This window comes from Salvelinus fontinalis, chromosome 4 (assembly GCF_029448725.1).
Source record: "Salvelinus fontinalis isolate EN_2023a chromosome 4, ASM2944872v1, whole genome shotgun sequence".
Taxonomy (NCBI): Eukaryota; Metazoa; Chordata; class Actinopteri; order Salmoniformes; family Salmonidae; genus Salvelinus; species Salvelinus fontinalis.
Genome location: NC_074668.1, coordinates 28504734 through 28576822, shown reverse-complemented (window position 1 = coordinate 28576822; position 72089 = coordinate 28504734). Strand labels below are relative to the sequence as shown.

Below are 72089 nucleotides of genomic sequence, written 5' to 3'. Positions count from 1 at the left end.
TGTGGACTTCCAGCGCCAACAGAGATGGCCGCCTCGTTTCGCGTTCCTAGGAAACTATGCAGTATTTAGTTTTTTTTAATGTATTATTTCTTACACTGTTACGACAAGGAAATCGTACGTTTCTTTTACATACAGCCGGGAGGAACTATTGGATATAAGAGCAACGTCAACTCACCAACATTACGACCAGGAATACGACTTTCCCGAAGCGGATCCTCTGTTTGGTCCACCACCCAGAACAATGGATCGGATCCCAGCCGGTGACCCAAAACAACGGCGCCGCAGAAGGGGCAGACGGAGCAGTCTTCTGGTCAGGCTCCGTAGACGGGCACATCGCGTACCGCTCCCGAACATACTACTCGCCAATGTCCAGTCTCTTGACAACAAGGTAGACGAAATCCAAGCAAGGGTTGCCTTCCAGAGAGACATCAGAGATTGTAACGTTCCTTGTTTCATGGAAACATGCTCACTCGTGATACGTTATCAGAGTCAGTACAGCCACCTGGTTTCTTCACGCATCGCGCCGACAGAAACAAACATCTCTCTGGTAAGAAGAAGGGCGGGGGTGTATGCCTTATGATTAACGAGATGTGGTGTGATCATAACAACATACAGGAACTCAAGTCCTTTTGTTCACCTGACCTAGAATTCCTTAAAATCAAATGCTGACCACATTATCTACCAAGAGAATTCTCTTTGATTATAATCACAGTCGTGTATATCCCCCCCAAGCAGACACATCGACGGCCCTGAAAGAACTTCATTGGACTCTATGTAAGCTGGAAACCACATATCCTGAGGCTGCATTTATTGTAGCTGGGGATTTTAACAAGGCTAATCTGAAAACAAGGCCCCCTAAATTTTATCAGCATATCGAATGCGCGACTCAGGCTGGTAAAACCCTGGATCATTGTTATTTTAACTTCCGCGATGCATACAAAGCCCTCCCCCGCCCTCCTTTCAGAAAATCTGACCACGACCCATTTTGTTGCTCCCAGCCTAGAGACAGAAACGAAAACAGGAAACGCCCGTGCTCAGGTCTGTTCAACGCTGGTCCGACCAATCGGATTCCACGCTTCAAGATTGCTTCGATCACGTGGACTGGGATATGTTCCGCATAGCGTCAGACAATAACATTGATGAATACGCTGATTCGGTGAGCGAGTTTATTAGCAAGTGCATCGGTGATGTTGTATCCACAGCGACTATTAAAACCTTCCCCAACCAGAAACCGTGGATTGATGGCAGCATTCGCGCAAAACTGAAAGCACGAACCACTGCTTTTAATCAGGGCAAGGGGACCAGAAACATAACCGAATACAAACAGTGTAGCTATTCCCTCCGCAAGGCAATCAAATAAGCTAAGCGTCAGTATAGAGACAAAGTAGAGTCGCAATTCAACAGCTCAGACATGAGAGGTATGTGGCAGGGTCTACAGTCAATCACGGACTACAAAAATAAAACCAGCCCAGTCGCGCACCATGATGACTTGCTCCCAGACAAACCAAACAACTTCTTTGCTCGCTTTGAGGAAAATGCAGTGCCACCGACACAGCTCGCTACCATAACCTGTGGGCTCTCCTTCACTCTAGCCAATTTGAGTAAAACATTTAAACGTGTTAACCCTCGCAAGGCTGCCGGCCCAGACGGCATTCCTAGCCGCGTCCTTAGAGCATGCGCAGACCCGCTGGCTGGTGTGCTTAAGGACATATTCAATCAATCCTTATCCCAGTCTGCTGTTCCCATATGCTTCAAGAGGGCCACCATTGTTCCTGTTCCCAAGAAAGCTAATGTAACTGAGCTAAATGACTATCGCCCCGTAGCACTCACTTCCATCATCATGAAGTGCTTTGAGAGACTTGTCAAGGACCATATCACCTCCACCCTACCTGACACACTAGACCCACTCCAATTTGCTTACCGCCCCAATAGGTCCACAGATGGCGCAATCGCAATCACACTGCACACTGCCCGAACCCATCTGTACAAGAGGAATACCTATGTAAGAATGCTGTTCATCGACTACAGCTTAGCATTTAACACCATAGTACCCTCCAAACTCATTAAGCTCGAGACCCTGGGTCTCGACCCCACCCTGTGCAACTGGGTCCTGGACTTCCTGACGGGCCATCCCCAGGTGGTGAGGGTAGGAAACAACATCTCCACCCCGCTGATCCTCAACACTGGGGCCCCACAAGGGTGCGTTCTCAGCCCTCTCCTGTACTCCCTGTTCACCCATGACTGCGTGGCCATGCACACCTCCAACTCAATCATCAAGTTTGCAGATGACACTACAGTGGTAGGCTTGATTACCAACAACGACGAGACGGCCTACAGGGAGGAGGTGAGGGCCATTGGAGTGTGGTGTCAGGAAAATAACCTCACACTCAATGTCAACAAAATAAAGGAGATGATCGTGGACTTTAGGAAACAGCAGAGGGAGCGGCCCCCTATCCACATCGACGGAACAGTAGTGGAGAGGGTAGTAAGTTTTAAGTTCCTCGGCGTACACATCACGGACAAACTGAATTGGTCCACCCACACAGACAGCAGGGTGAAGAAGGCGCAGCAGCGCCTCTTCAACCTCAGGAGGCTGAAGAAATTTGGCTTGTCACCAAAAGCACTAACAAACTTTTACAGATGCACAATCGAGAGCATCCTGTCGGGCTGTATCACAGCCTGGTACGGCAACTGCTCTGCCCACAACCGTAAGGCTCTCCAGAGGGTAGTGAGGTCTGCACAACGCATCACCGGGGGCAAACTACCTGCCCTCCAGGACACCTACACCATCCGATGTCACAGGAAGACCAAAAAGATCATCAAGGACAACAACCACCCGAGCCACTGCCTGTTCGCCCCGCTATCATCCAGAAGGCGAGGTCAGTACAGGTGCATCAAAGCGGGGACTGAGAGACTGAAAAACAGCTGCTATCTCAAGGCCATCAGACTGTTAAACAGCCATCACTAACATTGAGTGGCTGCTGCCAACATACTGACTCATCTCTAGCCACTTTAGTAATACAAATTGGATGTAATAAATGTATTACCAACCACTTTAAACAATGCCACTTTATATAATGTTAACATACCCTTCATTACTCATCTCATATGTATATACTGTACTCTATACCATCTACTGCATCTTGCCTATGCCGTTCGCATCGCTCATCCATATATTTTTATGTACATATTCTTATTCAATCCTTTACACTTGTGTGTATAAGGTAGTTGTTGTGAAATTGTTAGATTACTTGTTAGATATTACTGCATGGCCGGAACTAGAAGCACAAGCATTTCGCTACACTCGCATTAACATCTGCTAACCATATGTATGTGACAAATAAAATTTGATTTGATTTAAAAATTGAGGAAAGCTTGGACTATGTACAGACTCAGTGAGCATAGCCTTGCTATTGAGATAGGCCGCCGTAGGCAGACCTGGCTCTCGTGAGAAGACAGGCTATGTGCACGCTGGACAACAAAACGAGATGGAAACTGAACTGCACTTTATAACCTCCTGCCAAATGTTTGACCCTATTAGAGACACATATTTCCCTCAGATTACACAGACCCACAAAGAATCCGAAAACAAATCCAATCTTGATAAACTCCCATATCTATTAGGTGAAATACCACAGTGTGCCATCCCAGCAGCAAGATTTGTGATCTGTGGCCACAAGGTAAACAAGTGAAGAACGAACACCATTGTAAATACAACGCATATTTATGTTTATTTATTTTCCCTTTTGTACTTTAACTATTTGCACATCGTTACAACACTGTATATAGACATAATGACATTTGACATTTCTCTATTCCTTTTAAACTTTTGTGATTGTAATGTTTACTGTTCATTTCTGATTGTTTATTTTACTTGTATTATCTAATTCACTTGCTTTGGCAATGTAAACTTGTTTCAGAGACAGAGAGAGAGAGACAGAGAGAGAGAAAGGCAGACAGAGAGAGACCTCCCCTCTAACACACAGCAACAGGACACAGCGGCAGCCTGCCTTTCTCACACTGCAGCACAGGCCCTAGCTGTCTGGGTCTGGGTCTCCCTCTCCTCTCATTCTCCCTCCCTCCCTCCCCCCTCTCTCCATCCCCACCACACATTCCTCCAGCACCCAGGCTTATTATTGGAGGAAATTTATAGGGCCATTTATTTAACTGGATTTGAATGACATCGGTTCTGGTTGAGTGGGCCTAGCGCAAACTCCCGGGCCATGTGGGCCAGGGAAAACAGAGCAGGGGATAAATCAAGACAGAGAGGAGGAGAGAAAAAAGGAGGAGAGAAGAAAAAAAAAGATACTTTTCATATTGTTGCCCTTCAATGCAGGTCTGAGCGGTTGTATTGCTCAATAACATATTGTGTATGCGTAAAAATGTAATAGCACATGCTGTCGCCTTCCCTCTCTCTTTTTACTCTCTTGCTCGCTCTCTCTCTCTCTGCAGACGCATCCGCATGCCACCGGGCCCCAGATCACTCTGTTGCCTGCCTGCATTGCACACAGGAATGTGTGAAGTTAAAGAAAGGAAGCATATTACACAGCAAGGAGAGGGCCAAGCCCTAGAGGCGTGGAGGAGGGATGGGGGGTCACAAGACAAAAGTCGGAAGCCATTTTACAGGAATTACACCTTGGAGCACTGAGGCAGGCAGTGAGATGAAGGGTCCTGCACAGCTGCATGGGCCAGGAGCGTTTCCCAGTCCCCGCTACAAACCTGAGGAATCCAGCTCTCTAATGTAACCTCCTCTAACCTCCCATCTCCTGGAATACACACAAACACACACCAAACCCCACAGGTGTCAGGGGCTGCTAATCATAGAGCAGAAGGTTAGAGAAGAGCGCGAGGGGTGTGTCTGTGTCTGCCTGCCTATCTGTCTGTGTGTGTGTATCTACAATATGTCTCTGTACGAGGAGGGGCTGCTATAGTAGAGAAAGGATATGGTATTGATGAACCAAGTAGAGTCTAGCTAGTAGCAAGTGGACCACCCACTCACTGCTGCATCCACTATCCATGCCCCACTCAGCAGGGGGAGCTATACTGCTAAACTGATAACACTCTTCAGTTCACAGGGCTGTCTGACTGAGTGGGTCTGAGTGTCTTGAGTTCAGACATGTGCAAATCTCTTGTGTAGGCTGCACCAGCTGCAGCTGAAGTGCGTCAGCCAAGGCACTGACATATTGTCTTTGTGCTTCAGGCCAGACTGTTTCACCACCACAGCACTGCAGGCGGCAGGCAGCCAAACATGGGAGGGTGTGGCTGCTGGAGAGGGAGGGCTGATCGGAAGTGTCTGGTCTGGTCCCTCCCTTCTGAGGCCCTGGGTAGGCTGGGGGTGATTACTGTCTCGTGGCCCTGATAGAGGCCCCTGTGGTGGGTAGGGGGCTGAGTATGAGCCTCAGTAACGGAGGAAGGTGTATTGGTGTTTGTAAAGGGCATTGCCAGAGTTTGGGTGTTTTTTTAGGATTATAGATAGGGTTAGGACTGACATACAGGTATTTAGGAGTGTAGGCTGGAGAAGCTGGGGGTGGGGGATGCATGAGTAGGGGCTGGTGAAATGGCTGTAAGGAGCTGGGGCTGAGACTGAGGTTGATGAGGAAGAACGGGACTTCCCTGGGCAGAGGAGAGGAGGCGGCCTGGAATGCCCCCCCCCCCCCCCCCCCCCCCCCGAGGGGAGTTTACCACGCACACCTGGGTTCTCTAGGTAAACAGCAGATACCAGGGACACATCGGGGGGGAGGGGGAGCAGAGAGGAGCTTCTAGAAATGTACAGTATAATTCAGCTGTTAAATAAGTACTGAAGTAAGCGTGTACAGTATTATACTGAGTTAATGATTTCCTTCTGCACACCACACCATGTCGAAATAAATGTGGAATGGTCTGTCTGAATGACACTTTGGATACCTTAGCATCTATTCTTATGTAGAACACTTTTACGCGTGCATGTTATCCTCCATGTGATATTGACCCCTTTCCAGTTGGAAACCCTCCTGAGGTAACCTGAGTCTTGTTTGCACTGCACATCCCAACACAAACACCCCCTGTCCTCCCCATCCGGGCTTTGCCGAGACTCTTCTGCATGGCTCTGTGCAGCTGCAGATGTGCTAGAGCCGGGACCTCCATGGCCAGTGAGTGACACTGACGGCTGTCCCGGGAGGAGGGTGTGGAGGATGGGGGCGGTGGGGGGACCGATAATCCCCGTCACCAATAATGACCCTTCTTCAAAGCAAACATCCCCCACCCCCAAAAAACACACCCCTACTCTCCAAAATCTCTGCCTCCCCCCTATCCAAATCACAGCGGCCCTTCAGATCCCTGTGTGTGTGCGTATGCGTTAATGTGTGTGCACATTCGTGCATGAGTGCGTGTGTGTGTGTGTGTGTATGTGCATGCGTGCGTTCTCCCACAAAAACTGTCTGCTAGGCTTGCAGCCTGGTATCTGTGGTTGCCTTAGTGAGAAACGGCCCCAAAACCTTTCAGCAGACGCACTCATTCGAGGTCTGGGGATTTCTCTGTTTGGGGTCCAGGATAAGCCTATCATACTTCAGCCATTTCAGACCCTTCACTGCTGAACACAAATCTGCGCACACACATACACACGAACGCATGCGCACACATGAGCACACATGAGCACACGCACGCGCACACACACACACTTACAGAGGGAAGTGTGCGTAGCTCACACACCCACAGCTCAACACCACTTTGTCCTTGGGTCAGTAAGTGGGAAAACATGGAGTCAGCCGTTCTCACCATTCAACGCTGAAACAACAAACAGCGGGAATCCCAATGGGACAACTTTATTTACACGTTTATGTATTGAGGACCAAACGCAACTTGTTGTTGGCTATCAAAATAGTTAATCATGTTTACTGCCTTGGCAGGAAATATCAAATATTACAACAGCCCAATACACAGCATATAACAAATAATACACAATATTAGCACATTTCAGGCACCTTGTTAAAATGCGACTGTAGATTAGCCCAGATTAGCATATCATGGTGGCTATCCTTTCCTCAGGACCCTTGAGACATCAACTTATGTGAGGTATTTCTTCCTAAAAGGTCTACTCATGTCAGCTCTGATTCCCTGGTCCTCAGCCCTCCAAGACTACAGTTTAGACTAGAGGCTAGGCTTCAACACCTCGGAGGCCCACTACCCTCCACTCCACAGCCCTGAGAGCACAGTGTATCAGTGTCAGACCCCTGTGGCCTGACGACCTGATACTCTGACCCAGCGCTCCTGTCAAGTGAGACCCACTGAGAGCATTCCTGCTGTGGGAGTCGAGGGGCTGGTCAGTGGCGATGTTGGGGGACTGGTGGGGGAACAGCAGAGCCGAGACCACCACCCACCCTGCATTCCACGGTCGCTGATCCTCTGGAAGGCTTGCCACTAGCTAATTTGCATCAGTAAACAGGCGAGTGGCTTCCTCAAAGGCCCATCGACAATGGGGCATGACGCGGGAATAGCTCTCAACCTGTGTGTGCGTGTGTTTGGGGGGGGGGGGGGGGTGTGTGTATGTTTCTTCTCCCATCTCGAGGTACCAGGTGCTCTTACACTCCAGCACCACATAGGGGAGCTACAGCTTTTTACAAGTCCTGCTGCAGACAGACAGATAGACATAGACAGACAGACAGACACAGACAGACAGACAGACAGACAGACAGACAGACACAGACAGACAGACAGACAGACAGACAGACAGACAGACAGACAGACAGACAGACAGACAGACAGAGACAGACAGAGACAGACAGACAGACAGGCAGACAGACAGACAGACAGACAGACAGACAGACAGACAGACAAGACAGACAAGACAGACAAGACAGACAAGACAGGATCAGATCTGTCCAGCACTACACTGCAATCCAAGAAACCAGAGTTTGGAACATGCATTTGCAGGAAGGATCCAGATGTTCACTCTCCACGATGTGTGACATGTTCTCATTGTGCCATTGGAGAGGTTAATAATATGAATATGGGTGAAATCACATTTCACCAATAATATTCATGAGGAGGACACAAAACCTAAATGACTTTTATAAACCACACCAATACAATTCATACTGAACTTGATTTTATGATTTTATGTACTGCACTAGATTTTATGTAGGCCTACTTTTAATGTAACATGTCCTTGAGTGTTCTGAAAGGAATCTGCCAAATAAAAGGTCTTATTATTATTATTATTATTATTATTATTATTATTATTATTATTATATGCATACAGTCACTACCAGGAAACTCATCTTCATTTCAAGGTTACATGTAAATATTGGTGTAAATACAGGAATGGGGGCATGTTTTCATTGAACAATACAAAAGTTAAATATACAAAAATATATAAGTAACATTTACTGATATAAACTGCTCACAGATCCAAACGGATCTATATGAGATGTTAAAGAAAAAGGAATAGGAAAATATATGTTTTTTTGAAAACATGTTAATCACTTAGTCAAACACAGCTCTGTAGCCATGACAATGACGTAAGAGAAAGACATTGTGCGTGCTACGGCATGTTGTAATAAATACCATTACATTCATTCTGGGCCATGCCAACCTCTGAGACACACTGGATGAATGAAGACGATTGAACTGAGAAGTCCAAACATCCATTTTTTTCTCAAATGAATTACTGTGTTTGGCCTTTTCTTCTGTAACCATGTGTGACTGAGAAGGATTTTTGTTTTGTTTTCTGAGAGTCTCTGTTCGTTTGTCATAGATTCCACCAATACTTTTACAGGGTGTGTGTGGGTAAAGAGTGATGTGGGCTCCTGAAATATAGGTGGAGGACCTGAAAGTAGGGTGCAAACACTGTTTTTAAAGGGTAGAACGCACACATGACTAGAGTTGACCACAACACTATCATTCCCCCACTCAATACCTAAATACATTTTTTATTCAAGCTTTTCTGTTGTCCAACAGGAGTTTTCTAGAAGGACCCTATCGGGTATTTTGTTATTAGAGCGACACTATGAGAAGTTGAGAGAATTCATTTTAGTTTAGAGTTCACACATTTAATATTTATGACCATGAATCCGAATGAATGTGTTTCAAATGAATAAAACATGAACACAAACCAAGTAAATATTTGCAGTATAGCTAATAAGATCTAAATGGATTGTTTTCTCTATGTATCATTCATCAAATTAAGGTTTGGAAAAGTTTTTTAAAAAATCGAAGCCTATATCGAAATATGTATGTATGGAACATGAATAGTTTCCATACCAAGATCTTACAGAGAAACACACAATATGGGCCTATATCACAGTAAAAAATATATATAATACATAGGTTACTAATATCTGAAAGTACATTTCCAATTTAGATTAAATTAATTAATTACATTTAAATGACCCCCCCCCCCCAAATATTTACTTTTATTTAACTAGGCATGTCACTTAAGAAGAAATTCTTATTTACAATCATATTGTCGCCCTTCAATGCCATGCCAGGACAATGCTGGGCCAATTGCGCGCCACCCTATGGGACTCCCAATCACGACCAGTTGTGATACAGCTTGGAATCGAACCAGGGTGTCTGTAGTGACGCCTCAAGCACTGAGATGCAGTGCCTTAGAACACTGCACCACTCTGGAATATTTTATGTTAAGTAGATGCTGTAATTGCAGAGATTTTGTAATCCTCTTCATTCATTTTGGGATGAGTCACAAGTGATTCTCTTTTTCATGTGGTTTAAACCAAAATCTCTAATATTAGTAAATCTTTGTAGTGAGTTAAAAAAATGCATGTTTTAAATGTATGACACAAATGTAAATGAATTTATTCCATTTAATAAAAATAACAAATGTTGACAACATAATACATAACCTCATGCCTAAAATGATGAAGTGAATGCATAATTAGAAGAAAGGAATGATTCTAATGTATGATAAATGTGATTGAAAATTACCCAAGGAATTGTAGTGTGCTGAAATAACATTAGTGTTGCACTTCCTATAGCTCACATTTCTGTTTCGATGAGACTAACGAATGACAAATATAGTAAATTAGCATTGTTGATCAATTATGGATAGATTTTACATTTTGTTCTCATACAAAATGTATTTATAAAAGTGATGAAAAATATTGAACGTAAAGTTAAATAAATTCATGAATCATGTTTTCTAAATAATGAAATATTGCTTCAAAAAATGTATTGAATATATTTTAAATTGTAATCTTGATTTACTTTCCACAAAATGAACAGCCAATTTTTATGCAGAAACTGAATTTTTGGGCGTTTGTAAATCCAAGAGCCGAGCTGAGGAAACCTTTTCATTAGAAACAGGACATGTAATCTGGATCCTTTGTTTTCCTTCTGGGCTCAAATGTTCCTCGCTTCCACGAACAACGGGCTAACGGATGCAAATGGAGGAAATGTTTGACATCACGAACACAACAGTACTGCTTGTGTTAGAGCTGGGAGCCATGCAGCCATGTGGTCTGCCTCTGCCTGCCTAACCAAGGGTGTGTCCCAAATGGCATCCTACTTTTGGGCCCTCTCTGGTCAAAAGTAGTGCACTATAAAGGGAATTGGGTGCCATTAGGGACATCAACCAGGCCACGTAGTGAACCCCTAATCTGACCCAGACCCCCCCCCCCCCCCCCGACTTGAGTTTTCTAGAACTGTCCGGTCAGGGGTGAAAGAGTGTCAGTTTAGCTCCCCCAGTGAACACAAGTCAACATGCCATAATCCTCCCATCACCTGATGTTACACTGCACCCGGCCTGCAATTAGCCAGCCGGCCTAAGCCACCCACACCCCACTGAGATATAGGGCTACGGCTGGAGCTGGGTCTGGGTATGAAGCTCTGGGCCCCTATTCATAAAGCGTCTTAGAGTAGGAGTGCTGATCTAGGATCTGTTTTGCCTTTCTGATTATAATTAATTGACAGGGGACCTGATCCTAGATCAGCACTTCTAATCCGAGATGCTTTCTGAATACGGCCCTTGGGTAGAGGCCCATGGCACTCTGAGATGGGGCTGCTGGTGTTAAAGGCAGGTTTCCATGGCTCTGTGCCGACCGGCCCGGGCCTGGCTGCATGGCCCCTCATCTCTCACTATCACCACGCTGGTGGGGAAGAGACCAAAACAAACATGTGGTGGCGGGCACGGCCTGAGATGATGAATGACTGTAATCAGTATCAGGCGACTCACACTGCTCTCCCATTGGCAGAGCTTGGCGAGCTGAGGTTTGACGGATTCCCTGCAGAGTGACAGGCTACACACAGTGGGATCTGTGACCTGGATCCCCATCCGAGACTAGGGAGGTAACAGATCAGAGCAAGGCTCGGCTACTTAACATAAAATATCCCCCTTCTTTACTGTGGAGCTGTCCACAGGTATACGGTTCCGACTCTGCTGAGCCTCTGAATGCAAGCAGTTGTAAAGGGAAAATGGCAGAGGGAGAAATGGGAAACGTACCAGTTTAAGCAGATGTTTTGGTGGTGGTGGTGGGCGCCGGCATATCCATTATGGGCCGGCCCTGAAACAAATTGATGGGGTTAGGGAAGGGAATTCCTGGGGCTTCGGAATCGAATTGGCCCCCATTCTCCACATTGTTTAGGGACCATGTGATTTCCCGCTCTTCATCTGGGGAAGGCAGCAGCAAGGGAGAAGAGGAGCACAGGAAGCAGCAATCTCTCTCTCTCTCGCCTCGACCCAACCTTCCCGAAACTGCCGTTACACATAAACAAAAAGCCATATTGTTGCTAATTTTCCTGTCTGCTCTCAACTCTACAGTGTGTTACCGACGTGGGAGTGGGGGTGTGTGTAGTGTGGATATCAACATTCCAGAGGCTGAATCTCTACGCCTATGATCCCCAATATCACTGTCTGGGCTCCGTGTGGGGTGCAGGGGTGGGGAATCCCCAAATGGACATATTATCCATTTCCTGCTCATGGTGAGTGGAGATCTCGTCCCACTGTCACAGACCGAATCGGCACGTTAAACTCCCACAAAAAACACCCAGTGTTTCGCATTCAGGGGGTTTCGAGCGGTCATGGGGCCGGGCGGTGGGCCGGAGGATGAAGAGAAGGAGGAACCGGTGATTGGGTTCCAGCTCCTGAAAGGTGCATTTAGAGACTGGTCTGACGTAAAAGGAAGTAGTCACTCAGCTACATTCAGGAACGCGGCGGAACAGGATTTAGCAACCGCACTGAGTTGGACATGACACCATTTAAACAGCATTATTAATCGCTGCTGCTGCTCCTAAGGAAGAAAACACACCATGCTGATAAATGATACACACACTCAACATGGGCCTGTCTGTAATGGCCTTTGACTGGGTTCTGTGCAGACAAGGCTCTGGTTCAAGTTGATGAAAGTAAAGGCCATGACTAGTGAGGAGTGAACATGCAGCAGGCCGCGGTAGCAGAGAGCTGGGGGCGGGGGGGGGGGGGGGGGGGGGGGGAGCTCCTATAGTGTCTAAGACCCCCTCTGCCAGAAACAACATCAGGCCTTCTCATATTCAAATAAATACTGAGCGAAGGGGGTAGCAGGGATGGGCAGGGAGAGGGGGTACCGAGGGGGGTGACAGGGATGGGCAGGGAGAGGGGGGACCGAGGGGGGTGACAGGGGGAGTAAGATGGCTTCTCTACTACATTAAAGCCTATTTAGGCTCATGGGGCTAGCTGAGAAGAAGAAAGCAGGCAGTGACAGATTCATAATGAGCACAGACCTTGCCCTTGCATTTAATACCAGGCTTAAGTCGTATTAGAGACACACAAAAAAAACAGATCCTGTTCAGCTCAGCACAGGTCATGAGGAAGAAAGGCCTTAATTAATTTGGGAGATCACCGAGGGCCCAGCTCCATATCATCGGTTCTTTGTGGTAGGAATGCAAGCTATTTACGGGAAGTTCAATTGGAGGCAGGGAGAGGAGAGGTGATGACGTCCCGGCCGCTTCCCCACAGATAGGAAAAGGATACTTTTCAAAAGCTAAAAGCTTCCCAGTTTTAAAACAAAGGTGGGGGGGAAAGAGAAGAAGTGATTTTGAAAAGGATCGGTTCTACCCTCCTCTCCTCCAGACATTCCAGGCTGTTTCTGCACTCTCCTTCTCGCTCTCTTTCTTTCTCTCTCTGAGAAATCTGCTTTAAGCACCGCACGATGACATTCATAAAGACTAGACTCAGTACTACCTTTTCTCTGAACACATGCATCGGCAAACATGATAGGCCTATCAATGAGGGGTTAATGGCTGCCACTCAGTCTGCCTCTGCCCCAATCGTTCTACCTCAGGCTGTGCCTTGGGGTTGGCAGGCAGGGCTGCATCAGAGCTGAGGTGAGATGCATAGGGACTGGTGAGAGCACTGGGCTGGCTGGTCAGGCTGCTCAGACGTGTTGAAGGGCACAGTTGGCAGCTGTCAGGCCTATATTTGTTAACTCTGTAAAGACATGTGGAGAGAAGACCATCCTTCCCAAAATAAACAAACCGGGTTGGCACACATCTTCGAAAGGAAGAAAGAGAGAAAGGAAAAGAAAGAAATAGCCAGGTTGAGGAAGCAGGTAGGGGAAGTGATTTGGTCTAAGTTGATGTACTTTAAATGATACTGTGGTGCTTTTACCAGGGTCTTGATGGCTTAATGTCATCAAGGTTGGTTGAACTCACTAAGATGGGATACATCATTAGCTTTCAGTCATCATGCAGCTTCTTTTTTTTTACATGGAGGTATGAAAATACAAAACAATGGTTTTATGGCTCTATTTATTCATAGTAGTATTATTTTTGACATTTTGATTGTAAAAGACAAGCAATGTCTGTGATTCATATTCCCCATTTCTACACAAACACGTCACTGTGTACTATAACCCAGACTAACACAGATGAAGAGAGAGGGATGTATATGGATGAAGCTTGTGACCATGTGTTGACTTCTTACATAACCTGTATGGACTGCACAGGGCACTATTAATGGAAACATTCAAGAATACAGGCCTTATGTTTGGTCAATTCCTGTATAAAGTAAATGGAGATATATACACCAGGAGGTTCTTTCATCACAGCCTCAACACTTCTCCATCCACAAAGCACCTGCTCTTTCCAACCTGCCAGGTTCAAACTCAACCGACAGCACGTGTCAACCTGTGAGTGTGAGAATCATTTTACGGACACACCAGCAAAACCTATTAACCAATATTTAAAGAACTATTAAACACTCAGACTCAATTAGCAAAAGTTTAAATTTAAACTTAAATAACTCATCACATCGCTCTCCACAAATAAGCAATCACTGGTTAAAAATCGTGCTGTGATTCGTGATTAGAAATGTTAGTTATTAGTGTGTTGGAATTTGCCCTGGTCTGGACACAAGGGGATGATGGACAGACACCATTTTGTTCGTGTCCATTGTGTTTTTATGGCCATCCATGTCCGTTTTCAAAGATGGCCAAACTCAAAAGGGTTGAACAGGAAAGGTAGATTTTCAAGCCAACAAGGAAACGTGTTTCACTGTAAATGTCCCAGAAGCTATTCATTCCTTTTATGTTTTCAACTTGTCACATATTCGGTCACATGCAATTTTCATTTAATCGCAAAAATATTCCAACAATTTACCAATCACAAATATACGACATTAGGTCTTCATCCAAGGGATAAAAAAGTGTCTCTCAGAAGTATAAATTCACATCTTGCATGGAATTTAAAATAAAGTGCACGGCAGTCAAAGTGCCTTTGAAACAGATGATCCCTGACGGGTCTACAGTGACACAAAGCACCTGTGTGTGTGGCTGGTCATCATGGTCCCATACTGTACTGTGTCCACTGGTAAGGTTATCCCCACATATAGATTTAAAAACACCTGTTGGGCGACTAGTACAAGACTACAAAGCAGCTCGCTCTTTACGCCTTTTGTGTCTGCAAGTTTCCTGCCAACTAAAGTCAGGGGTTATGTAAGCTACCATTTTAGTTCGTTATCGAATTCGTGCTCATTTGTCAAATGAATAGGCCTACTTTTCTGATAAGAGGGTGTATGGGGGGGGGGGGGGGGGGGGGGGGGGTACTATCCTTATGTATCGCGTGTGACAATATAAATTCAGCGCATATATAGCATAATCTTGATGGGAAATTATTAATATTTCACCACACAAAAAAAACTTCTCACATCCCAAAATGAATGATGCATGTCGTTTCGAATTATTCGATATCTCAGTTTACACCGCTGGTTATTTACTATTGTGATATCTGAACAAATAGCTTATGAACTAACGTAAATGAAAATCGAATAATTGTGGTAATGTAAAGCTCATATTGATCGACCGAAATAACTAAAACATTATCCACATTTGTTTTCTGATGGCTGGGTAACGAAATTCTAAATTAAATCGTCCGATCATACGAATTTAATCGAATTCAGAGAGTAGTCCACCACATAGGCTTATTAACGAAGAAGCCAATCATTTGTTACAGTCAAATATTTTGAGTAATGAGTAGCCTAAAGCAGATTGCACCGATTGTCAGGTGGCATGTAAATCATAACCTCGATAATGTTGTATTGTATCTATCAATGCGTGTATAAAGACATCAAACAAAGAGGTCCATGAATCCCCAGCTTAATTTTTTCCCCTCCCATTTGGGACCAGTAGCAGAAATAGCTTTTACATGAAACAGAATAGGCAACGAATTAAAATCTGGTGCTATTATTAATTCAACGTTGAAATTAGTTTGTATGCAAACAGAAACATAGAAATTGACTCATGCCTATCACATCTCTCGAATTAAAATCGTACAGGGGTATGGTGACAATAATTTGATAGACAATAATGACCAGTGGACCTATTAAGACAATTAAACAAATAACGTTTTTTATAGTGACGAATTTTACACTGGTTATATGTGCACTATTGGCTGTTTATTACTTCTAAATGTTCGTGGAAAGACGGGACACCTCGACCGGGTTGGGCAGCAGCTATTCAGCAAGTCAACTGTCAGCGGTCAACTAGCTGACTTCCTCTCTGTCCAATTCCAAGATTTAGACCAATATTTACATAAGATATACTTTTATATATGGAGCGCGCCGGGTCAGTCCCAACAGTTTCAGTCCCGCTGTATGAATGTTAAAATTATTGTTTTATGATCCTTGGACACCACTTGATTTATCGTCTGTTAATTGATCTAAAGTCCTAATTAACACCGAACCTTTTTGTCTCGGCGGTTATGCAGGTATAGAAAATAGTTCCTGGAAAGTCGTTGAAGATGAATTATGGTCCAAAATGATGAAATGTATTTTTAAATTCAATCGAACCATATTCTAAAAAGCAAACACCAAAAAAAACGCTCACGTGGTGTGTTCTAGAATTAGTCAATGATTTTCATAGTCATGGATCAGTTAACCCAGAACTGCAATCGAGTCGTGTATTGAGTCAAGCATGCCCAAGTGTCTAAACCTAATCTGCATCGCACCTAGACGTTTGATAACACACAAAGATAGCAGAGAACATGCCTAAACCGATACCGTGTGTCCTAAGTTATTTAATGAGGCATGGACTGGAGCTCTTGTTTTAGCGATATATTATGTAACCACAACAGAGAACGATTTAGCACATAGCTTTGGACCACACAGGACTTAGCAAATATATCAACAGGGAACTACGGCACCTTCAAACTTTTGACAGCAGCAAAAACAACATGCACCACGGTGTCAACAAACAGCGATAAGAATGAATAGGCCTATAATAATCACATCAACAACATTAATAGACTAATTAATTCGAATCTGGTAGACTATAGGCCTACTCATAAATGATGTTTTAAGATCTAATCAAAAATAACAAACTCTACACCAGGCTACATAACCTATGCCTCTTTTTTGTTGTTGCAGAGACGTATACATCCAACACAACAATGCATCAGCCCTATTGGGAAACGGAAATGATAAACGAGCGATGGTTAGCAATATAAATTAGGCCTACCTTGCGCCAGACATGCTTAACGCACAATGGCAGTGGAATATAAATATTACTGGGACCAGCATAAATGACGTATCCTAAAGAAACACATAAGGACAGACACTAGACCATTTTACATACATGGGAGAAAGTAGTGATAAGAGGTACTAAGACAAGAGAGAAATACGTGTTGAAAGCGTTTTTCGTCCATGGTGTGACACAGGTTTATTCACCTCATCCTCACCAAATAGGCTATGCTATCTGTTCAGAGAACGGGTCAACTCGCCAAATGTATTCATGTATTATTTATGTTACGATAATAGGCTAATGAAAACAAGTCATGTAAGACTGTGTCTAAATCGTTCAACTGGATATTAAAAGAGTCGTCTATATTACAACTCCCGAGTGTTCAAAATAAATATAGGCTATATCCCTACACAAAACTCATACAATTCCAAAGCCTATATGCTGGTAGGCTACACAGTATAATGTGTTGCAAAACTGTGCGTATCCTCATTTTAAATTCCTAATGTAAAATCATCGCGAGAGCTTGGGACTACAACGTTCTATCTGCTTGTTCGTCCAAATGTAGTAATGGACATAACATTGAACGAAACAAGGCTCTCTACCTACACAGTACTCTCAATACCCCCAACTCATGTTGTTAAGTTCAAAAGAATACAAGATCAAAATTGCTGCCACCATTCAAACCATGGAACCTTAAAGACAATGATCTCAGAATCATCTTTTTGCAGGTAGAACCTTATAGCCCCAAGCGCTCGATTGGCCAGGTTAAAATGCTTTGAGCAAACCACTGATATACACTGGGGCCTGTGCCACAGTTCATATTGCGCGTGTAACCTCGAAGCATGGTTTGCCCCCCAAATTTTTTTTCGGGGCAATCGTTATAGGCCTAGTTAATGAAAAAGCGTTCGGCTTTACGTAGAATAAGAAACACACCTGAAAACGAATCTTCCAAAAATGTATAATAATAAATAAAACATAATATAGGCTATGCTATATAATATTATTACATTACTAGGCCTACCTATAGGGCTAGTTTGATGGGTTAGTTTTTTTTTAAATGGCATTAGATCGGGCACAAATTAGAAGATAAATGAATGGATTCACATATTTGTAAAATCACTGGTGTAAAAGGTCCATCGCAAACGGAGGGCAATATGAATGCTGTTGGATATCAAACATAGGCCCAGATCATAGAATTGCAATTTGGCTTTTGATATTTACACTCTTGAGACGTGTGAATAATAATAGGCCTGGATGCTTCTTGAAACAACATACAAACCAAGAGAACTGCAAACAGCGAGATGAGTAAAATATGTTCGCTCAACACCACTTCCTTTGTCCCCGGTTTCCTGCAGTTGGAGGTCAATGGCACTGCTGTCCCTGTGCGCGGCTCTTTATCCAGACGGAATATCTGCGTTACTGATGGGGATGACGCCCCGGATTTGGACAATATCCACTAAGGCCTCTTCCGATGCGTCAACATCCAAATTAGGGAATCTAGTATTTCTCAACTAATAACCAACATACAGAAGGGCGAAATAAATTACATTACGATACTTCGTAAAATAAACACAGTTTAAGCACAGTAAAACAGGCAATAATTCTGCGTAAGGCCTCCACATCAGTATTGCTGGGCTAATGTTAAATGGGTATACCTCATTGGTGGTTATAGCCTACATCGGAATAACGACAGATACATCTCGTCTGCTATAACTGAAATATAAAACATAGAAAGAATTATTATTTTATTTTTTTGTTGATCATTTGCAGGCTAACTGATCCATGCCGCCTGTTTAAGACAAGTCCAGAAGTTTGATAAAGTTATAGCCTACATCTGTTGACGATGGATGATGAGAACACGATTTTAACAGCATAATTCATGCAAACAAACCAGGGTAATCTATTAAAACGAAGACCTCTGAATACGTTCACAAATAAACGAACAAAGGTGTAATAACCTAGTAGGTAGCCTAAATTATAGGGTTTGAAATACCCTCAATAGAATCATTTATATGTAGCCGACCAACAAATTAACCCTTTAAGTGGCACACCAAGAAATATATAGCCTATAAAAAACATTTCTGAAAACTATGTGTAGGCCTATTTAGCCTTAATATAGGCCATAAATGAATATTTTGTATTTTCATGACTTAACATTTGATAGTTAACGCATTGCAAACATCTCAACTAGCCGTTTAACTGCCCAATTAGGGTAGACTTCGTCAAAAAAATATATACATTAACATTGTCTGCTTCAGTGATTTATAATGAAGACAGGCCTAGTTAAATGAGGACTGATATCAAATATGAATAAAATTATAGGCCTACATGCGTTCCAAAATAAGAATATTCAAAAATATGTAAATGAATGTGTATACGGTTCATATGCTCATAATACCTGTAAAATGACATCGACTGAATAATATTGTGAAACATATTGAACATAACAGGCATACAGTAAATTAGCTATTGATATAAATGTGAAAATGTTTTCTATTTGCACAGACCAAAAAAATAACATAACAATATTTCTCTATTGTCAATAATAGCTAGATTTGACTAAACATTGCGTTAATGGGCAACTCAACCGCCAGGTAGCGCATATTTTTCAAGAGTTCCGAAAATTATAAAACAATATTTTTAGAATTTCATCATTACAAAATGATGTGTCGAGAGGTCAACAACATTTTACACACAATTAGTACCCTACTGAAAATGTGTGATTAACAAGGTTAGGTTTTGCTAAACTTCCAACATTCACCTCCTTTCAACCATCTTTGAATGTGTGTTTTAACAAAATAAAGGAGTTCGCTAATGAAAACCACATGATCCTTTTACTAAATAGCATTGGATGAGATAAAAAAATATGCCTCACAAAATTAATATGTTTAAATTAATTTAAAATTGGTTGAGCTGCCTGTTAATCGGTTAGGCCGCGTGCTCCCAAGTGCTCAAAGAAGTGAATCGGAATTGGCTATGGAGGATGTCTTGCTGCACCTAGAGACTGGAGAGCTAATGTAGACCTATGCTAATTACTTTCCATAACACACTAGAAACAACGAAGGGGTGCTTCTCACTGCGCACAACAGAACTGCAAAAACTTTAGAGGTACTACGGTAAGCTATGCGAAGAAGCAACAGGCACACCTGGTGTAGAGTGAGAAGCCAGCAGGAATCATAACAGGAAACATGGCGGGGTCTGTGGAGTCCCGCGAAACTAACCACGCTTTGAATAAATGTAAAATACGGGATTCAAATGTTCAGGAAACATTTCCATTATAATTACAATTAATATGGACATTTAAAAAGTGTTAAGCGTTTGGTGCAGTATAGCTATGCACTAATGCTTTGGGTTACACCTATTTAGTTTCTTATTCGCGATGTGAAAGTAGTCCTATATAACCTACCTATAGGTTTATAGGCTATAACATGTATAGGCTAATTGAGTTTGTGAGTGAAGATAAAACTCTGACAGGCTCAACATCAGGAAGCTCAATAGGAAAGATGTTTAGGCTATGTCTATTCAAGTGTCCTGGTAGCCTAATGAAAATATATGTTTTAATATTATAAACCATTTCTCGCAATAATTCGGAAATGTATCTATTAACTCGTCTTAAGTATTCATGCAAAACGCATGAATAAGTCTACTGTTTTCATTCTCCTCCCGCCAGTGCGCCAAGGCCTTCAATCGAATTCCTGAACAGTCTTCCTATTTTATCAGGTTCTGTACTTTGTCTGTTATCACCTGGGTATTTACAAAGGACGCTTCCGACTTGGCAATGATGAAGTGAGCTGGTATCAAAGGCATCATCTGATAAGAATAAGGAAATGGCCGCGTTGTATTGAGGTGGACTACTTGATACGTTGTTAGTCTTGCATTTTCTTGAAATATCAATATAGCATAGTAAACATATAGGCCTATAGACTATATGGGAATACAGCAATATAAACATATCATTGTGTATTATATCCTATCTAGAAATGGTTTAGGTCTATTAGGCTATCAAATGGTTAGGCATTTTAAGCTGCCTGCTACTGTATAACAACATACCTCTTAAGTGTAGGGCCTATATGTTTAGATACTGTAGTGATTAAACAAATAGAAAAATAATCAGGGATTGCTGGCTGTTAAATAAATGTGTCCCTTTCCAGGGTTATTTGCATTTGTTAATTATGTTGGCTAAATATATTAACGATCCAAATAGTTCTGTAAAATTCGACACTTAAAAACAACAGTTTACCACAGTAGTTTATTTATGCTCGATAGCACCAAGACAAACATCCAAAACAAATAGGGCTGATCCGCAAAGACAACAGCGGTGCCGCTAACTAGGTTATCCCATTAGTAGCCCGCTGCGGCCGCAAGTTATTCAATCGCCCAAGTGTAAATTAGACTAAACCCCAGTTGCTATCGCAGAGGCTCAACAAAACATTACTTTTGTAACTATTAATTAATTATGAAGCTTGATAAGCTGATAACCCGATAGGCCTACTGTAAACGCAAGATAATGGTCAAGTGCCTAGGATCGCGCATGATGGCAGCTCTCCTTGCGTTACAGACAGGCTCCTAGGACAGCAGCTCAAGCCCCTCGTGACTTTATTAACACTTGCGCTGAACTTTGTTTACAGTCCACCATGGCCAGCCACAAACTACATTATCCTACGTTTGAGTATATCTGTAAGCGTTGCGAGATAAAAAAAAAAAAGAAGACATTTAGTGGACACATAATAATGATATTCTCCATATTGCTTAAAATTGTCTGATGGTGAGATCATCTAGGCCTATTAGTTTGGCCAGACATTGCACCAACTAGGCAATGCGTACAATTCATGTGGGAGTGAATTAACTGACTATAACCCGAAATGAATTCAGTATTCCTACCTCTATAAAAGTAGGGATAACAACACAACAATACATAGGCTAGTTCATTAGACAGCAGGGGACAACAACGCCCACATGTCCAAAGTAGACTATTTGGAAATTACGCGCGCTATCCTTGCACAACCAAAGGACCTAAACATATAATTCACTATACAATCGCAGTACTTTGAACCCTGACATCTGCAATGACGTTCCATTTTTTTTGTTGCAAAATTAATAAAACATTTGGCACATTGATTGACAAGGTCTTATTCAAATAAAACTTCGTCAAAGCGTGCACACTTTTTTTTCGAGCCCTGCATGGGAGGCGTGGAGCTCTCACTTTTGACATTCTCTCTCTCTGCAGTAGCTTCTCCTCAAGGCAGACTAGCGAACTCTTATGACATCACCCAGCCACCGAATGGGAGAAGAAGGGAACAGCTCTCTGCGGATGAACGATGTTTTAATAGAAGTGGACGTGTTTGGGCATATCAATTGAATTCGTGCAAGGGAAAAGTTTTTAAAGTTGTTATAATCTTCAAAAAGATTCCGGGGGAATAGTTGGCTTTGAAAACAGCGGAGTTACCCATAGCCTACTTCGCCGAAAGGTCCCTGAAAAGGCTACCAACGAATGTTAGAGGCGAAATGTAAAACTATAACTATTGTAGCGTATGTTCCTGCGCATTGTGTCTTGTCTCCTGCTTTCTGGAATAGAGCATAAAGGAAGCAGAGGAGAGACGGCTTTTCTCGACTTCATTTTCTCGCCTATGGACGACAGCGGTCCCCTCTCTCCAAAGGCAAATGCTTTCAGTATAGCCTCTCTGATTTCAGCTGCAGAGCAAGCAGGAAACGCAACATTTGACAAACACGGCACTGGCCTGGACAAGCAACACCAGCACGACTGTTACAGTTCATTGAAAATGCACTACAGCACTGTCACCAGGGAAATGGAAGGTACGAGCGCGGTCTTGACAATAACCGTGTAAATATTTGCTTGCGTTAAGTTTGTTTGTTGATCACCTCAGGTCTTGTTGCATGTAGGTGTGATCTTGTTCCCGTAATATCCTACAATTGAGCAACCATGTTTGCGTTAGTGTAGATATGAAATGCATAACTAAAGCAATGTTGATACTGGAGTAGAATGTAAAAAAAAAAGTAGGCTTCTATGAAAATATTCCCGAAAAGTCCCTTCCAGTAGGCTATAGGAAAGTTCGGGGAGAATTATGATGCATATGACGATAAGAAGTTATAACTAATAAACGAATCACAACTTATAAAACACTCAGTAATCATAGGCACAATGTAGCCTCATCTTCATAGAACTGACATATCTTGACAAAATAGGGATTTCAGTTCCATTTCAAATCCCAGTGAGTTCGTAAATACTACTTTCAGAGAAGAAAAGAGCACGACAACACATTTTGAAAATAAGGAACGAGAAGTTAGTGGCCGGGGTAGCCTACATGGGGCACCAGTTCGTATTAAATGGTAAAAAACAGTTGATAGGCCTATATCCAACACATTGGCATGTGTCCCTCATCCCAGTTCCATTTGGCAAAACAATGTAACATACAATTCACCTCGAAATAACCTTATGTGTTTGTTTGTGCATGCAAATAAGTGTTTGTTTACCTTGTAAAAACGTTTACCCTCCACTGTGCCAGCTATCCCGTCTATTGTTACGGGAAGACGATGTGGGCGATTCCCTTATCCAAAAGTAAATGGGTGCCGGAAAGCCCATTAAAAAGGGGCGCACTTCACTGTCAATCAGTCTCGTCCCAAGGCAGGCGGGGAAAGGGACTTTACCTGCAGTTCCTTATCTAAATAGAAATAAGACCTGGTTTTATCGTGAAGGGGAGGCCCTAGATAAGAGAGAAGAAGTCTGGATTGCAGTGTATCATACTGCAGTAGGGCAGCAGAGCAGAGGCCGTCTGGAATACTTTTGAACACAATCCCTCGAAAAAAACAACTTGCGTGTGCACAGGGTTATAGTTCTACAAAAACATTTTTGATCAGGGTTGGGAATTATAATTAGGGTCGCCGAAAAAAACAAAGTTCCGAATCAACTTTTTTTCACTATTTGGACGTTTTGCGAGAAATGCTGCGATCGAATTCTGTAACTGCAACAGACATTGTAGGATGTAGGCTGCGGTTGATTACAGCATCGGATGCAACAGCGATGATTAATGAACGCAGAAAACACTAAGACACACCATTGTAAAACTACTCGAACATTTATAAAGGGAGTTTGACGTTGAAGAAAATAACTCGAGCCTACAACTGCTTTTCAGGGTTTTATTTCTATCCACAAGTGCAACGCATATAGTAAAATCCAGCTTTTGGAATGATTTCAGCAATATCCAGTCCGTGGCTGACGCAGCTGTCCCATTTTTGCGATGTTGCAGCCTTCACAACGAGCAGCCTAAGCAGCCTCAACACGTCAGGAAGTTACCATCTCTCACCGTCCCCCGGGGACCCCTACAGCCAACATGAAACCCACTTTGAGCCCTGCCCGGCCGCTCAACACAGCTACAACTACTCGGGGTCGAACCCGGCCCAGGCCCAACACAGCGACACCGGGACTTCCAACTGTTCCTCATCGTCCTCCAGCTCCACGCCGAACAGCAAGTCTCTGGTGAAAAAGAACCCTAAAGTGGCCAACATTAACGTTCAGTTGGAGATGAAAGCTTTATGGGATGAATTTAATCAGCTGGGAACAGAGATGATCGTTACCAAGGCTGGAAGGTGAGTGGAATTTACACCATGATACATGCAGGCTTCACTGGGTTAGGGTGCATTGGGCCTCCAGATATGAGATCATGTTATACATTAACAAATATTTAGTTGCCCATTTGAAATGCATTCCCGAGAGCTCGCACATACAACGTAAATCATGAGATATGTTGGGAGATAATATTTAAAGTCGGTGTGTATAGTCAATTACAAATTGATGTTGGTGTGATGCTGCAATGGAAATTACGCAGCAATATACAGGCTTTCGATCTACTGAAAACATCTTTCAGCTCATGCTTTTTAAATAGCTCGTCACATTTGACCATACTACCTAGACAAACTATTCACAAATAAACTATTTAAGGAATATTCTGTAGTGTTATGATATAACTAGCCAATAGACAGCCAGGCCCCTGATATCATTTCTAGGCAGATTGGAACGGAATCAAATATGCCTATTAGCCTATTGGTATGTTAAGCATTCTCTTAAATTAAGCATTTGTATTTGTAGTAGTAGATACAATTAAGACTATGATATTTCCCCACAAATACATTCAAAACGGCCTACATGCTTGCGCAGAGAAAGCTCAATATTTCCGACTGAATAAAATTACGATATTTATCCAACAGTTTACGCATGCATTTTAGAGAAGAATTGTACGCGTAAATGCCCTTCTGTTTCCCCTCTAAATGGGCCGTGCTTTCCTTGACATAAGCCCACCGCACAAACAGTGAACTTGAGCGTTCCTATTCTGAGTAATAACACCATACCTAAGGCATTTATTTCTGGAACCCTAAACCCCGATTTACGCGCCAATGTCACAGGTCGTTATAAGACCATTAGGGTCACAGTAGGCCTTGGGTATATGCGGTAACCAACAAAGCAGCGGCACTCAAACATACACATTACTCCACTGAGTCTCACTACAGTGAATTAGGGGATGCTACATTAGATTGTTCAAACAGATAGAGAACGGTCCAGAATTCGACTTTATTCGGGCAATGAATAACGAGGTTCCTTTGGTGCTATAGTTATTTTACGGTTACGTTTTGCTCTTGATACCCTCCTGAAATGCAGCATTTAGCGCTTTTAAAAGCTGGGGAAAGTTTTGAAATAGGCCGATGTTTCGCATAAAAATAACTTCCTACTGTAAACATTCCACATAATAGTAAAATGACAGGTTTATAACCTATTTCTTGCTCTAATATAACTTTATATGTACACGCTGTCTCATAGGCAACAGGTAACACAATATTTGATGCAATTGTAATAGTCAAAAACCATATTGATTAATTCGCTGTATGACTAGGCCCACTTGTCATATCTATCAGTTAACTTTTAATAACTGCGTTTTTTAAATTAAATATTTACAGTTGTGTTTTATGGATTTGAGCTCCATAAGAGATGGCATTTACGCAGGCTCAGTTTACCTATAGGGTGACAGCAGAAAAGCATCTGTCATTCCAGAGATACTACGCAACACAGGATCCGAGGGAGGGTACTTTAAAAGCTACTTTAACCTCACCTATCCACAACTGCAGCCTTGAATAGACTCTGACGTTAATTGAGCGGTGATTTTAGGATCACTTTCACTGGTTTGGCGGATTACTCCACACACAATAAAACGTTTTACGGTATGATACACCCCTCATGCGAGTGTGAGCAGGAGAGAGAGAAAGTAGGCATATTTAATAAAGAGACGGGAAAAAAGAACAGCCCCTCGTGCGTATAAATGACTGGAATCCTTCAAAGGGTAGAAGAGAAATGCAAGTGGATGTGCAGTGTTATATAAAGCTAAGCGTAATTTGGGTTAACCAAAAATGTAACACGTCGTTTATCCACCCATTAAATCGCGTCATACACAGTATCGGCCTAAAATCCCGGGCCTGCTTTTTTGTTGAATAGGAAGGCGTCATAACATCATGTAGGCCTACTGCAACAACAAACCCCCAAAAACCATAACAATACGGTTGTGGCTGCGGGTGAAATAATATTTTTCGGCTGTTGTAAAAAACAATATGTTATCAAAAAGCATATCACAACATATTGCTTATATCCTGATGGGAATTTCTCAAAATCGCAAGTAAACCCCAGTGACAAACACTTGCAGATCAGCCCATACAATGATAGAGCCAAGTCGAAGAAAACTGATTTTAAAACATCCATGTGTTCTCTCTGTCAGGCGAATGTTTCCTACGTTTCAAGTGAAACTATTTGGAATGGATCCTATGGCAGACTACATGCTGCTAATGGATTTCTTACCAGTCGACGACAAAAGATACAGGTACGTTTTATTTACCAAACGAACAAGATACAAATCTACACTTTTCTTGGGAAATATTTTGTGCCAGTGAACATTAGCTGCAGTGGGTGTAGAGCAATGGCCTATAGTTTCTAGTGGACGTGCATCCAACTCACAGTAGGCCCGAGAAAATACATTTAATTGGACAACAGAACGTAGGAATACAATCCATTGACCCCCCCTGTAAACTCGGTGAAAATGTTGCTCGTTTTTCTTCTTCCTTTTATAGGTATGCTTTCCACAGCTCCTCATGGCTGGTGGCGGGTAAAGCTGACCCTGCTACTCCGGGGAGAGTTCACTACCACCCCGACTCTCCAGCCAAGGGCGCACAGTGGATGAAGCAGATAGTCTCATTCGATAAACTAAAACTCACTAACAATTTATTGGATGACAATGGACATGTAAGTATATTGCAGCGAAGACCCTGGTTTACTAAATAACATGTGTTTCCATGAGTAAGATGTTATAGCCTATATCCTATAGGCCACATGTCACATGAAATCATACTATTTTAAATTATTTATTTGAACTGATTGTATCTGCTTTCAAATGACTTTAAAGAGAGCATGATTCAAAATAACTATACCTGTACATGTGTAGGTCTTGTGCGCCAAAATAGTTTCCACGGCAGAATTTTTTCACATTTCCTAAACTACACAACATTTTTCCAGTTTACCCATTTGTGTTGGATAGCTCTGGGTAATTTTATAGGTCTAGTTCATTTTTTTGATTTTACATCATTTTAATCCATGCGTAATTGGATACATTTGGTTGTGCGTAAACTGGTAGGCCTATAGTGCGGAAAATCTATTGACTTCCATAAGAATTATGCTCATTCATTAATTAACTGACCCTTGCGTTGACGAGCCAACATGGGGTTAAGAAAACACTATTTAGAGACATCACAATCGACAAATGTCCATTGAGCTAAGTAAAATAGGCCTAACCTATTCCTCTCTCTCCCCCTGCAGATCATTCTAAACTCAATGCACAGATACCAGCCAAGGTTCCACGTCGTCTATGTGGACCCACGCAAAGACAGCGAGAAGTATGCGGAGGAGAATTATAAGACCTTTGTTTTTGAGGAAACACGGTTCACGGCGGTAACAGCATACCAAAACCACAGGGTAAGATATCGCCCTCTATGTGCTATGCAGATATAATAACACACATTGTAACATATTATAACCTGATAATAGATGGTTGTTATTGTTGTTGGTTTTACACTGTATTTTGTGAACAGGCAGTGTTTTTACAAAAATGGAACAATTTAAAAGGTATAAATGAATGAGGCCAAATGTGAATCAGCAGGCCTTAAACAGGATAAACGTGGTGCCAGCCTGTTGGCCTGTATTTCTATTATAATGAAGTAAAACGAATAGGGCCCAATCTGTTAGGTTATAAACTTGTATTAGATTAGTAATTAATTTAATAATTTGCAGGACAAATAATTATATTGGCAAACGAATAGCCTATAACTGACGCAAGGATCGCAAATATATATATATATATTTTATTAATGTATGCATTATTTGACCATTCCATATTTCGAACAAGGCACAACCTAACAGCATTCATTGCAAGTAAACATGTCTTTATTTCATAGAACAATTAAAAAAACGTAAAAAAATGACTAAGAATAGTATTTATATCCCAGTGAAATAGATTATGGATTATGCTGACAAGCTTTAAATTAAAGACATGACAAACACATTGAAGAAATAGGCTATAGGCCAAAAAACGCTTTTCTGACCGTGAAAAAAAAGCCTGATCATTCATTTTACGGAACATCTGATTCTTCCCTCTAGCTTGATCCCCGTTAACTTTTTACAAATTATTTGATTGTATCAAATAGCTGAACATAATTCCTTTACGTGATATTTTTGCGCCTGGAAATTATCTGTGTCACTGATGCCCCTGCACAGCTGTCCAGTTTCTGTTTTTCCTCTGTCTTTCCTGCTATGTGTTCTATCTGTTTGACCCCTTCGCATCCAACTGGTCTTCTACGCGCACTAAGGGGCATTCATTTTGTTGTTCAACTCATTCCGGAAATTCATGACCACATAACTTCATTCGCGGATGTACAAAACTATTAGCCTCATCAATTATTAAAAATGACATGTTCAGCTGACATTTTTATTCAGTGTCAATGCCACAATAAATCACTTCTTAGGACTAAACTGTCATTTTCTAGGCATAGGCCTAGCCATTACTACAAAAATACGTCTTATATTTGTAGCCTTGCATACCTTTAACGTTTTGGTTAAAATAGGCATGTTTTTATACAAGGAAAAAGGGGAGCGGCTATAGCATCGTTCTTTATGGCAACGTAACGGTAAACGCTTTGACCATCACTAGTTAAGCCTATATCACGCCATAGGCAGATACACATTCCGCTCATTTTTTTCGTGTTGAGTAGGCGTAGGCTACATTGTATTTCGTGAATATTACACGTTCGAATGTTATGTATTTAACCCTAATCATAACCTAAACCCAAAAGCCTGAAAAAGCCGCACGTAATGTGTGTTGTTCTGGGTTGGACTTTCCACTTTGACATGGAGGTTTACCTGACTTTGTCCTTTTGGTTGTAGATCACGCAGCTGAAAATCGCCAGTAATCCTTTTGCAAAGGGCTTCAGGGACTGTGATCCGGAGGACTGGTGAGAAAACTTTAAACTCCATTTAGGTCTACTCAATTTATCAGTGACAATTTGATCAATTTTCACAAAACTGCATCAAATTGTTTTAATGGACCCAGTGAATATGAAATGTGCTAGTCTCTTTACAGCCAATGTCATCCATAAGTAAATCACATTTAATTATTTGTGTCTTGTGGCTCTGTTAATGTGCATCCTCTATCTTAATAAATAATAAAGCTATTGGTGTTTTTGACACAGCAAATATTTGACAGTGTAACTGAATTCATTCTCTCTGCTCCAGGCCCAGGAATCACAGGCCAGGCTCTATGCCAATTATGAGTGCCTTTGCAAGAACAAGGAACCCAATGTCGTCTCCCCCACAGCAGAACAGCTCAGAAAAAGGTCTGTAGCCCTCCCTTTCTCAGATGGGGAATATAATTAACAAGTTCATTACCTTCACTGAGAGACCTAATGAATCCAGGAATGATCTTTTATAACAAATGTACACATTTCATCTTAATTTAGCAATACTATAACTGAAATACGAGTAACTGTTTGCTTTCATAAGTTCATATCCATGTAAAATATTGAACAGATATCACCTACAGTAAATGTAACTTTCACAATGGAGATTGCAGAATTATAGAAATGCATTGTATGACCACAGATCAGGATGCTTTGGTGTGCTTGCTCTTGGCTTGGCTAATGTGTTAGTGGCGCAGAGGTCTAAGGCACTGCATCTCAGTGCTAGAGGCATCACTACAGACCCTGGTTCGATTCCAGGCTGTATCACAACCGGCCATGATTGGGAGTCCCATAGGGCGGTGCACAATTGGCCCAGTGCCGTCCGGGTTAGGGTTTGGCCGGGGTAGGCCGTCATTGTAAATACGAATTTGTTCTTAACTGACTTGCCTAGCTAAATAAAGGTTTTGCCGATCTCTGACTGTCTGCTATTGTTTGTTGTTGACGTTAGAGGACAGTAGGCGGGACTACGACCGGGACCCCAGTGGTACGCCAATGCACGCCGACCCCGCCCACCAGCTGATGTCACGCGTCCTCAGCCCCGCTCTCCCCATCCCAGGGGGCCTCCACGCCGTCCCCCTCACCAGCGGCCGGCCCAGCCCTCCCCACGACTTGCGTACCCCGGACGGCCACCCGCTGGCCCCAGACACCCTGCATCACCACCCCTACAAGTACCCCACATCCTACGAACACTACCTGGGGGCTAAGACCCGGCCATCGCCGTACCCTTTACCCGGCATCAGAGGACACACGTACCACCACCACATGAACCCAGCCACAGCTAACATGTACTCTGCCACCAGCGCCCCATCTAACTATGACTACGGGCCAAGATAATGAATGTATAGCTGTAGCTGGCAGCCGCTGCCCATGGCCGACACACCTGGGCCACCGCTACTAGCTAGCTAGCGCTGTGGAAAAGCAAACACACAGGAGGGGAGGGACAACACAACTCTGTCTTCATGGCTGATGCAATGTCAAGTGAGTCGGGAGATTGCGCGGTGCGCCCCTGTTGCTGGATACCCTCCACCCCTCAGAGAGAGACAAAAACTTCCGTATTTATTTTAGGGAAACATATCTTGGCAGGAAGTACAGACTGCCTTCTGAGCCCACGCAGGGGTCTTTCTTGACCTCTGAACGTTGACAGCAATAGCTCTATATGAGGGTACCTTTTTACTGTGTGGTAGAGCGAAGCAGACAGTGAGCCCTCTCTTAAAACATGGATGATGCATTATCACGGACTGGAAATTATTATTTTTTTGTGTTGGATGCACTTTGTTTTTTTTTGCTTTCAAAAAAGCCATATGTTATATAGTCAATCAAGCTTCCATAAATATACAAGATATTTGCATGTTGAGCTCATCAGATAGGTGTTAAAATGCCTTTGAAATGATTTTTTTTGTTCGAGAAAAAAAATTGATTTGATTTTTTAACCATCCTGAGAAGCTTGTACCATGGCACTGACTTGCAGCAATTCTAAGTAAATAAAGCAGCAGCATGACTGTTCTGTAACTGTAAAATAAACATCACATTCTTAACTTTTAATTCATAAAGCACGAGTCCTCCCTGCCTGTGCGCTATCATGGGGCCAGGAAAGACCTTGCCTCATTGATTGCATTATTCTGTTCCCTCAAACTGGATTTACCCAGTTGGATTATGGTGTTCAGTGTATGTGTGAGAGAGAGGGGACTTGGAACCTGTCTAAACATTAGGTTGTACACCGACCGATATGCTACAGTTCAAAGGTCAGCATCCACACCTGGGTCTACAGAATTATTCAAATGATGTGTTGCATAGAAGAGGAATCACGCTAAACATACACACTCATAGTTGCACAGTAATAGGACCATACTTCCAAAAGGTAAACACACACATGGAAAGGCCAAGCCCCTTAATTGTGTGTGTGTGTGTAGGCACGCACAAGTGTGTGTTCTGTGTGCACATGTATATATGTGGGTTGTGTGCACGGGCAAGTGTGTGTGTGTGTATTGTGTGTGCAAGTGTGTGGGGTAGTGCGGGCGTCTGTGTGTGTGTGTGTGTGTGTGTGTGTGTGTGTGAAAATAAAGGCAAAAAACAGTCAAATCAACAAGGCATGCCATTGAGCAACCCAGCAACAAAATTTGATACCCAATCAGGATTCTATCCAACCCAAATTTATTAAATCAAACATTTCTTATTTCTTGTTCTGAAACAAAAATCACGTTTTTTTAAAGCTTTAAATGTAATAAGCATGTGTAGGACTATATGCAATTTTTAGATTTTTTAAATACATTTCAAAATGTTCTTGGCAAATTAAACAAAAAGTGTAGGCTATAAAACAAATTATTTTTGCAACCAGATTTGTCAATTGGTCAGACCAGGATATAAATAAAATTGTGCAATTGCTACATTAAAATGAGAAAACAAAATAGTGCAGTATGGATTCAAGCATAATATCAACATTCAACTTGTTTAACTTAAAAGTCTCTACAATATCAGGAGCGGGAATAGCTTTAACCATGAACAACAGGTCATACAGCCAACCATCTGACTTCCCAGAAAAATACCCACTTTGTCTCTTCTACACGGACAATAAAAAAAACATGAAACATTTCCTCTTAAAGGCCCGGTGCAGTCAAACACGTGACCACTCCCAGACAGTCCTATCAGAATTCTTGCTTGAGAAATTGCTCTTTGTTATGAAGCTATTTTTGTTTCTTTTTAACCATTTACATTGTGGGAAAAAAATCGCAGTAAATCTACTTAATTGTTATCCAGAAATTATTTGATATCGATTTTAAAAAACGGCTGCGTTGGACCTTTAAAGGATCTATTCCTCACATGAAATGCCACAGTAGTGCTATATTCTTTGCTTAAAAAGGATCACTAGCCAAAAACACACATATTCCGTGCAGTCCTGTCTCTATTAGAAATCGGTCCTATAAAGGGATGCTTTGTTCTCAAGGATAATTCGTGCTAAAATAACATGCTGTTCGGGGATCTGGGACTATCATGACAATAGGAGACGTCATGATTCATTTCAAGTATGCATCTTCTCTTCAAGCGCATGCAGCTGCGGAAGGGTCCAAGGTAGGTGAAAAGGACGCCCATGCGCAGGTTGACCTCTGCCTGTCAATGACTTGTGAAGGAATCGAAGCTTAAATAATTTGTCCACTCATTTGACCGTCAACTAATTGATCGTATACATTCTATTTAGGGTACTAACACCAACAGGGACCTGAACACGTGCAATTCAGGAATATCGTGGAATAAGAGCTGCTCTCGTTTGAGGGAAATCGTTTTTTCAAAAGACAATCATTTTACTGTAGGTTAAGACTAGGCTACATATTTCCAAGTTGGAACAAAATGAAGATTGAAATTGAAACACACGCCGATAAATTTGATGATCAAATTAGCCTTGGAAAAACAATACTTGTTTCGATTGAAAGTTATTCCTGACACTACATTCGTACAAAATTGGCACATTTTAACAATAGTTATTCAATAACTAAAACAATGCAAGCCTAATGTATAAACAATTCTAACATTTACATTTGCATGAAATCCAGGATAAAAGTGTGATTATATGATACATTTGGAAGCAAAGAAAGTATTCACGAAAGTTTGCCTTTATAGGCCTACCATCATGCACTGATTCGATATGGTCTGGTTCTACAATATTATACCGTCTTACGCTAATTTCTAAACAATATTACTAACAATTTTGTAGTTGCTAAATACGTAAACACATTTTCCTTCACATTCACAATATTCCTGGTTCCTGTGTGACCTGGACAGGAAGCGTCAGTCTGGAGAATTGAGGCTCCCTTCGCGTGAGCTGAACTTCGGCTGGGCGTAATGAGAAGTGACCCATCAGGAAGGCAAGGACACCGAGACCCAGGCCTCTTCCGTTTGGTCGAGGACTCTTCCGTTAGGTAGACCCAGCTGTGTTTATCCTTGCAGTGCTTCGCCTTGATGTTGGGCCAGTGGTCCCGAACCTGCGCCACTCTCCGACTGTCCGCTCGCTGATGGCCGCCAGGTGAGGACAGGAGTCCATGGCCATAACTGACAGATAATTACCGCTTGGAGACAACAAAATAATCTCAGGACAAGGTGAATATTTATTTGACGGACGATGCGCAGTATTTTATATCATTAGAGTGAAAAAAATTATTTGTGAGTTCTGAGTCCCATAAACATATCACCGTCAACTAAATCCAAACTGGACATTTACGCATGACATATTGTATTACGGGGTATGCTATAGCCTACATTACGGCTCAAAAGTAGCATAACTCCTAAATATCATTGATAATTGCTATGAATGAAATTCCTATGTATATTTATGTCATATAAAATGCCCTGTAAACATACCACCCTAGATAAAGTAGCCTATACCTGCTCTCAAACCGTGGGACAAGTGGAATTAAAAACACATCTAAAACAGCAGTTCATTTTAGGGGCTGGATGCTGCTCCTTGCAACAACAACAAAAAAAGTTAAACTGCTACAACTAAACCTATTTTTGAACAAAAATATAAACCAACATGCAACAATTTCAAAGATTTTACTGAGTTACAGCTCATATAAGGAAATCAGTCAATTAAAATACATAAATTAAGCCCTAATCTATGGATTTCACATGACTGGGAATACAGATATACATCCGTTGATAACAGATACCTTAAAAAAAAAGGTTGAGGCGTGGATCAGAAAACCAGTCAGTATCTGGTGTGACCACTATTTGCCTCATGCAGCATGACACATCTCCTGGAACTGGAACTTGCGGTTGTACACGTCGATCCAGAGCATCCCAAATATGCTCAATGGGTGACATGTCTGCTGAGTATGCAGGTCATGGACGAACTGGGACATTTTTAGCTTCCAGGAATTGTGTACAGATCCTTGCGACACGGGGCCATGCGTTATCATGCTGAAACACGAAGTAATGGCGGCAGAAGAATGACACGACAATGGGCCTAAATTTACATTGATAAAATGCAATTGTGTTCATAGCAAACTGCTCGCCCACACGACGCCATAGACATGGTCTGCGGTTGTGAGGCCGGTTGGACATAATGCCAAATTATCTTAAACAACGCTGAAGGTGGCTTATGGTAGAGAAATTAACATTCAATTCTAGGGCAACAGCTATGATGGACATTCCTGCAGTCAGCATGCCACACTTTCTCAAGACATCTGTGGCATTGTTGTGTGACAAAACCGCACATTTTAGAGAGTGGCCGTTTATTGTCCCCAGCACAAGGTGCACCTGTGAAATGATCATGCTGTTTTACCAGCTTCTTGATATGCCACATCTGTCAGGTGGATGGATTTTCTTGGCAAAGGTAAAAACGTTCACTAACAGGGATATAAACAAATGGGTGCACCAAATTTGAGAGAAATGAGCTATTTGAGAGTATGGACAATTTGGGGGATTTTATTTTTCACTTAATGAAACATGGGACCAACACTTTACATGTTGCGTTTATATTTTTGTTCAGTGTATATTCACCATAATAATGGTTCACAATGATCTTTGATACATAGGCTACATTTTAGACATAAGGCCATGACTGTTCATTTTCGCTGCACATTCAGCTCAGGTAGGCCTAAACACTGACATGAATTCTGGTGTTTCCCCACTACTAACCCAATGCTTTAAAAGGTGAGTGGGCATGTCTCAGGCTGAGCCTGTGGAAAAACATACTCCAATCAGACAGAAAAATAAGACTTGAGTGAAATATTTGGTATTTCTGTACAGCCTAGCTATGCACACAGATGTCTTCAGCTCCAAAGAAGATAGGATGCCACATGCTTGCCATATGAGGACAGACTCAGGAGAATGAATGATAATGCAACCAGAGGCATCATTTGACACTCATCTCCATCTGGCCCATCTGTTGTGACAAGCCTATCAGAGCTGTGCTCAGTTTGTTTCACCTTTGTGTACATTTCTCCTGCCGCACCCCGGCAGCTTGGCATATCTGTGGACAGATATTAAAAACAAGCCAAGGTAGACCTACTGGAGTCGTTTACCTAAAAGTTCTGCAGAGAGAGCAGAGCAAGTGTTTCACATTTTCCCAAAGCTTTTCAGCGAGTGAAGGTACTACAGTTTGTTCCATTTGCCAACGCGGACGGACATTTTATGCCGAATATAAAAAACATCACTAGAGAGAGAAACAACCGTGATGCATTCATATTAGTGTGCAGACGACAAACAAAGATGACTCTGCCTACAAAGCATGGCATTCTACCTGCTCTCAAGCAGAAAACTATTTTCTTACAATCATATTCCTATTCATTTCTATTCTATAAACATTCATGCTCAGTTCGTCTCACGTCATCACCCAGTAATCCAACCCACCATTAATACACCAAGGTCTATTAAAACCCGTGCTGTAATAGCATAGCAGAAGAGGCCTAGGCTAAGCTAAATACTCTACTGAAAGAAAATATTCAAAATCACAATGGGCCGCTGACCCTTGACCTCCAAGGCCATGGTAGACACGCTAGGTGATAACTGACTGAGGCACGGGTTCTATTGTGCGTCCGGCCCTGTTGTGGGGTCCTCTCGTCTCTTCATTTATTGACTTCCTAAATGATCCATTATGAGCCGATTTACGCCCCCCCCCCCCCCCCCCCCCCCCCCCCCCCGTCCTCCCTCCATTCAGCACACATCTGCAGCAATGAAGCAGCATCTGATTTATCAGAGAACGGACGGAAGCCGGCCCACGCCACTTCTGTTGTTTGTTCAAAGTCTACAGGAGAAGTAGGAAGCAATTAGAGATTGAAGAAGTCGCGGCAGAGGTCACGGACAAAGGTACGGCGAGAAGTCTGAGCGGAGGGAAGACAAGGACGGAGCACGCGCCAGGGGAGTTAGTTCATGTAATGAACGGCTTGCTCTTTCCTCTTACTTGGGAAGGAGGAATCTCTCACTGCTGTTAGGAACGTCAGGAGTCTTTGATTTCTCTGGCCTTTTCCTGTAGTCTGACGAGCTACTCCGGTCTAGGTCATCCCAGGAGACTGGGGCTTTATGAAGCAAAATGTCTGTGTGAACGTCTGTTTGAAGTTTATAGCGGTGTAGGCAGCGCAGCCCTGTAACACATGGGATCCCATGCTGCTCATTGACTCACTGGGATATTATTAGAGACACCATTTACACCCAGTAGACAAACATTACTTCTGTTTTCTCTGGTAGTTTGACAACAAGTATGGCGGACGGCTTCTCAACTACCCTGACCAAGGAAGACTCATTTAGATTCTAGGTTGCAGTTATACAACTGTTGATGCTTGGTGGATGTACAGAAAAACGTATTTATTGCCAGGAAATAAAAAAGTAACAAAGCACAGTATATACTATTTACATTTGGTGTACCTGGGGTGTAATTCACAAAGCTTAAATGTATCCAATCAAAGTTTTGAATTTGACACATGATTTCCCACAATGTACAGGGGCAACATATTGTACTCACAATGACAAACAGAAATACATTCAAGACCAAACTGAAAATACAAGTAACCTCTTTAGTCCAAATCCGTACAGACAGCCTCTCTTAGTTGAGGGAACATTGTTTAGTGGCCCTCCTTAACAAACAGCTTTGTCTCTTCTGTCCCAGTTCTGTGGTTAACCCTGTTTGACTGATGCAGTGTAGGTCAGAGCAGAGGGCAATGTTAAACTAGATCAACAACACAGGATTACGCAGTCACTCAGGCGCGACTTATACCTCAAATTCAAGTCCGCTCAGGCAAATCTCCAACCAGATAAGCAAACACAATAAAACAGTTGGTTTTGACCAAAAATAATGTGTTCAAATTAAGTCTCAGTGAATTGTTAGCAGAACTAACCAGCTGTCTTGACAGCTTTTGTTTGGAAGCACAAAGACATCTCATCCTGACCTGATCCATCTTGGCTGTCGGAAATGTCTTCACAGTCTGAGACAGAAGTTCCTGCCCAGTAGTTCACATAGTCCAGCTCTAGTTAGTACATTCAGATACAGTCCAGGGATAGTAAAAGGAGTATAAAAGAGTTGGTATAATCACTGGCGAGACGACTCCCTATGTGGAGTGAGATACACACATTCCTGGTCACATCCATAACATACCAACAGGGCCCAGGAGCTCACCCAGTGTCCGAGCTGCCCTGGTTGTATATGGACCAGAGGCTGATGCGCTGGTCTTTGGAGCCCGCGGCCAGCATCCTGTTCCTGGGGTCCTGGTGGTCTGAGAAGGCCAGGCTCAGCACTATGTCTGTGTGGTGCTGGAGGACAGCCAGGGGCCGGAGCTTTTTCCAGCCGAACACACGGACACGGTGGTCCCAGCCGGCCGACGCCACGATCTTACGGTCCCCCCGGATGCACAGCTGGGAGATCCCAGGATTCACAAGGGCTACGGGTTCCTGGAGCTGAGGATTGAACAGCAAAGACCACAGAGAGAGCAAGGAAGGAAGAGAATAAGAATCCAAACATAGACTGTTCTCAGAGAGCCACATTCACACACACACACACACACACACACACACACACACACACACACACACACACACACACACACACACACACACACACACACACACACACACACACACACACACACACACACACACACACACACACACACACACACACACACACACACAGTGTTCAACAAAAGTAAAGCACAGCAACGCAGTCCAATGTGGGTATAACATTGTAGGCTGTTAATGGGTCAGGGCTTTTCAGTTGCTAAGTAACATACGCAAGACGTTCACGCAAAACAGAAACTCATGGAGATTTAAAAATAGCCTTCTCGGCACAGTAATTGAGGAAATAATTTTGTTGCATTCTTCTCACACATTTTCTAAAACGACTCAGCAGAATTGCGCAACCAACCGAGAGAGGAAAAATAATTCTCAAACACCAATTAGTTCACCAAGCTACTTAATCATTCCCGTCTGGGGAAGTGTGCCCAATAACACAGAGAGGGAGAAAGAGGAGAGAGAGAGAGAGGGAGAAAGAGAGAGGGAGAAAGAGGAGAGAGAGAGAGATTATCAGCTGATCTGATGATTGAGGTCCAAGTGGAGGCCTGGATTGTTGTTGAACCTGGCCAAGAAACTCCAGGGACTCAATCATCGGGTATAAAACATTACGACACGAGTAGTGGAGAGCAAATCCCTCACAATTCAACTATTTGGTTTGGAGTTAGAGGCTGGGAGGTTTTCAATAGCAAGAGCAAATGGGGCTGAGATACCTTTTGTCACTTCTTTACGAGCGAGAGCGGCAGCGAGACAGAGAGAGAGAGAGGAGTAAATAAAGAAAGAGAGATAGACCATCTCGTTGAAATCCTCGTTTGCAGAACTGTGTTTCTTTAAACACCTCTGATGAATTACATGTGCATTGAAAGGACTGGTCGACAGGAGAAGAGACCGAGAAACACACAGTTGTAACGTCTGCCTGCTTCAGATCACCATCCGCTCCCATTCTCTGATCAACAATGTCCCCGGAGACTGAATTCATCTCAGTAAAGGGGGGAAACATCGTGACACATTCTAACGGATGGCGCCTAGATCCCCATCAATGGGCCATACGCACCGCTGACATTCCCGAGTGGAGGAACGCACGTGCTCTACCCAGTTCTTCGTAAAGACTACGCAGCGTCACGCTGGTGCGTTTGCATGGGACATCCACATCTAGCCATGGAAGCAGGAATGAATCTGGACAGCGTAAAATTTGACTTCATAAACTGTGTCCTTGCAGATGAATTGTCTCGTGCAGGAGGTGACGGGCCAAGAATTTGTCTGCGTGCTCCTGTTCCGGATGGGAAAATCAGAGGAGTACAGCGCTGCCTGTGGAAGACGTAAGCCAGGTACTCCCAGTCCCGAGCGTAGTGGATAGAGTGGAATGCAACAGGAGAAGGCCTACAGAGGAATGTCATTGATCAAAAAACAACCAACGAACCAGTACAAAAACCTAGAATAATTTGTAGGATTAATACGGGTTCTTACTAGACTTAGAACAAGCTAATAGTAAGGAACGTATTGTCAGCCGAACTAGACCAGCCCATGTAAGAGACCTACTATCCAACAAAGTGGGGCTGGCTGGCTGGGGTGAAAGAGGGATCATTTGGAATCCCATTATTACCTCAAGAAGTTGGTATGCCCGAACCCCTCTCCATCTGGTTGTCATTACAGACCTTGATAATGATAGGTTCAACTGTCTATTTTTGTTTGTTTTGCTTCCCATAGATTGTGTCAGGAAAATGTATTTATTTAATGAAGGGGTCAGTTGTAAGCCATTGAAAAAACAGTAAGTAATTGTCCATCCATTGTTAGGTTGTAAGCCTAATTATTCTCTCTATACTTTCTCCAATCTCAGACATGATGCTGAGAAAATGGCTGCAGGGCTGTCCTCTAGCAGAACCTTCTGTAGTCTAGATGGTCCTGTCTCACACCTCCCCCTCCCTCCCTCCTACATCAGGCACTTCCTCCAGTGAGTGTAGTCATCCACTAGCAGTGTCATTAGCCCCACCTCAGTCATGAATAAAGTCCATTAGATTTGTCCTGGGATTCTACTAGGCCTTCGTTCCTTAACTCCCCCCTCTCATCCCTCACAATCAAATTCTCTAAATCATGAAAATAAGTCTTTGGGACTCATTAATTTTTCTGTTTGAGCATTCTTTCCTGGCTTGGTTACACACACACACACACACACACACACACACACACACACACACACACACACACACACACACACACACACACACACACACACACACACACACACACACACACACCAGGCCTGCTGTCTAAATGCCAGTAATCTCAGCAGTAAGTCACGACTAGGCTACCTCCTGCTCTGCTCAGTTCCACAGCTGGGCCTTCCCAAAAAGCCATTCCTTTCCCCAGATTACAGGGTCTGGTCCAATGAAAATTCATACGTTGAGATCCTGCTCTTGGCGATGCGGATAGATAAGACGGACGTTCAAAAGGAGCGTCTGCTTTGCTCCTCGGCACAGATAGTTTAGGAGGACCAGTTCTTGGCACGGAGCGCAAAGTTCCACGCTGATCTATTGAAACGTCCCATCATCACAGTCTCACTCGAGCAGATCGTGTCCGTTCCATTCCAGAATTCTGGCAGGTATTTCTGACACCCCACCCAGGTCTGAATAACACTGTGGGTGTCAGTGTCAGGGGCCCCGTCTCAAGAGACAGGAAAGGAGATGGACATGACGGACAGGTAAGAGCTACACCTGTACCTGCCCTTTAAAACATTTTTTTTTTTTATCACTAAAAGAGAATATTTCTTGACACCGGGCGGCTGGGCCACGCCTCAGAGGAACTGTGAAAGAAGGGATCCAAGTCATCCATCCATCAGTCCATCACCTCCAGCCTAGATTAGACATCAGTCTGTAATGACCTGACCTATTCTCCCTGTCGGGCTGATTGATGTAGGCCTCACTAGAATTCCTGGTACACAGAACCTGGGTTCAAATACTATTTGAAATACTTTGAGTGTTTGCTTAAGCCTGCCTGAAGTGCCAGTCGGGCGTGATATGCACTTTTGGGACTTCTCTATTGGTGTCAGTAAAATTTTCCACAAACAAGCTCACCCTATCACACCTAAAGTATGGGAAATTATTTCAAATAGTATTTGAACCCAGGTCAGCACAGGAGAGTCTATGCAGGTATGTGTTGGTGACCCGGGGATTGCTTGGCATTCGGGGACTGGGCCAGGGTCAGGAGGTTGAGATGGGGCTGGGGTTAGAGATGGCTGTGATTGAGGGATGTGGAGCTCCACCTATGAGAGTTGTCATCATGTCTCTGGCCTCTCAGAGTCAGCCATGCCTGATTTACACTGCTAATCTCCCTCGGTCTCTCTCTATGCCCACTTCTCTCTACCTCAGTCTCTCTCTCCTCCATCTATCTATCTATATCTGACTGGAGGAAACCGTCTCACAGTGTCTGTCAGTAGTGAGCAGCAACCTAAATCCATATCTATGCACTCTCCCCTGCTCAATACACGCACACACACACACTACGCTGGGTGATTCCATTGCGCTGGGTGGTGTGGGGATGATTCCACTGCGCTGGGTGGTGTGGGGGTGATTCCACTGCGCTGGGTGGTATGGAGGTGATTCCACTGCGCTGGGTGGTGTGGGGGTGATTCCACTACTATGGGTGGAGTGGGGGTGATTCCACTGCACTGGGTGGTGTGGGGACGATTCCACTGCGCTGGGTGGTGTGGGGATGATTCCACTACTATGGGTGGTGTGGGGATGACTCCACTACTATGGGTGGTGTGGGGATGACTCCACTACTATGGGTGGTGTGTGGCTGATTCCACTGCGCTGGGTGGTGTGGGGCTGATTCCACTACTATGGGTGGTGTGGGGCTGATTCCACTACTATGGGTGGTGTGGGGGTGATTCCACTACTATGGGTGGTGTGGGGGTGATTCCACTACTATGGGTGGTGTGGGGGTGATTCCACTACTATGGGTGGTGTGGGGGTGATTCCACTACTATGGGTGGTGTGGGGGTGATTCCACTACTATGGGTGGTGTGGGGGTGATTCCACTACTATGGGTGGTGTGGGGGTGATTCCACTACTATGGGTGGTGTGGGGGTGATTCCACTACTATGGGTGGTTTGGGGGTGATTCCACTACTATGGGTGGTGTGGGGGTGATTCCACTACTATGGGTGGTATGGGGGTGATATCTGGACTGGGGTCCTATGGCACTTCCAGCTCCTCAGACTTGATTGTAGCCTCCCACTGTGAACTACTGTTCCTTTACTGCAGATGTCTTTTTTGTTTGGTTAACGGCCTCCGAGGTTTTTATATTTGTATTACCTCTCGCGGGTCGTTCAACAGGCAAGGGAGAGCAGGGCCGAGAAGGGCAGCCACCCGGAAGGCAGATACCCCAGCCCTCCGCCTCACTATACTGCCGTCCCCACAAAAGTATGAGATGGCTGTCTGGGCGTCACACTGCGCTGCACTTCAGGATCATTTAAAAGCCCCAGTTGGATCCTTTCCCCCACTCGCTTTTTAAAATCTTCTCCAGAATGACATATTAAATCAATATTTTGTGTTTGTTCAAAATAAACCGAATAGCCAGGGCTCCTATTTTCAGTATATTGAATCAAACCCTTTCCAGTGTTATTGCAGGCGTTTGCAGCAAAAAAACAGAGGGTTTACAAATATTTCTAATTCAAGCGTTCATTTGTAAAAAGGCCTGGAAAGAATAACACCCCTCCACAGTACAGAACTGTAGTATATCAAGTCTCAGGTTCCCCTCTACACTGATTCATGGGGTAGACGTGAAATATTGGGCCGTTCCTTTCGACTCATGAAATCAACAGAAAATATAGCGTCAAATGAGGCGTTGCGGCTCAGATGCGCTCGGTTGTTACGCAAGATAATATATGGCAGAAGAGTGATGGGATGTTTGTTTTTTCAGAGTCACTAAAGCAGCTAGACTAGAGCATCAGGATGGTTCTGGTCTGTGAAGGACTGAGCACGCACGCGTGTGTGTGTATGTGGGTGTGTGTGTGTGTGGCGGACGGTCGGAGTGACACTCCAGCCCTGGGCCTGCCAACGCTCTGTAACCAGCGGTCTGATTTATGTCCCAGAGCCCTGCAGAGACTCTTCCTCTGGACTGTATGTTTTACCAGAGAGAGAAGAGAGCCAGGAAGAGTCTGGAAAGAACAGACTAACCTGGGTTCAAATACTATTTAAAATCCTTTCAAATACTATTAGTGAATGATTGAGCTTACCTTGCTGCGACGGAACCAATAGAAAAGTCTCAAAAGGGCAAACCCCGCCCACATGGCACTCCAGTCTGGCTAGCGCAAACGTCAAAGCCTTTGAAAGATTTGAAATAGTATTTGAACCCAGGTCTAGGAGAGAGTCTGCGGAGAGGGCTCACACTCACTGACCTGGAGTCTGTGCTGTCCGTCAAGCATCCAGGAGGCGAGGCTCTTCTCGGAGGAGCCAGAGATGCCCCTCTGCCCGGCGGGGTCAAAGTCCAGACACATGACGGGCTCAGGGTGGGCGGCCGCACGGCTCAGCACGGACCTCTGGGATACGTCCCACAGCGCCAGCGAGCCGTCCTCATAACCAGCCAGGAGGAGAGGGCCAGGGCTTGAGTCTGGCTAAGGGGGGGGGTCAAAGAGCGAGATAACGAGGGTGAGAGAGAGAGGGAAAAGAGAGCAATGGAGAAATAGCATAGGAGGTAGAGGGGGGGGGGGAAGATGTTACCATAGAAGCAAGAGGGCTGTGGAGACAGAGCAACCAACTGACACTGTGCAACTCTGAGGACCATTACTCTGCAGCTGGCCTGGCAGGCAGACTATTACAGTACTTGTCACTTTACTCCTCATCTGTATCCCTCCCTGCAGGAGCAGACCTGCAAATAGACTCACTGCACTGTCTAACACACACACACATACACACTGGTTTTACAGACGTATTCTATATATCCTATTCTACTGCACATCCAGACAACAGCCTTTTACTATGTGTTTACTGGCTGACTGAAGGATCAGCGGTATTGATCAGACAGGGAAGAGGAGTTACGAGGAGGAATACGGTGGGCTTCTAAATCAGCTGAGCGGATGAAAACAAGCAGTGGGCTTCATAGATTACCTCACAGCTGGAGAAAGGGAGGAAGGGAGAAAAGGAAAGGCGGGAGAAAGGGATGGCGCCTCCCTCTCTCCGCCCCTGACCACGGGCCCACCATTCATCTTTCTCGGGAAAGTAAACGCACAGCCCCCTCAGTCTGAAAGCCCCACCCCCTTACAACCACCTCCACCTCTACACTACCTATCATTATTTCTTCTGGGGAAAAGTCAAGTGGAAACAAAAATAGAATGCTGGCAGGTATCGCAACCCAACCAGTTTAGAGGGAGGATATCTCCATAACCATCAAGTATTTAGAAAGCAACTATGCTTCTCCGTATTGTTAGCACTCGTCTTTGAGCCTTAGCTACAAACTTGTCCCATCTAGAGGCTGGGCATACCATCTGGCCTCGAGCGGTAGTGTGCCCTGCAAAGGCAAGGCTGATGGACGACAGAAATTCTTTCCATATGTGTAAGGAGCCAAGAGAACCGAAGACTTAACAGTATATTTCTCTTCTCAAGCCTTAAACAAATTATAGACAGACCCGTGTATTCCTTCTAAACACGTCACTAACGAACGATATTAATGAGATTATGAAAACAAATAAAAACAAAGTGAAAATCAGCGTTCCCCTGCCTGCCGGCCGGGTTTCTCTTGGTTGGTAAGCGTTACCGCCTGCTGCCCCTCGGCCCTTGCACTTCACTCTAAGTGTAGGAGCTCCTCGATTGACGATGTCACAGGGCGGAGGTCAGGGAACCCCGGGTAGATACCTAATTCATTACATCCTCCGTAGCCCCACTACGAGAGGGCTCTCTGCTGGAGTAGGGCTCACGCTTCGGGGAAAGATTCTTCATCATAAAGCACCGTTGGCAAGATGGATGAACGGTGCACCCGGAGTCAGAGAAGTGGGGCCGTTGTACTGTACATGAAACTGTTGTTCACCATCCAACCCCATCTCCTAGGTGCAACCCAAATGGCCCCCTATTCCCTATAAAGTGCACTACTTTTGATCACACACACACACACACACACAAAGCAAAGCTTAGGAGCACAGAGTGAGGTTAGGTCTGTACAGAATGGCACCATATATATGTATATATGTGTGTGAAGCTTAGCTTCACTGAGTAGAGGGTCAGACTTGAGCAGAAGAAGAGGTCTTGGGATTTTTCATGTGCTCTTCTAATAACCAATGCAGGGTTACTCTTGCTCTACCAATCTGCTGTAGGTAATGTAGCACACCATACTCAACCTGTTCATCATCATCAGTCACACAGTCACAGGACTCAGACTACAGTACGTCCCAAACCAGTGGTGGGAAAGGAGAGAAAGAGAGAGAGGGAGACAGAGGCCCGGTGATGTGACTGTGATCAGGGGAAAGGAGCGGTGGGCACCCCACCACAGCAGCACATACGGAACCAATCCCATCCCCGTCCATCCATCCACTCCACTTCACTTCACTTCGCCATGACGATGGCTCTGGGGCGATGAGCTGAGAGTGATGGATATCTGTATAGGAACATTTCCTTCTAGCCGGCAGCCTCTGTTCATGTTAAAAGCCTTGCACATCATACATCACGTCCACATCTCCCCTCCGCACAACACATGGAGGCACTTTCTCCCTCCACTCGCCGGCCTTAGCCAATCAGAATGATCCGTTTGCTCGTTTACCTTCCAGACCCAGACCCCATTCCGCATGCTAACTTTAGGGAGGCCTGGGGAGGAGAGAGGGGGAAAAACACAGAGCAAAAACCCAAGAGGGGAGGGCAAATGAAAGAGCTACGTAATATGGATTTAATCCTTTCCAAACGTCCAGCGTCGAGCGTTTAAAAGGCGCCAATAAATCTGTTCTCAGGTCTCCGTCAGCATGATGGAGGATCCTTGCTCTCACTCTGTGGCGGGATGGAGGGAGGAGAGAGAAAGGAGAGGAGAGCCAACTCATTGTCTCCCCTCCAGTGGGTCAGAGGTTGAGGAAACAGCGGGCTGCACCAGCAGGAATCACGTGGATAACGAGGTGAGCGTCTTGTGATTGATTGACAGAATGTGTGGGCAATATATTCAGGCTGCCTGTGTGTGGCTGGGCCTACTATGCCCCTTAACGCTTGGTTAACACATTCACATGCAGAGACGTGTAACACACAAAGACGTACACAGACACACACACTCACACGCACATAGTACACACTCTCACACTCTTGTCCGCACAAACACGCATTGTTTTCAACTCTCCCCTGGCAGTTAAGGTTCTGTATCGATCTCCACTCAGCAGCATTGCAGCAAGTTCTCAAGTAGCTCTGTGATAGTAACAGAATATTCTGGCCCGGTGATGAAAGGATCAAACTGGAATGATTTCATGTAACCTGGGCCTGGTGTCATCTGCCCGCCTGCAAAAGTATCCCTCCCATTGACTTTCCATAATTAATAAGAATATTTTCTGCCACAACACTGAAACTGCATTGGCTTCCAAAATCTAATGAAAGGAAATAGTAAAGAACACAACAAGGACAGAAAACAAAAAAGTATTAAGCAATAAAGGACAATTACCATTGATGTCTGGTGATACATACAGCCACCAAAACTGCCCTGGGTCAACACACTAGAGGTCGACCGATTATTCGGAATGGCCGATTAATTAGGGCCGATTTCAAGTTTTCATAACAATCGGGTAAATCGCTATTTTCGGACACCTTTTAACTAGGCAAGTCAGTCAAGAACACATTCTTATTTTCAATGACGGCCTAGGAACGGTGGGTTAACTGCCTTGTTCAGGGGCAGAACGACAGATATTTACCTTGTCAGCTCGGGGATTCAATCTTGCAACCTTACAGTTAACTAGTCCAACGCTCTAACCACCTGCTTTACATTGCACTCCACGAGGAGCCTGCCTGTTACGCGAATGCAGTAAGAAGCCAAGGTAAGTTGCTAGCTAGCATTAAACTTATCTTATAAAAAACAATCAATCATAATCACTAGTTATAACTACACATGGTTGATGATATTACTAGTTTATCTAGCGTGTCCTGCGTTGCATATAATCGATGTGGTGCGCATTCGCGAAAAAGGACTGTCGTTGCTCCAACGTGTACCTAACCATAAACATCAATGCCTTTCTTAAAATCAATACACAAGTATATATTTTTAAACCTGCATATTTAGTTAATATTGCCTGCTAACATGAATTTCTTTTGACTAGGGAAATGCTGTCACTTCTCTTGCAACAGAGTCAGGGTATATGCAGCAGTTTGGGCCGCCTCGCTCGTTGCGAACTGTGTGAAGACTATTTCTTCCTAACAAAGCCAGCCAACTTCGCCAAACGGGGGATGATTTATCAAAAGCGCATTTGCAAAAAAAGCACAATCGTTGCACGACTGTACCTAACAATAAACATCAATGCCTTTCTTAAAATCAATACACAGAAGTATATATTTTTAAACCTGCATATTTAGCTAAAAGAAATCCAGGATAGCAGGCAATATTAACCAGGTGAAATTGTGTCACTTCTCTTGCGTTCATTGCACGCAGAGTCAGGGTATATGCAACAGTTTAGTCCGCCTGGCACGTTGCGAACTAATTTGCCAGAATTTTACGGAATTATGACATAACATTAAAGGTTGTGCAATGTAACAGGAATATTTAGACTTAGGGATGCGACCCGTTAGATAAAATACGGAACACTGAAAGAATAAACGTTTTGTTTTCGAGTTGATAGTTTCTGGATTCGACCATATTAATGACCTAAGGCTTGTATTTCTGTGTGTTATTATGTTATAATTAAGTCTAAGATTTGATAGAGCAGTCTGACTGAGCGATGGTAGGCACCAGCAGGCTCGTAAGCATTCATTCAAACAGCACTTTCGTGCGTTTTGCCAGCAGCTCTTCACAATGCTTCAAGCATTGAGCTGTTTATGACTTCAAGCCTATCAACTCCCGAGATTAGGCTGGTGTAACCGATGTGAAATGGCTAGCTAGTTAGTGGGGTGCGCGCTAATAGCTTTTCAAACGTCACTCGCTTTGAGACTTGGAAAAGTTGTTCCCTTGCTCTGCATGGGTAACGCTGGGTGGCTGTTGTCGATGTGTTCCTGGTTCGAGCCCAGGTAGGGGCGAGGAGAGGGACGGAAGCTATACTGTTACACTGGCAATACTAAAGTGCCTATAAGAACATTCAATAGTCAAAGGTATATGAAATACAAATCGTACAGAGAGAAATAGTCCTATAATTCCTATAATAACTACAACCTAAAACTTCTTACCTGGGAATATTGAAGACTCATGTTAAAAGTAACCACCAGCTCTCATATGTTCTCATGTTCTGAGCAAGGAACTTAAACGTTAGCTTTCTTACATGGCACATATTGCACTTCTACTTTCTTCTCCAACACTTTTTTTTGCATTATTTAAACCAAATTGAACATGTTTCATTATTTATTTGAGGCTAAATTGATTTTATTGATGTATTATATTAAGTTAAAATAAGTGTTCATTCAGTATTGTTGTAATTGTCATTATTACAAATAAATAAATATTTTATTTTTTAAATATATATACATATATATTTTTTAAATCGTCCGATTAATCGGTATCGGCTTTTTTTGGTCCTCCAATAATCGGTATCGGCGTTGAAAAATCATAATTGGACGACCTCTAGTACACACACGGCATCGCCTGCTCTGCTTCCTGTTGCCACTAAACTCCCAACGAACGCAGACCCAAACCGCCCCTGTTGTGTCATCAAACCAACCGGCCGCAAATCATTAAACGTCTTGCATAAGCAGAAAATCAGAAATACTGCAAAGCAAGAAATATTAATTAACCGTGAAAATAATTACAGGTCTCTTTCATGGGGGGGGGGATAAAACTCGACAGTATTTACAAAACAGAGGGCGGTGAAGAATCTTTAGATGCAATGTGCAGCTGGCTGGTGGTTAGAGGGCTGGTTGAGTGGCTGATATATGGCTGTTGAACCTCAGCCCTTGCACACACTGTAATTACAGTGTTGGGACTCGACTCGCTCGTCGTCAATCGAGAAAGGCACTGGAAAAAATGGCCCGGGACAAGTTCTAGCTATAAATCACCAAGCCAAGAGTAGTCTCATATTTGTTGACGTATCTTTTATGTATGCGTCTTGTCGAAGGCTCTCAGCCAATCCGTTTACAACCAGTAAAAATAGAAACATTAAGGAAGAGAGGAAGGGAAAATACATATTTTTTTTCTCCCTTTTATGGTTGAAAAGTGAACTGACTGAACTCTATAGTGCAGTGTGATTCTGCACTGTAGCTGCAGGTGGCTAGACTGTGTCCCAAAAGGTCTCCTATTCCCTTTATAGTACATAGGGGCTCTGGTCAAAACTAGTGCACTATATGGGTGATAGGGTGCCATTTGGGACGCAGCCCTAGACTTCTGGGAAAACAAGACAGTGTACTGGATAGTCCTTACCTGCCATAGCTTGATGCACATGACCATCCCCAGCTTGGCTTGTGGTATCAGGGCGCAAACTGGGCTCTTGCTGGGCAGCTCAATGATCTTCACCTGTAGGATGAGGAACAGTCAAACACTCAGGCAGAATAAGAAGTGGATTTCTACATTTTTACATGGTTATTACATTCAAACTAAGTCATTGACTATCCCACCCAGGCAAGAGACGATCAAACAAGCAGATATGTAGTGGTGTAATAATGTTACATGATGTACTGTTTAATATTTTGTTTTGTGTGTGATGTAAGTGCCTTAATGTGTTTGGATCCCAGGAATAGAAGCTAATGGGGATCTATAATAAATACAAAACATGAACAACAGAGACGAGGCAAACTTTAGGCCGGGTGCCAGTCATTTCATTTATTTATTTTCATGAATCAAGTTCAAACTCGAATCCCTCATTTCAGCGTAGCAACAGGAAACGCAACGGGACATAACAGCTTTACACTTTATGGCCGTCTTATTATTATTAGACTCGGGGCGAGCGGAGCTAGTCTATAATACATCCCAATAAGACCTGACTTCCTGACCTAGACACTCTGGTACTGACTGATAAAATACACAGTCTAATGAAAGCCCATGAGAGAGAGAGACCCTACAGCTACTCCGTCTCTGTACCTAGATACAATCTAATGAGAGGGAGGCAGCCCCTATGGCTACACTACTCAGTCTCTCTGACTGACACAGAAACAGAGAGAGATACATCCTCATTAAGGCTCAGATTAAACATCCTGTTCAACAGACCAATCCGATTCACACATCACGTTACGCGGACCAATCGGATTTCACATCCCGTTTAAGGGAGTGATCTGTATTTTAATCGGGGTGCCTCATGTTTACCCCAAACTTGCCAGCCAGACAAAGAGGGCTTTAAGTAGCTGCTTCACTTGCTGTGCCTCAGGTGCACATACTGATATCCATAAATAAAACACCCACTCTTTTAATTAATGCTTTTGCAATGGAAGCAATCCGATGGCAACGAGGTAGCGAGGGGGAAACATTAAACCTGCCTGCCTCCCAAATTGATGGTGCAACTCCTTCCCTCCCTCCGCCTCTGGCTCAGATCTACACCAGCGTGCCATGCTTTGTAGCTGAGTGTGTGTGTGTGTGTGGAGGCATGGGTCTAGACCTATGATTAGGATCCCCTGGGAAAGGCATGGATGACTGTGGGAAAGGCATGGATGACTGTGGGGCAGCCAGGGGTGAGACAGGAGAGCGGGACAGAGTGATAAGGCAGAGGGTTTGTGTGTGTGTGTGTGTGTGTGTGTGTGTGTGTGTGTGTGTGTGTGTGTACGCATGAGTGCCGTCACAATGGCATTATTGAGGGTGCTGGTCTTGCAGGCGCCCCGTGGCCTCGCCCTGCCTGTCTCTATAGGCTGGAGTTAGCGGCGGCACATTTGTCTCTTTCATATGAGGCTTCATCAGAAGAGGGTGAGTAACATGAATCTGAAGGCAATAACGGTGCCTGGAAAGCTGCCTGTCGCACACACTAAGAAAAACTCACATGAAAGTGGGGGGAGGGGGAGGTGAAATGTGCAATCATTTGTCTATCATTGGCTGATGCACACTAAACCTACGCTTGCTCACAAGTTTCTATAAGAGAGGCTTAAAGCCCTTCCACAAACACAAATCTCTCTCAGCCCCCCCCCCCCCCCCCCCCCCTCTCAGCATCCCTCAGCCCCTCCCTCTCTCACCTCCTCCATGGCTTCTCCAGCGTGGGCCAGTAGCCATCTCCCAGGGCCAGTCTCTAGCAGGGAACAGCGACAGAACCCCACACTGCCGGTCCACAGGGTGTCCGTGACATCACCGCGCCCCTCTGCCAGGTCCCACAAGCACACACGCATGTCGCGCCCCTGACTGACCGACCGTACACAGATCATAATCACACACTAACATATAACAGAAAAGACTGCAGTTAACATGGCACCCGGGCGGCGCAGTGGTCTAGGGCACTGCATCGCAGTGCTAGCTGCGCCACCAGAGTCTCTGGGTTTCCCGCCCAGGCTCTGTCGCAGCCGGCCGCGACCGGGAGGTCCGTGGGGCGAAGCACAATTGGGCTAGCGTCGTCCGGGTTAGGGAGGGTTTGGCCGGTAGGGATATCCTTGTCTCATCGCGCTCCAGCGACTCCTGTGGCGGGCCGGGCGCAGTGCGCGCTAACCAAGGGGACCAGGTGCACGGTGTTTCCTCCGACACATTGGTGCGGCTGGCTTCCGGATTGGAGGCGCGCTGTGTTAAGAAGCAGTGCGGCTTGGTTGGGTTGTGCTTCGGAGGACGCGTGGCGTTCGACCTTCGTCTCTCCCGAGCCTGTACGGAAGTTGTAGCGATGAGACAAGATAGTAATTACTAGCAATTGGATACCACGAAAATTGGGGAGAAAAGGGGATACAAATTTATTTAAAAAATAAAAATAAAAATACATGGCACCCGCAGTCTACAAATTATTAGTAATTATGCTTCGGCCCCCCGACAATCTGCTCAAGATGTTTTTTGTTTTTTGTTTTTTTAAATCGGCCCATGGCTGAATCTAGTTGATGATCCCCGTTATAGGGTGTCCAATCAAATGCTGATCTTTTGACCAATGGGTAAAATAATATGTTCATTGTGTGGATAATCCTCTAAGAAAACCAATGGTCCAACCTCATGTCTCTATCATAATCCGTTCAAAAGGTTATTGGAGTTTTTACCCTAGTAGGTTGTCCAGAATTAGGGTGACTAAATCAATGGAGCACAGAAAAAAAACAGTAAGAAATCTGGACAATTGCACCTTGTAAACCAGGCTGGAATCTGTGCAAGGATTAAGGCTACCTGACAGGCTCACTCGTCAGCTTTTCGAATCCGCAGGACATAAAACAAGAGGTAAGATGGATATCAATTTTGACAAGTAGTATTTTCATATTTTAGTATACGCTTTTCATATTAATTTGAAATTCCAGTTCTGTCGAAGATTTCTCCAAAAAAAACAAGCAAATCTCTCTGCAAAGTCAACAGAGCAAGCACAGAGTATACCAAGCTTTTTTTTATTTTCAAATCCTTTTACATTTAATTCAGCTTGTGTCATGCTAACATTGAACCTGGCTAATTTCATACAGCTAAACAATGCGCATTGTGAGTAAAAACTGATGAGCAGTTGAGGCCTGGTATTGTCAGTAAGGTAGTTCGTCATTACCTGATGAGAGTGTCTCTGGAGTGGAGCGTGTTGAGCCAGGTGACAGAGGCTCCAGAATGACCTTCTAGAACCTTCTCAGCTCTCCTGGTGGTCAGGTTCCACACATGGACTGACCCCTGGCCTGAGCTACACAACACAACATTCAAGTCCTCATCATTCTTACGTCATAAAGATTCATCTGCATGTAACTAAATCACGTTGTTACGTATGAGACGTTTTCAAAAACAACAATCATATACCCGACCATTCACAAGGACATGTTTTCAAAAAGACAAATGCTGCGTGTCTGGCTACTAATGCAGCTCTGCTGTTCTATGGAGACGGGGCGTGATCCCTTACCCAGAAAAGAGCAGGGGAGGGTCCCCTTCACAGCAGCCGAAGTGCAAGGCATTAAGGGGGGATCCAGCCCCCCTCAGGGTGTACAGAGGAGCAGGGGCAGGACGAGCCATCACTGGGTCACTCTCGAAGCTCTGGAGGTCACCACCAGTCATCTCATCCACTGGAACACAAGTAAGATCCCACAGTCACAACGGAACGGTGTTAAAAAGGAGAGAGGTCAACCAAACATTGGAGACTGTTTGAAGTGAGTTGGGTAAATCCTGTTCTGATTACAATGGAATTGAGGGGGTTGATAATAAGTGAAAGGAATGAGGGTGTAATTTTAACTTCATTTAGGTGAATTATTCCAATCAGTGCAGATCCAAATCGATAGTGAGATGGAGTTTGGCTAACGTGCAAGCCTGGGCTGAGGTCAACAGTGTCAGCTGTGATTGAGAAAGACCTTGCCATTAACAAGCCTGGGCTGATGTCAACGGTGTCAGCTGTGATTGAGAAAGACCTTGCCATTAACAAGCCTGGGCTGATGTCAACGGTGTCAGCTGTGATTGAGAAAGACCTTGCCATTAACAAAAAGGGGATTAATGAAGACTACTCTCCAGACAGAGCTGATTAGATTGACTCTTGTAGAAAGAATTTGTGCAAGTTAGAGGGATAATAATAATAATAATGTGCAAAAAACAAGCCTTAATATCCATCTTAATTTGTTGCTATAAAAATATTTTTGGGACCATGTCAAAGGACTATATTTCATTCATCCCTCAAATCCTCAGCCATCTTCCATTATGGTAATAATTTGAGAATGTCTAACAGACAGTCTATCTATTCACTACACAAATAAGGCCTGCGGGAATTAGGTGAAGAAGTGGATGAGATACTTATTCCTCGTCCTTCTAGGCCTACATAAGAACTGATCTTACTCAATACGTCCTAAATCACACCACTTGACAGCTTAATTACTGCAAACACAGAGAGAGTCAGGGTTTTCACTCGAGTTTCGATCGGCATACGCTTCTCAAAAGCCAGCAGCAGCACACAGGCGTTTATGTTTGTGTAGGTAGGGCTGCTCGGGAAATCCGCCCCGACCACTAAAATGTAAAGAGGAAATTATGTTTCAATGTCAAGTCACGCCGATTTGACAACGAGACACAATAACAATTGAGAAACTATGGATCGATTTTAGTGAGAACAGAAATTGCATTTGAATTCCACAATTTTGAATTGTATTAGGATTTTGAATTTAAATCTTTTTGAATTTGTCATGCACAAAGTGAATCATAGAACTCATAAATTGAACTTGTAGTTCATGATTAGAAACTGAATTGAATTAACATTGCATTCAGTTTTAAAATTCTATTTAACTGACTATTCAAAGTTCAACATGAATATATTCAGTTTAAATATGGTAGATATTGCATTCATTGTCTGTGTATCAAGTTTACAAACTAAACTCAGCAAAAAAAGAAAAGTCCTCTCACTGTCAACTGCATTTATTTTCAGCAAACTTAACATGTGTAAATATTTGTATGAACATAACCAGATTCAACAACTGAGACATAAACTGAACAAGTCCCACAGACATGTGACTAACATAAATGGAATGTGTCCCTGAACAAAGGGGGGGTCAAAATCAAAAGTAACAGTCAGTATCTGGTGTGGCCACCAGCTGCAGTGCATTGCCTCCTCATGGACTGCACCAGATTTGTCAGTTCTTGCTGTGAGATGTTACCCCACTTTTCCACCAAGGGACCTGCAAGTTCCCGGACATATCTGGGGGGAATGGCCCTAGCCCTCACCCTCCGATCCAACAGGTCCCAGACGTGCTAAATGGGATTGAGATCCGGGCTCTTCGTTGGCCATGGCACAACACTGACATTCCTGTCTTGCAGGAAAGCACGCACAGAACGAGCAGTATGGCTGGTGGAATTGTCATGCTGGAGGGTTATGTCAGGATGAGCCTGCAGGAAGGGTACCACATGAGGGAGGAGAATGTCTTCCCTGTAACGCACAGCGTTGAGATTGCCTGCAATGACAACAAGCTCAGTCCGATGATGCTGTGACACATCGCCCCAGATCATGACGGACCCTCTGCCTCCAAATCGATTCCGTGCCAGAGTACAGGCCTCGGTGTAACGCTCATTCCTTCGACGATAAACGCAAATTTGACCATCACCCCTGGTGAGACAAAACCGCGACTCGTCAGTGAAAAGCACTTTTTGCCAGTCCTGTCTGGTCCAGCGACAGTGGGTTGTTGCCGGTGATGTCTGGTGAGGACCTGCCTTACAACAGGCCTACAAGCCCTCAGTCCAGCCTCTCTCAGCCCATTGCGGACAGTCTGAGCACTGATGGAGGGATTGTGCGTTCCTGGTGTAACTCGGGCAGTTGTTGCTGCCATCCTGTACCTGTCCCGCAGGTGTGATGTTTGGATGTACCTATCCTGTGCAGGTGTTGTTACACGTGATCTGCCACTGCGAGGACGATCAGCTGTCCATCCTGTCTCCCTGTAGCGCTCTCTTAGGCCTAGCACGTTCACACAGATGAGCAGGGACCCTGGGCATCTTTCTTTTGGTGTTTTTCAAAGTCAGTAGAAAGGCCTCTTTAGTGTCCTAAGTTTTCAGAACTGTGACCTTAATTGCCTACCGTCTGTAAGCTGTTAGTGTCTTAACGACCGTTCCACAGGTGCATGTTCATTAATTGTTTATGGTTCATTGAACAAGCATGGGAAACAGTGTTTAAACCCTTTACAATGAAGATCTGTGAAGTTATTTGGATTTTTACTAATTATCTTTGAAAGACATCGTTCTGAAAAAGGGACATTTCTTTTTCCCTGAGTTTATAATTTCAAGTTGATCAAAGTTTCATATATTCAATTCAATTCTGATTCAAAACCAGAAACACCATCCTGGTACTTTTCCAGCCAGGAAAGGTAGAGAACAAATTCAACAGAATCAAACGCTGTATGGTAAACAGTAGCTGCTGGCGGTTCTGAAGCCAATGTGAAATTTTGAATAGATTTTCTTCCTATGAATTTGTCTCTGGCGTTTGAACCGTTTTGCCTATAAGCTATTATGACCCCATTCCTGAAAGCGAAGACTCTCTTGAACATGAACGTGTCTTCTGTTCACCTTTATGATAATCACAGGCCGTGCAGGAGACGTTAGAATGGCGTGTATAAAAAACTTTTGTATTAAACTTAATTTGGCCACTATAAAAATGTAGTTCAATAACCCTGTAACGTTCAGGAGGTTCACGTAAAGGACAACAAGCTGCTTTCTTAACAAGTAGCCTACCGCTTCCACTCATCCCGAGACTCGAACTCAGGACATCTGCCTCACAAACACACGTGACCACCCTCCCGAGGCGTTCCAACCCAACACACTATTGAAAAGGCCTTCTTCAAATTGCACAAGGGGTGACACTTCAGGCTGATGAGTGAGTTTCACAGAACTCCATCTGCTACATTCACCCCCCAAACTCACTCCACGGTGACCCCCGTGGTTGAGCTCAGCACAACTGTAGATCCGAGTCCAGTGGCACCATTGTAAGGGACGTCACGCTTCCGCCTGCTTAGCGAGTACCGCTTCCCCCTGATTCAGCTCATACGGAGACTCGAACTCAAGACTTCTGCCCCGGAAAGACACTTGGCCGCCCTCCTGAAGCATTCCAACCCATCGTGCTATTAAAAAGGCCTTCTTCAATTGCGTAATGGGCAACACTTCAGGCCGAGGAGTGACTTTCACAGATCTCCACATGCTACACTAATACAAGTCTTCAAGATAGAGCAAGGTTACGCCTTAAAAGAGCATGGTTTGGTGATCCATGCTTATGTGATGAGCAACCTGAAGACGTATTCGTTTGACATGTGTTAGTTTCAAGTCTCCAGCAAGGGTAGTTATTATAAGGGTGTGACTGACTAGATTAAGACTGTGTTAGCCTGCTGAGCTAAAGCCTAAGGATTGGTCCTATGACTAGGATTCGTCTATTCAAGGAGGTCGTCAAAGGGGGGGGGGTGATGTGTAAGACAGGTGGTTCAGTGACCACGCTTGCGTGATGAGCAACTTGTCTGAGACCTGCAAAATTGCATTGTCTGGCGAACAGGAAACCTGGGTTAGAACCATTGAGACAGAACTGCTTTATATCTATGGTTAGAACCGCATCAGTCAAACTAACACGTCTTCAGGTCTCAGGCAAGGTTGCTGATCACATGCATGGATCTGTTGCACTCTCATTAAATGGGGTGCACAGATCCTCCGGAAAGTGTTGTGCAGTAGGCCCGATTTCAAACCCAGTCAGTTATATTGGTGCTGTGACCTCAGTGTGAGGTCAAAGGGGGGTGAAATCTAACTGCGGTGGTTTGATGAACCATGCTGTTTCGATGAGAAGGCCTAACCTTGCTGGAGACTTGAAGACTTGTGTCAGCATCCTGAACTCCTCTCCATGGGCTTAAGCTAAGTGGGCTAACACAGTCTTGTAAAATGCGGGAGACCTGGTTTGAAACCAGTCAGTCACACATTAAACAAGGAGTGGAAAGGCTAGTCCCTGTGATCATCATAGAGGGGAGTCTTCACTTTCAGGAATGGGGTCATAATAGCTTATAGACAACGGTTCAATCGCTAGAGACAAATTCATAGGAAGGAAATAAATTCAACATGTCACATTGGCGGTTTCTGAAGCCAGAGGCTACTGTTGACAACAGAGAGCGTTTGATTCTGTATCTTTGTTGGCTGGCAAAATACCTGGATTTTATCTCTGGTTTTGAATCTGAATTTAGAGAACTGAATCTGAATGCACCTGAGAAGTTGAATATATGAAACGTTGACAAACTTAAATTATTGGTTGTAAACTTGATACACGGACAATGAATGCAATATATACCATATATATTGAAACTGAATATATAAATACTGAATATATAAATTGAAATGGAAATTTAAAGCTGAATGCAATTCATTCAATTCAGTTTCAAATCGTGAACTATAAATTAAATTTATGAATTCAATGATTCAATTCCACTACCACTGAAAAACAAATTCAAGTTCATTATCTTAATACAAAGTAAAAAATTATGGAATTAAAATACAATCTCTGTTGGCACTGAAATTGCTCCGTAGGAAACGTGAGAATAGGACGATTTTGTTTCAAGACTTTTGTATTACTCCTTTATCGGCAATCTTAGTTTATAATCACACCCCACCCCTACTCCTATAGGCTAACCCTTGCCCTCCACATCGGCACACGCTGAAACTGGAGCCGCAGGTATTTTGGAGAAGCTCATTTCAGAAGGTTATTGGTTCAATTGTCCATGTTAATCTGTGAAGCTGAGAGAGACAGACCTCTGGACAGCCTCCCTAATTAAGAAGAGGGCACCTGCACCACCGTCTAACTCGAACCTTCACAAAGACCACAGTCATCCGCAGTCCCACACCACTATCCCATTACCACTTCAGCCAGCCAGCCACCACTATCACACTATCACCCAGGGTCTGACCGCTCAAGCAGAGAGAAAGAGGATCCCCGAAAGCTTCTGGAATCGGTCACTGCATCATCATAAATGACTAGTCTAACCAGAAACCAGAGACATAGGCCTACATCGTATGCATATTATAGGTTTACCACAAGCGACCTAACACTGACTGTACAAAACATTAGGAACACCTGCTCTTTCCATTGCATAGACTGACCAGGTGAAAGATATGAGCCCTTATTGATGTCACTTGTTAAATCCACTTCAAAATCAATGTAGATGAAAGGGAAGAGACAGGTTAAATAAGGATTTTCTAGCCTTGAGGCAATTGAGACATGGATTGTGCATTCGAAAAGTTCAGACCCATTCTCTTTCTCCATATTTTGTTACGTTACAGCCTTATTGTGAAATATATTAAATATTTTTTCCCCTAATCAATCTACACACAATACCCCACAATGACAAAGCGAAGACAGAAATACCTTATTTACATAAGTATTCCGACCCTTTGCTATGAGACTCGAAATTGAGCTCAGGTGCATCCCGTTTCCATTGATCATTCTTGAGATGTTTCTACAACTTGATTGGTGTCCACCTGTGGTAAATTCAATTGATTGGACATGATTTGGAAAGGCACACACCTGTCTATATAGGTCTCACAGTTGACAATGCATGTCAGAGCAATAACCAAGCCACGAGGTCGAAGAAATTGTCTGTAGAGCTCCGAGACAGGATTGTGTCAAGGCACACATCTGTGGAAGGGTACCCCAAAAAGTCTGCAGCATTGGAGGTCCCAAGAACACAGTGGTCTCCATCATTCCTAAATGGAAAAAGTTTGGAACCACCAAGACTCTTCCTAGAGCTGGCCGACCAGTCAATCTGAGCAATCGGGGGAGAAGGGCCTTGCTCAGGGAGGTGACAGAGCTCCAGAGTTCCTCTATGGAGATGGAAGAACCTTCCAGAAGGACAACCATCTCTGCAGCGCTCCATCAATCAGACCTTTATGGTAGATTGGCCAGACAGTAGCCACTCCTCAGTAAAAGGCACGACAGCCCACTTGGAGTTTGCCAAAGGGCACCTAAAGGACTCTCAGACCATGAGAAACAAGATTCTCTGGATTGACGGAACAAAGATTGAACTCTTTGACCTGAATGCCAAGCCTTACGTCTGGAGGAAACCTGGCACCATCCCTACGGTGAAGCATGGTGGTGGCAGCATCATGCTGTGGGGATGTTGGCAGGGACTGGGAGACTAGTCAATGGAAAGATGAATTGGGCAAAGTACAGAGAGATTCTTGATGAAAACCTGCTCCAGAGCGCTCAGGACCTTAGACTGGGCCGAAGGTTCAGTTTCCAACAGGACAATGACCCTAAGCACACAGCCAAGACAACGTAGGAGTGGTTTCAAGGACATTCAGAGACTTGTCCTGAGTGCCACAGCCAGAGACCGAACCCGAAAATAGCTGTGCAGCAACGCACCGCATCCAACCTGACAGAGCTTGAGAGGATCTGCAGAGAAGAACGGGAGAAACTCCCCAAATACAGGCGTGACATCCAGCCAACTTGACAACTGTGTGACGCATTGCAGTCAACACGGGCCAGCATCCCTGCGAAACGCTTTCGACACATGCCGACGAATTGAGGCTCTTCTGAAGGCAAAAAGGAAGGGGTGCAACATTAGGAAGGTGTTCCTAATGTTTTGTACACTCAGTGTAGTAACCTACATTGGGGTATGAAGAAATTGAACAAAACGGCAACCGTAGAAGTTTGTGAAGATATATTAGTTAAGCCTGAGGTTGTGAAAGGATGGGTGGGAAGGCCAGGCTACATTCCATAGCTGTTGTCGTGCTGTTTCTGTGGCCGTTTCTGTATGTGACAGGGAGGCTCACCCCGATAACAGGTGGATTAAGGTACCTTTCCCTTATTGTACTACTGCAGGCTTACAGCTCTTGGAGCTGGGCTGAGGCTCAACTAGTTTGGAACCACACTGTGCTTTCGTTGTACAAACACTGACTGCCTGGGCCTCAGAACATTCCTCCCCTGACCAACCGCCTGCATGTCAATCAAACACACTGGCTGTGCATGGGGGGGGGGGTGTTTGGATGATTGACAAGGAAACTACTGCAGTTGGGGAAATATCCCAGAAGTAGGTTGCACGCCCACCACCCAGCCTGCACCCCCCCCAATAGAATGTTGAAGGTGGAAATAGAAACAACCCCATCTACCACACCACTGCTTCCTCAGCCCACTGTCCTCATCCTCTGTTTAGTGGCGTCAGCATTTCCAGAGCCGCTGCCTGTGATTGCCCCAACAATGGAGCTGTTGTGGTGGTTGGTTGTTAGCAAGTCACCCAAGAACCCCAATACAAACATGTGGGAGGCAGTGAAACTAGACAAATAAACAGTCCAGTGACAGGGTGTCACTCAAACCCATTCAGAGAGGCTCTTCAATTGTTTCACGCTAACCTGAGGAGGCAACCAAGCAAACAAAGCTGTAATTGGTATTCTAGTCCAAATGTTGTATGAAAACTGATGTAAAATCAAGACAAATACTGTACTTAAGCGAAAAACTCACCCGAAGCGGGTGGGCGGAACAAAAAGAGCGAGGCGGGTGGGAAGGATGGGACAGGCAGAGCAGTGCCTGTATGCTAGCAGGATAGTCCATATCTCCAATCACCTTCGCTGATAGCGATGTTGTGTTTCTATTAAGTGGATGCGTTGATGTTATTTAACATGTACGGTAACGCCTTAACCCGTAGCTACCTCAACTGAAATGAGCTTGGGGAAAAAAAAGTGAACAAAGACAACATTTCCGTGTGTGACTACAGTGCCAGACAAAACACAAAAGCAGAGACACATTCTGATTGAGAAAGGCGTCAAAGCGGACAACCTGCCCGCCCGGCTTCGGTTGGGTCATTATAATTCAAAACAATGCGTTCTAAAATATATGACACACACGCCTCGCACGCTCGCCTTTTGTGTGGAGGAATGGATAGTAGTAGCAGCAGGTCTATAGAAGTCAAATAGGACACCAGGCTAGTCGGCCACACGCTATTGTGGAGGATCATCACTGTTGGGCAAACCACAGGTCTTAACCCCCCCCAAGTTAATAAAACTAAATACCCGACATTTTAAAAATGATTGAACCAACAGATAACCATAAAACCAGTGGGTCAGTCAGGGAATTTGTCATATGGCCTACCCGCAAGAAATTATAGAACAGTTAATTAAATTTGTGGGACAGGGAGGAAGGGAATAATAAATCACATTGACTGATTAATATACCTGAGCTCCTCCGGACCAGATCTGCCTGCCTGTCCCGGTGGGAAGAGCCAGGCCGCCAGGCCAGGGGAAGAGTGAGTCTCCTACTGGCCCTGTAACAGATAAGACAGCTCTGGTAATCTGACTCTAAGTCTGTGGATAAAGGCAGCGTGTCTCTTCTCGGCCCATCTGTCAACACCTGCGGGGTAATTAGGCCTAATTATGAGAGTCCGCTTCCCCTTCATGTTATTAAATAAGAGCCAGCTCCTCCAGCCAGGTATCGCTCAACACCGGCAAGGGGCTGGCGACCTTCAGATCAAACGCAGCCACTACCTGTGTCCCCTGCTTCGCAGAGCTTGCTGCTTATATGAAGAGGGGGGGGGGGGGGCTTCAAAGTTGTGGAATAACGGCTGTCCAGACCACATTCCTTCAGTGGCTCTTTGGAGTTGGTAGCTGCCTCTCACATGATAGTTAGCTACCCACCTGAGCTGCCCCTGTCATATTATGCCATTCATAAATACGAGCAGGACATACAGATCACAGGGAGGCTGTGAGGGAAAATATACTACCCAGTCTCACAAAACCCATTATGTAGAGAACAGGGCAAGGGTCTGATTATAATCATCAAATTTCAGCCTTGATAAGCATGATGAAAATGACAAGCACCTTGCAGAGCATTCACACACACACACATTCTGAATAGCCTGCTTTTACAGGTCATTTTAATTAACTACAATATATTTCTACTACAGGTTTGACCTACTTGGCTAAACACACTACGGTAGGTTCCATGGCAACTGAAAAATGCCTCCTTTAGTGAGATCATACCTCAGCTATTAGTCATTGTTCTTTATCGGAACAGTCTTATCTTGCATTTCCCCCTTTCCTCGCTGTTCCTCCGTGGGCACTTCCACTTCACTGGGGCCTGGCTGCATTGATTCTAACCATTAGTCAGACTTTTTTTCTGAGACCCTCCCCACATCTAGGGCTGTTACGGTGACTGTATCTCCAGACTGTATTACCGCCTCAACGGTGGTCACGAGTCATGACCGCAGTCAAATTCCTCATGACCGTTTAGCTACGGTTACTAGGCTTCTCCAAGCTCTGATGCTGCCGACGGTCGTTAGCAGCCTACCAAACTTGCTAACGGGTACTATTGTCCCTTTAAATCACTCTGACATCAATAGAAATGTATATGAAAAATCTATCAAACACTTCATGAGAGCCCATGAGCTCATGTTGCGCAAAATTTCTATAGGCTATGTAATTGTGGGAGAAAACAGAGTGATGGCCACTAATAAAAAGAGGAGGATCCCATCAGCTTTCTATAGGCTAGGCCAACGATGTTTTTTCCAGCTTTCCTAATATTACGCACATTGCTTCTCTTTACAACAGGAGTATAGCCTACCTGGCTGGCATGAAAATGAACCCCGGGAAAAGCAGAGGAGGAGCCGCCAGCAGCAGCAGAGACAAGAAAACAGCCCTTGCCTAAGCCTAATTGTCTAAGAAAATTGAGGAGAGAGGAAACTAAACTTAATTAGGTCTATAATCAATAGCCTAACTGTTAAAATGTGCCTGGCTTTATAAATAGTCCATATTGATCTACAGAAATGAGACAGATTTAGCTTTTGTTGCCTGTTTGAGTGTTTGTTTAATAGCTTACTGATTCCGCGAGCACCAAGCCTCATGCAACGGCAAAACGTTGGATAAAGCAATTTCACAGATTCAGCTGTTTTTAAATCTGTGCTATGCTGTAATAAAGGCTTTACAATTGATTTGGTTATAATAGACTGGTATTGCTTATCATTTATTCAGTGTTCTTTACACTGTTCGAAAGAGGCTCTCGCTCCTATACACTCCTTTTTCTTGATCTCCTTATTGTTATAATTACTATTATGATGATCATCATTATAATAATAAGTAACGTCGTTATCATTAGTAGGCTTAGTATAGTATCCTTGTAAAACCACAATTGAACTGTAGCCTTAAGAGCACTTCCTGTTTGGTCTTAATACCGTAACTTACTTAGGCCTATATTTCAATATATAGTGTAGTGCAGGGCTGCCCAACCCTCTTCCTGGAGATCTACTGTCCTGTAGGTTCTCAGTCCAACCCTAATTTAGCATATCTGATTCAGCTAGTTAAGGTCTTGTTGAGCAGCTAATAAGTAGAACCAGGTGTGTTAAATTAGGGTTGAACAGAAAACAGTAGATCTCCAGGAAAAGGATTGGGCAGCCCTGGCCTAGTGTATCAATCAATCATTCATTCGTCCATGCAATCACAAGACATTCATGCTTTGAAATGCAATCAAGCATTTTAGTTTTTAAATAAATATCAAAAAGGGAGCTTTCAGCTTTGAATAGTTAGCCTAAACAATAAATAAACGGCAATTCACAAACGCATGCAATACTTTTTTTGCTGTAATAAAGGCTTCAGATATCTTTTTTTCTTTCGTTAGAAACAACACTCCGGTACATGTATTTATTTAGTGGTTTACACTGTTCCAAACGGTCGGAAAAATGTATATTGTAATCTGACATCAACTTCATGACACACAATACCTCTTGCAACTCTTGCTCATATACCCTCCTTTATCTGGATCTCCAGTAGTTTCAACAACTAACTCAATGTCTTCCACAGATCTGACTTCCCCTTTCCCTCCTGAGCAACCAGTAAACATTCGCCCGTTTCAAGTACATTTTTCACGTCCTCCGCATCTATTTTACCTTCATGTGTTACTGTGTTCAGAGTTTGTTATAACCAATTTATTGATGTGATTATGATAGGCTATAGGTCAGGCCCTATTGGTCACATGCATGCGATGCTTACATGTTTCACGTAAAGAGAGCAAGGGTTGAGGGAATAGAGGATGTTTTTCCTAAACAAATTAGGGATTTCGGTAACAGAAATGTTCAGTCTGAAACAAGTAATACAATTTACGGATAAAATGTGGCAAAATAAGTTTAAACATTTCGACCAATCGATTGGTTGAAAGAACAGGACGATTCTCGGTCAACCAATATTATTTTTTAGTCGGGGACAGCTGTACTGTTTGGAATATTTATTTCTCGCATAATAAAATAGGTCAACTTTTGTACTATAGGGGATAGTAGATTGACATAGGCCAGTGCTTTTGCTGTTCGTTAGGCCTACTCATCTTGCTGGCTGACGAAAAGTAAACGTGGACGGTTTTTCCAACATCTTCAATTTGCGCCTCGGAAGTCTTATCTTGCATTTCCCTTTTTTCCATGGGTATTTCCACTTCACTGGGGGCCAGGCTGCCTTGACTCTTTAACCATTAGTCAGCCGTTCTTCCGAGACCCTCCCCACATCTCTGCCAATACTATCAGATTCTCCAGAGGAGGAAACCAACGAGCTGAATGGAGACCCGGGTCCATGATAAAACTCCAGTTTATTCAACAGCATAGGAAGTGGAAGGGACACACGCCCTTTTATTGTGTGACTGATCGGCTGCTGGTGAGGGTATCTGGACTGAAATAACATGACACCGCAGCACAGCGGCAGCTAGCTTAGATAGAGGGTAAAGTCAGACACAAGTGCACCCACGCCCACTGTCATTCACGGCGCCAATGGGGGGGGAAGAGGAGGCATTGTTCCCGTCAATGGCGTGACTGCTGAACTGGGGCCATGGTAGATAAGGGACTCTAATACCATACAAGCCTCAATCAGGCAGGCAGGCACTGATGGAACACTTTGTCGCTGCATCGTCCTGACTTAGGACAACGGGTACCTCTGTCTTATCTGTTTGTATTATCACCAATTCCCTCCTCTTGGGGTTTTACCTGCACACTTCAGGATAGCGGGACAAGAGGATTGACTGCTATTCATCACCAGCCTACACCACTGCTGTACTCCTCTTGTTAACCACCTAATGTGCCCTCTCCAAGACACACCAAATCAATAAAATCGACTAACTAGTTAGACTAACTTTTTTGGCTCTCAATTTAATCACTGTTCTCATCTGCACTCTTGTATCACACATTCTCATGACATGTTTAAAGTGTGTGCATAAACTGTGTGACACTAGTCTTCCTTGATAGTCTGTTATTAATGCTGGTGTTAGTCTCTTACTAACGTTGGTGTTAAACCGGAAGCAGGGATCTAGCAGGGATTCCTATCTATGAGTTTGCTGTAAACAACTCAATCTAGCTTGACTTACCTATACAGATGCAGTTATACTACAATTGTATGTATTGTCAACGTTTAAGAAATTCATATTTAACTACTAGCTAGAAGCTTCTATCCCAGCTAACGTTAGCCTGGCTAGCACAGGCTTTCCAATGCAGTGTACTTATTAGCTAGCTAAGTCCACAGGCTAGCAACATTTGCAAACAAAACACAGCACTAGCTCTTTAACGTGAGTCCAAATACCAGTGATACTAACAATAGGAAAAACGATTCAAATTACATGCACATTGATAATGTAAGGTCTCAAGGAAGGTACCTTAGCAAAGCGTGGGGAAGCGATGCAAAACAAGCGCCGGTTGAACATGAAGGACCCTTCTTTTCAGTCGTCCTTACCAGTGCCTGCATTTTTTTTTTTTTTTGCAGTTCATGCGCTGACAGGCTGGACCATTGAGCTTTTGGCTGGACCAACGCCAACTGAGTGCCCTTTTCTCTCGTAGTGTAAATGAAACAATTTGAATTTCAAAAGATTAGCCTACAGTAAATACAATGCTAACGAGACATTATCATGATAACATAACATAACAGAATATAATGAATTATATATATCAGATGTGTGCTGTGTTTACAATTAATTAATGGCAAAACCTAACACGTCTGAATCTGAATGTAGGCCTATATGAATAGCCCAAGGATAATACAAATTTCACATTTATTAAATCTATCAGATTCAGTCATAGCATATGAAAATAAGAAGCCCCATAAAAGCCACTCAACTTGTAAGATGGTTACTAATGATACCACGGACAATTTAGCAATGCAATCTAAATATTCTCTGAATATGTTCAATATGAAACCTGGATTTGACTTGCATCAAAAACATTGAGAGATCCTGAGTCCCTTCAAAGACAGAATACGCTGTTTCTGGAGAGCACAGCTGAGGTTTGAAAATAGACGAGTAGAATCTGCAAAACCTTTGGCAAGGTATAATACTGAGCAAACAGGAGACTCTTTATTTTTAAAAATATATATTTTTCAGTCTAATTGAGAAAGAGAAAAAAACACAAGCCCCTAATCCACAGAGCACACAGTGTCCTTTCATGAGTGTGCTGGGAGAGACCTTTATTTGTCCATTCCTATCATAGAAAAGAGGAGGTTTCAAGCTCGGCTGGGTCTGAGCGAAAAGATTAGATGAAACCAGAGTGTTTTAAACCTCTTTAGGGGCCATGGATTAAGGCTGGAAGATGGCTACATTGAGCCATTCCCCCTCACTCCTAAATGAAACAATAAAGAATACAAGATCACAGGTGTTCGGTCAAAAATACTGTTAGGGACCAAGGAAGAATTTGGCATGAAGAAGAATTCAAGTACAGTGTGACGTATTGTCTTTATGAGGGCTTGAAAATATGCCTCTGACCACACACATGGTCATGAATTATTATTTTACATCAACCACAGCTGAAAAACCAAAAAGAAGTGGGAGAGAAAGAACCACTTCATCTACCTATAGCTAATGCGATGGGAGGGAGGAGGAAGATAATGCAGACGGTCGATGGAGGGAATGAAGAGGAGGGGAGAGGAGGAAGGATGGGCGTCTGTGGTTAAATCAATTACAGCTAATGGAGGTGGCAGGATTATGACCCTTCAGTGGAGGGCCACAGGAACGTGTCTGCTGACTGGCCTGGTCAAATGCCATGCCCTACATCTTCATCAATTATTGGTGGCTGTGTCTCAGTTTACCCCGTGTGGATGACAATGTCTGCCAGCCCAATGCACCTGGGTGCCAGTGCCCCGGTCTCCCTGGGTCCAAGGAGGGGGAGGGGGGGTACTATGATCACTATTATCCATCCAACCAAGAGAGAAGGGGCAAGCAGGTCATCTTACAGCTCATCACCAAATTAGAAAGGCTTTAGGTTGGCCAGCCAAGCAGGGTCCTGTTGTTGCGTGGACCTGACCATGCAGCCAAACCGTAGATAGAACTAGAATCAGTCTCCTGTCACTCACTCAGAATAGTCTTCTCTCTCACCACAGAGGAGATACACCAACCATCCAGTGCAAAACACTCAACAAACAAGACTGCAGCGTTAGTTCATGGATACATACCATACAGTAATGGATTCATACCATACAGTAATGGATTCATACCATACAGTAATGGATTCATATCATACAGTAATGGATTCATACCATACAGTAATGGATACATACCATACAGTAATGGATACATTCCATACAGTAATGGATACATTCCATACAGTAATGGATTCATACCATACAGTAATGGATTCATACCATACAGTAATGGATTCATACCATACAGTAATGGATACATACCATACAGTAATGGATACATTCCATACAGTAATTGATACATACAGTGGAAACTGGAACATTAACATCAAATCTATAGAACACATGTTTATTGCTTGTGTTGTGCCTAATACCTGTTATTATTCAGCTAAATTATATATTCTTGTCGACAGCAAACAAACTAAAAACCAAGTATCTGACCCTAGAACAAGACAATTGAGCCATTTCTTTTAAATAACGCAGCAAAAAGCAACAGCCCTTAGTGATCCATCAGACACTATCTGTCTAGATCTCCGTCTACCATCCCGCACTATGCTGTCTAACCCTGTCTACCATGCTGTCTAACCCTGTCTAACACTGTCTACCATGCTGTCTAACCCTGTCTACCATGCTGTCTAACCCTGTCTACCATGCTGTCTAACCCTGTCTACCATGCTGTCTAACCCTGTCTAACACTGTCTACCATGCTGTCTAACCCTGTCTACCATGCTGTCTAACCCTGTCTACCATGCTGTCTAACCCTGTCTAACACTGTCTACCATGCTGTCTAACCCTGTCTACCATGCTGTCTAACCCTGTCTACCATGCTGTCTAACCCTGTCTACCATGCTGTCTAATCCTGTCTAACCCTGTCTACCATGCTGTCTAACCCTGTCTACCATGCTGTCTAATCCTGTCTAACCCTGTCTACCATGCTGTCTAACCCTGTCTACCATGCTGTCTAACCCTGTCTAACCCTGTCTACCATGCTGTCTAACCCTGTCTACCATGCTGTCTAACCCTGTCTAACATGCTGTCTAACCCTGTCTACCATGCTGTCTAACCCTGTCTAACACTGTCTACCATGCTGTCTAACCCTGTCTACCATGCTGTCTAACCCTGTCTACCATGCTGTCTAACCCTGTCTAACCCTGTCTAACATGCTGTCTAACCCTGTCTACCATGCTGTCTAACCCTGTCTAACACTGTCTACCATGCTGTCTAACCCTGTCTACCATGCTGTCTAACCCTGTCTACCATGCTGTCTAACCCTGTCTAACCCTGTCTACCATGCTGTCTAACCCTGTCTACCATGCTGTCTAACCCTGTCTAACCCCGTCTACCATGCTGTCTAACCCTGTCTACCATGCTGTCTAACCCTGTCTACCATGCTGTCTAACCCTGTCTAACACTGTCTGCCATGCTGTCTAACCCTGTCTACCATGCTGTCTAACCCTGTCTACCATGCTGTCTAATCCTGTCTAACCCTGTCTATCATGCTGTCTAACCCTGTCTACCATGCTGTCTAATCCTGTCTAACCCTGTCTACCATGCTGTCTAACCCTGTCTACCATGCTGTCTAACCCTGTCTAACCCTGTCTACCATGCTGTCTAACCCTGTCTACCATGCTGTCTAACCCTGTCTAACATGCTGTCTAACCCTGTCTACCATGCTGTCTAACCCTGTCTAACACTGTCTACCATGCTGTCTAACCCTGTCTACCATGCTGTCTAACCCTGTCTACCATGCTGTCTAACCCTGTCTAACCCTGTCTAACATGCTGTCTAACCCTGTCTACCATGCTGTCTAACCCTGTCTAACACTGTCTACCATGCTGTCTAACCCTGTCTACCATGCTGTCTAACCCTGTCTAACCCTGTCTACCATGCTGTCTAACCCTGTCTACCATGCTGTCTAACCCTGTCTAACCCCGTCTACCATGCTGTCTAACCCTATCTACCATGCTGTCTAACCCTGTCTAACCCTGTCTACCATGCTGTCTAACCCTGTCTACCATGCTGTCTAACCCTGTCTAACCCTGTCTACCATGCTGTCTAACCCTGTCTACCATGCTGTCTAACCATGTCTAACCCTGTCTACCATGCTGTCTACCATGCTGTCTAAACCCTGTCTGCCATGCTGCATCATGCTGTATAACCCTGTCTACCATGCTGTCTAACCCTGTCTACCATGCTGCATCATGCTGTCTAACCCTGTCTGCCATGCTGCATCATGCTGTCTAAACTCTGTCTGCCATGCTGCATCATGCTGTCTAACCTTGTCTACCATGATGCATCATGCTGTCTAACCCTGTCTACCATGCTGTCTAAACCCTGTCTGCCATGCTGCATCATGCTGTCTAACCCTGTCTACCATGCTGTCTAACCCTGTCTACCATGCTGTCTAACCCCGTCTACCATGCTGTCTAAACCCGTCTGCCATGCTGTCTAAACTCTGTCTGCCATGCTGCATCATGCTGTCTAAACTCTGTCTGCCATGATGCATCATGCTGTCTAACCCTGTCTACCATGCTGTCTAACCCCTGTCTACCATGCTGCATCATGCTGTCTAACCCTGTCTACCATGATGCATCATGCTGTCTAAGCCTGTCTACCATGATGCATCATGCTGTCTAACCCTGTCTACCATGATGCATCATGCTGTCTAACCCTGTCTACCATGATGCATCATGCCATCTAACCCTGTCTGCCATGCTGCATCATGCTGTCTAACCCTGTCTACCATGATGCATCATGCTATCTAACCCTGTCTGCCATGCTGCATCATGCTGTCTAACCCTGTCTGCCATGCTGTCTAACCCTGTCTACCATGATGCATCATGCTGTCTAACCCTGTCTACCATGCTGTCTAACCCTGTCTGCCTAACCCTGTCTGCCATGCTGCATCATGCTGTCTAACCCTGTCTACCATGCTGTCTAACCCTGTCTGTCTAACCCTGTCTACCATGATGCATCATGCTGTCTAACCCTGTCTGTCTAACCCTGTCTACCATGCTGCATCATGCTGTCTAACCCTGTCTGCCATGCTGTCTAACCCTGTCTACCATGCTGCCTCATGCTGTCTACCCGTCTACCATGCTGTCTAAACCCTGTCTACCATGCTGCATCATGCTGTCTAACCCTGTCTACCATGATGCATCATGCTATCTAACCCTGTCTGCCATGCTGCATCATGCTGTCTAACCCTGTCTACCATGATGCATCATGCTATCTAACCCTGTCTGCCATGCTGCATCATGCTGTCTAACCCTGTCTACCATGATGCATCATGCCATCTAAACCTGTCTGCCATGCTGCATCATGCTGTCTAACCCTGTCTGCCATGCTGTCTAACCCTGTCTACCATGATGCATCATGCTGTCTAACCCTGTCTACCATGATGCATCATGCTGTCTAACCCTGTCTGCCATGCTGTCTAACCCTGTCTACCATGATGCATCATGCTGTCTAACACTGTCTACCATGCCGTCTAACCCTGTCTACCATGCTGTCTAACCCTGTCCACTATGCTGTCTAACACTGTCTACCATGCTGTCTAACCCTGTCTAACACTGTCTACCATGCTGTCTAACCCTGTCTAACACTGTCTACCATGCTGTCTAACCCT

General features: G+C 44.0%; 2 protein-coding genes across 4 annotated transcripts; one reads left to right on the top strand and one right to left on the bottom strand.

Annotated features, from left to right (window-relative positions):
* The first annotated feature begins 21866 nt into the window (after positions 1–21866).
* LOC129853471 (T-box transcription factor TBX1) lies at positions 21867–31523 on the top strand. Of its 2 annotated transcripts, none has more exons than XM_055919559.1 (8): positions 21867–22736; positions 24188–24527; positions 26699–26800; positions 27048–27219; positions 27790–27945; positions 29410–29477; positions 29758–29858; positions 30430–31523. In XM_055919559.1, the coding sequence occupies exons 1-8, from the start codon at positions 22454–22456 to the stop codon at positions 30813–30815; spliced, it is 1608 nt and encodes a 535-aa protein (XP_055775534.1). In that variant the 5' UTR covers positions 21867–22453; the 3' UTR covers positions 30816–31523. The 2 variants fall into 2 exon arrangements, with proteins under 2 accessions (XP_055775534.1, XP_055775533.1); XM_055919558.1 differs by having other exon boundaries at positions 24137–24527.
* A 5730-nt stretch (positions 31524–37253) lies between these two features.
* Positions 37254–66787, bottom strand: LOC129853470 (guanine nucleotide-binding protein subunit beta-like protein 1). 2 transcript variants are annotated; one of them, XM_055919555.1, is made up of 8 exons: positions 66711–66777; positions 62270–62358; positions 53526–53685; positions 53187–53312; positions 51715–51877; positions 49982–50074; positions 43869–44084; positions 37254–38360 (listed from the first exon to the last, which is right to left on the bottom strand). In XM_055919555.1, the coding sequence occupies exons 3-8, from the start codon at positions 53675–53677 to the stop codon at positions 38079–38081; spliced, it is 1032 nt and encodes a 343-aa protein (XP_055775530.1). In that variant the 5' UTR covers positions 53678–53685; positions 62270–62358; positions 66711–66777; the 3' UTR covers positions 37254–38078. The 2 variants fall into 2 exon arrangements, with proteins under 2 accessions (XP_055775530.1, XP_055775531.1); XM_055919556.1 differs by lacking the exon at positions 62270–62358 and having other exon boundaries at positions 66711–66787.
* Between the last annotated feature and the right edge of the window lie 5302 nt (positions 66788–72089).

Bases quoted from the DNA above. Each gene is read 5' to 3' on its own strand.
- LOC129853471 (XM_055919558.1), top strand. From the start codon at position 22,454: ATGTTCCTGCGCATTGTGTCTTGTCTCCTGCTTTCTGGAATAGAGCAT. The intron at 24,528-26,698 runs GTGAGTGGAATT...TCTCTCTGTCAG, and splicing joins ATCGTTACCAAGGCTGGAAG to GCGAATGTTTCCTACGTTTC. The intron at 27,220-27,789 runs GTAAGTATATTG...CTCCCCCTGCAG, and splicing joins TATTGGATGACAATGGACAT to ATCATTCTAAACTCAATGCA.
- LOC129853470 (XM_055919556.1), bottom strand. From the start codon at position 53,677: ATGACTGGTGGTGACCTCCAGAGCTTCGAGAGTGACCCAGTGATGGCT. The intron at 53,313-53,525 runs GTAAGGGATCAC...TGTGTTGTGTAG, and splicing joins CCTCCCCTGCTCTTTTCTGG to CTCAGGCCAGGGGTCAGTCC. The intron at 51,878-53,186 runs GTAATGACGAAC...ACGGTCGGTCAG, and splicing joins TCCAGAGACACTCTCATCAG to TCAGGGGCGCGACATGCGTG.